The sequence below is a fragment of the Pongo pygmaeus genome, chromosome 4 (assembly GCF_028885625.2).
Source record: "Pongo pygmaeus isolate AG05252 chromosome 4, NHGRI_mPonPyg2-v2.0_pri, whole genome shotgun sequence".
NCBI lineage: Eukaryota > Metazoa > Chordata > Mammalia > Primates > Hominidae > Pongo > Pongo pygmaeus.
The window spans coordinates 161,941,314-161,993,590 of record NC_072377.2 but is presented as its reverse complement, the minus strand read 5'-3'; the positions used below and the strand labels follow the sequence as shown (position 1 = coordinate 161,993,590).

The following is a 52,277-nucleotide window of genomic DNA, read 5'->3' as shown; positions in this document are numbered from 1 at the left end:
GGACAATTAAAAGAGGTAATGAGCACAAAACCCTCATACATTAAAGTGAAGAAATATGTTCCTGAAGTTTATTAGTTTTTAAGATTTAAATTAAAGCCCATAGAAATTTCTCAATGCTACATATAGATGACTGCCTTTCTGTCGATGTTTTGTGGAAGAGTGAAAAATAAGTGAATCCTTCAGAATGGCATAATAAACAAAGTACATACGGGTTTTGAAAACAGACAAACTTGTGTAGGATTCCCAGCTCTGTCACTTACTAAGCTGTTTCTCTTTGAGCAAGCCATGACTTCTCTGATCCTTAGCTTCCTTGTGAGGGTCCCTTGGAGGACTGAATCCCATACATCTTATGAATGGTGGGTGCTAGTCATACATGTTACCTTAGAGTTAGTACATAGTTGAAGTATAATGTGTGACACTTACCTCTACTATGTTAATAATCAAGAGATTTTAGTGTAAGCAGATATGGCATGTAGTGGGTAGGGATAAATAATAAATGAAACAATCATTATTGCTGTATAGGAGTGAAATTCTCCAATGTTTATTTTTAAATGTAAATTACCAGACAACAGCGTAATTTTATTTCATATACTGGATGCCCCAGCATAATCAAGACACCCAGGAGGGTACGGTACGGGTACATTTTAAATGACCTCCCCCATTCTGAGATTTTTAAGACATATGTGTGGAAATACACTGCCCAAAAAAAAAAATACTTTTTTTTTTTTTTTTTCTGAGTATGGGCTTGAGGTAGGGATTGCTACTATTCCCAAATAGCTACTCTCTCCTTCTTACTAGAGTAACTGAATCCCTGACGGTTATCTGGGCATCTGGCCAGCAAGAATAAAGACTACAAATTTTAGCCTCCCTTGTAGCTAGGTGTAGTTGTATGACTGTCTTCTGGTCAACTGAATGTAGCAGAAGTCATGTGCACAACTTCTAGGAAATTTCCTTAGTGGGATCTGCCATCCCCTTTTCTTTCCCTTTTCCTCCTGCCTTCTGACTAGAATACTGAGGTGACAGTTGGAGCTGAAGCAGCTATCTAGTATCATGAGGTGGAAATTGAATGTTGAGGACAATGGAGTATAAGATAGAAAGAGCCTGGGACCCTGGTGACCATGGATCTTCCATGCCAGCCCTGGATTACATTTTTTAATATCTATTTTCTAAGTCTCAGTTATTTTGAGGTTTCTGTCACTACCAGCAAACCTAGATAATACAGTGCTATCTCCTCAAACTAGACTACAAACTGCTCTGAGAAAAGTACATTTTATACCTCCTTGATTCAGATGAAAAGATTTACAGACTTCACAAAGTGTTCTCATCCGGGAAAACAAAATATCATCAGTAGCTGTTGCAATAGTTAGGAGTCTTTCATTTGCTCAGTCTACATGGAGTGTCATTGTAAGTAATTTTATTCTCTTTCTCATAAAGCCATCAAACCCACTAACTGAGACTCATCTTTGCCAACTTTTAAATGCAAACTTAGGAGGCTCAATATTTTTTTCTCACTTTAAGGAAAACATAAACAAAAACAAATAGTCCCTTTGTTTGTTTTGGTTTTAAAAATTCACTTCACAGGAGCCAAATTCAAGGAGTTCCCACTTGCCAAAGATGGAACAATTTGAGTATCAAAAGGAATAATAATTGCCATGAATTGAAGAACAGCAAAAATGTTAAAACAATGAGTTCAAAAGAGAATTGAAAAAGCATCCCAACCTTTCGATCACTTTTGGAGGATGCTGAAGAACCAACTTGTTTTTCTGAAAACTGGAAACAAAGGAAAAAAATAAAACATATTGCCTGCTTTTCCTGAAGAATTATCTTCCAATTCAGTCATCAAGTATTTAATGAGGAAGTTCTTTTTTCCCGAGAAACTAATCAATGAAGGAGTGATAGAATATTATCGTTTTGCAATGCCAATGAAATAATAAATGTAGACAGTGATCATCAATGGCTGTTAAAATTATTACGCAAAAAAACAATAGGAAAATATATAACTGTCGTATGAAGCTGACAACACAGTAACATGCTGATTAATCTTAAAAGAAGGACAACCAGACATTGTATGTCTCCTCAGGTGAAGCAAGAGGAAGTATACAAAACTGGCAACTCGGGAGTCTTGCCAAGAGAAAACAAAATCAAACACAAATCTAATCAAACTTTGAGATATAAATTCGAGTTTACAGGAAATACAAGAGATAAACGAACCTGACAAATGACACTGTGGAGATGCAATTGGATAAGTCCAGAATAAAAAACATGCTAACGACAAATGACTCAGTATCAGTAACAAATAAGTCATAGAGGGCAGGGCACGGTGGCTCATGCCTGTAATCCCAGCAATTTGGGAGGCCAAGGGGATGGATTGCTTGAGCCCAGGAGCTTAAGACCAGCCTAGGCAACATGGTGAAACCCTTTCTCTACAAAAAATTAACCAGGCATGGTGGCACACACCTGTAGTCCCACCTACTTGGGAGGCTGAAGTGGGAGGATCACTTGAGCCCAGTGGGTGGAGGTTGCAGTGAGCTGGGATTGCACCACTGTACTCCAGTCTGGGTAACAGAGCCAGACTCTGTCTCAAAAAACAAAAACAAAACAAAACAACAAATAAATCAAAGGGGGAACCCTTAGATTAAAAGAGACTTTAAGAGACATATGAGCATGTTTGGACTTTGGATTAAGAGTTAAGCAAATCAACTGTATAAAGACGTTATGAGACAATTAGACAAATTTGAATGCTAAAGAGATGTTTGATAATACTGAGAAACTTGTTATTTTTTAAGACGTAATAATGGGCTGGGTGTGGTGGCTCATGCCTATAATCCCAGCACTTTGGGAGGCTAAGGTGGGCGGATCACGTGAGGTCAGGAGTTCGAAACCAGCCTGGCCAACGTGGTGAAACCCCATCTCTACTAAAAATACAAAAGTCAGTGGAGTGTGGTGCTGTGTGCCTGTAATCCCAGATACTTGGGAGGCTGAGGCAGGAGAATAGCTTAAACCTGGAGGGCGGAGGTTGCAGTGAGCTGAGATGGTACCACTGCACTCCGGTGTGAGCAACAGAGCAAGACGCCATCTCAAAAAAAAAAAAAACAACAACAAAAAAGATGTAATAATGGCACTATTATGTTAAAATAGTCCTTATTTTGTATAGAAACATACACTGAATTATTGATAAAACAATAAAATGTTTATGATTTGCTTCATCATAATCCAGTGGAGGGGGAGAAATTGGTAGGGGAAGGGATGAAAAATGTTTGACCATGACTTGACAATTGCTAAACTTGGCTAACGGGTACATCAGTATTCTACTCTCCTTGCACTGATGCACATTTGAAAATTTCCATAATAAAAAGTTAAGAAAAGAAAAAGGGGCTGGGTGTGGTGGCTCACACCTGTAATCTCAGCACTTCGGGATGCCGAGGCGGGTGGATCACCTGAGGTCAGGAGTTTGAGACCAGCCTGGCCAACATGGTGAAACCCCGTCTCTACTAAAAATACAAAAATCAGCTGGGCATGGTGGCAGGTGGCTGTAGTCCCAGCTACTTGGGATGCTGAGGCAGGAGAATAGCTTTAACCCGGGAGGCAGAGGTTGCAGTGAGCTGATTGCACCACTGTATTCCAGCCTGGGTGTCAAGAGCAAAACTCCATCTCAAAACAACAACAACAACAATACAAAGAAAAGAAAAAGAAAGCCCAGTTCAGTTCAAGGTAATAATCAAAACTCCAAACATGTATTCAAGTTGATGCTTTTCCTTAACTTTGCATGGGTTTGCTTCAGGATTTGAAGCATGTTGGCTTTTCTACCATGTCCTAACCTCTCTTTTCCCACACACAAGCCTGGTTTCTGACCCACCTGAGTCGGAAGCTCAGGCTGGAGGGAAAAGAGGAAGAGGGGTAAAGGGTGCAACATTCATGAAGCTGCAACAGTAATCTGGGGATGATGTCCTTGGGATGTGGTGGATGCACAATTGCTGCTTTTTCTTGCATGTTTCATGTGCTTTGTTGTTTTCAGAGATTTTCCAGCTGAAGGTTTTGACAACTGTTTCCCTGATGTAGGAGATGCCACTCTCCTTGGCCAAGGAGCCCAACCCTCAGTCCTTGGGCTTCAGCTGTTCCAGCTCCTGTAGGGATTCATTTGCCCACTAGGTTGTCCTCTTGGGTAAAATTTCCTTGAAAATGAACCACAGAGGCTGGGCATGGGGGCTCACACTGTTAATCTCAGCACTTTGGGAGACTGAGGTGGGAGGATCCCTTAAACCCAGGAATTCAAGACCAGCTTGGGCAACACAGGGAAACCTCATTTCTATTAAATAGAAAGAAAAAAGAGCCAGGCACGCTGGCTCACGCCTGTAATCCCAGCACTTTAGGAGGCTGAGGTGGGTGGATCACTTGAGGTCAGGAGTTCAAGACCAGCCTGGCCAACATGGTGAAATCCTGTCTCTACTAAAAATACAAAAATTAGTTTGCCTGTAATCCCAGATACCTGGGAGGCTGAAGCAGCAGAATTGCTTGAACCTGGGAGGTGGAGGCTGCAATAAACCGAGATTGTGCAACTGCAATCCAGCCTGGGGGACAGAATGGGACTCCGTCTCAAATGAAGAAAAAAGAAACGGAACCACATACCACTTATTCCCTCCCATGGTTCTACTGGAAGACTCAGGCCTCTTGTCCCAGCCAATGATGGATATACCATTTGACACAAGTAGAGCCCCCTTTCCCTCTGACACCGAATAAGTAGCTCTTCCACAAACTTCCACCATTATGTTTCTCCAAGTGGGATTTAGACACTAGTCCTTATAGCTGCAAAACTCTGGGACTCACACCAAGCTCACTGAAGAGTCTCTTAAAGTCCCTTTTGGTTGGCTTCTGGTAGTTAAGCACCCACCCGCCTTCCCCTGTGGGCTAGTGGTGAGAGGAAACACACAGCCCCCAACATTCTCTGTCTTGCATTTTCATGCCTTGTTTCCTAAAGGCTGAAGGTGGGCGAACGCTATTACTGGCAGAATCTGTTTTGCCTCTTAATGCGTCAAGTGTGGATGGAGGTACTTCATTCTCTTTATCATATTAATATAGGGCTTTGGGGCCTCAACTGAAACTGGGTTGGAAAAAACCTAATTTAACCCAATTTCTATAACAAAGGAAAAACCAATTCAACCTGGCACTGCTGGGTCCGCTGGTATTTAACGACGACATCAGAGATTTTGGTTTTCATTCCTTAGTTCTGGGCTGGTTTCATGCATGGGCAAGCTGTCCTCCATGGCAGCAAAATGGCTGCTGGGCTGACATCTTATCAGTGGAGCTAGATCCCTTTCCTTATAGTTCCAGTAAAAGTCCCAGAATTTTGAGTCATTGGCCTAGCTCACATGATATGCTCACATGTACCTCAATCATTAGAGCCAAGACAATGGAATATTCAGTTGACCCTTTCCAGGCCTGGTCACACTCCTGGATCTGGGAGTGGGGTGGAGTCAGCCCTACCCAGCCACATGGACCTACCCATCCACAGATGGGGGAGGGATGGTTCTCTGAGGAACACTAGAGTGTTGCCACTAGAGGAAGGGGAATGGCTGCTGGATCATTGATAAATGATTGTTCTCTTACTGTTACCTAAAACCCATCTTCATTGCTTTATCTTTTGAAGTCCTACAACTCCAACCTTCTCTAGTTCGAGGACTTGCCCTTTGGATAACTCCAGGGCCCTCTTGTGTCCAGGCCAAGGAGATCCTTCAATTGTCCTCTTTGGATGTGGCTTTGAAGCCCTTTAATTTCCTTGTGGTTCCCATCCAAACTTAATCAGGTTTATTAATATCCATTTAAGAATCATATCCAGAATATTTTGGCACCTACATAACTTCTTTCTTCTGAAAACAACAACAACAACAACACTTTATGTTTGCTAGAGCTATCAGTTCTAAGGGGGAAAAATAGCATGAGCACAGAGAGGTATCTGTACAAGATGTTTATTGCAGTGTGTATTTTTTTTCTTTTTTTGAGACGGAGTCTTGCTCTGTCACCAGGCTGGAGTACAGTGGTGCGATCTTGGCTCACTGCAACCTCTGCCTCCTGGGTTCAAGTGATTCTCCTGCCTCAGCCTCCCGAGTAGCTGGGATTACAGGCATGTGCCATCACGCCCAGCTAATTTTTTGTATTTTTAGTAGAGACGGGGTTTCCCTGCTTTAGCCAGGATGGTCTTGATCTCATGACCTCGTGATCCGCCCGCCTCGGCCTCCCAAAGTGCTGGGATTACAGGGGTGAGCCACTGCACCTGGCTATTGCAGTATTTTTTTGTAATGGAAACTACCTGTCTGTGCATCGATGAGAGACAAGTAAAATAATCTATGGTGCATCCTTACAATGGAACACTACAAGGTTATGGAAACCAATAATGTATATTCATAATGTATCAACCTAAAAAACTTCAGGATATATTGGAAAAGGTGCAGAACAATATGTTTGGCTTGTATGTTTTTATGTTTTGTTTTTACATACAAGCCATACATATTGTTCTGTACCTTTTCCAGGTATATTTTGTGTTTATATTAATGTATATTTAAATGTACATGGTGATAGCAGGAAGTTTGTATATCAAAATTCCAGCATATAAAACTGGAAAGGTAAAGAAATGTTTTGCTTTTTAATTTACATAATTTAAAAGATGATAAAATGGAAGGATTTTTTACTTTCCAATTTAAAATAAAAGAAAAATATGTCCTTTGTCAGAAATCATTGGTTTGATTCGTAGAAGACAATAATGACTGAAATGGCTAGTAAACTTAGAGCTAATTTTTTGAAATATATATATTTATGGTAACAAAAGTAAAATATATTCTTGGTGGAAAGAGCAGACCAGCAAATAAATAAAAATTACATCTAATCTCACCCTTCAGAAATAATCAATGTTAATATTTATTTTACATTTTTCCAGTATTTTTTCAGAGTTAAATTTAATACTTACTTAGAATAATCATTTTATCCCACCTTCTGGATCAGTTACCTCCTTCTACCTGTAGACAGTTTCTGATCTTTTTTTTTTTTTTTTGAGACAGAGTCTCGATCTGTCACCCAGGCTGGAGTGCAGCAACCAGGCTGGAGTGCAGTGGCGTGATCTCGGCTCACTGCAACCTCCACCTCCCAGGTTCAAGCGATTATCGTGCCTCGGCCTCCAGATAGCTGGGATTACAGGTGCGCACCACCACGCCCAGCTAATTTTTGTATTTTTATTAGAGATGGAGTTTCATCATGTTGCCCTGGCTGGTCTCGAACTCCTGGCCTCAAGTGATCCACCCGCCTCCGCCTCCCAAAGTGCTGGGATTACAGGCGTGAGCCACCGTGCCCAGCCTGATCTTTACTTTTAATGTTAAGTGTTTTATTATGTGCGAGTGTGTCTGTGTGTGTGAATTTAGCTGCAAGTTTCTTCAATGTAACATTAAATAAATAATATGTAAATGGAGGCAAGACATCTCATGATTTGTAAACAGAGCAAAACAGGGAGCAGAGACAGGGAAGTTGTCCTAAGCCTGTGTGAGCAGGGAAGGATTCCACTTGGTAGTGGGGCCAAATACGCCAAGCAGGGAGCAGGAAAGAAGTAAGACAGAATGGGAGATAGGAGGGGGAAGACAGGTGGTGCTAGTTGGATCATCATGTGGAGAAATAAAATTATTATGATCCCCTGTCTGACTTCTTTTTTGTATGTATACCAGTTCATTTTCCTTTTCAACCCAAGGCAGAGAGGCAGGCTGATTTGCATATGGTCCTCAGGGGAAGAGTTAGGTGACTGTAGTCTTTTCGGAGCCAGAAGGTAAGGCAGAAATCAGGTTGGCTTCCCGAAGTCCTAGGTGCCCCAGGCTGACCGCAGCTCAGCCCACGCCACCTCTGCTGAGCAACATTGACATAAAAGTACTGTGGATTGTATTTTAGGCCAGGGGATTTACCCAGCCAGTACATACTGTGTATGGTATGGAAATCTCCCCACCCTCACATCCTGCCTAGCTCGCAATGCTCCCCTGGGCTGCACACTCGTTGAAAAGGCTATATATAGCTGTCTACTTCCCATGCTTTTCAAAATCATAGATGAAGAATAAAAGTTATTGACTTGAAACCACTTCCCACAATGCACATTTAGACTTCAGCCATCTATAATCTTGTATGTCTACATATACTCAGTGCCTTGTATATACTGTTTTGTGTTATCACTCTTCACAGCTCTTCAACCTTAGGCTCACTTAAAATGTATGCAAAACTATCCTTAGAATTGTGGTTTTGATGGTTTTTCTTCTTAAGAAACAATTATTGTTGGTTTTGAATATAGTGGTAAAGGGTATTAGAGTCACCATTCATTCAACCAATTTGTTATCACTCTACTGTGTATTTACTTGCCCTCCTGTTTTCTTCTGTTTTTTCGGTGTGTGTTCTACTGGCTTGTAAGCTCTCTAAAATTTGAGTTCTAGCTTATACATGCTCTACCACATTCCTCGTCAAGAAACATTACCCAAATCTTGTAAATAAAAATCAAGTAGAGCAGGCAATATGTACTTCTGATGTCATATTAAAGCCTTGTTTAACATGCCTGCCCAGGGATTATTTAATTATCTAAGAGAATGAAGGAAGACAATGGGATTGGATCCATAAGTCAAGACTGAAGTATTGCTATTATATTCAAAAACTTTATTGAGATATGTTTCACTGACCATAAAATTCATCTATTGAAAGTGTATAGTTTGGTAATGTTTGGTATATACACACAGAGTTGTACAGCCCTCTCAATTTAATTTTTAGAACATTTTCAACACCCTAAGAAGGGTATCCACAACTGATGAAAGTCTCACTCTGTGACAGGAATGTCCTAGCAATGAAGTCTCCATCTTGCTACTTCCCTGAGATAGCAAGTTGACCCAAGGTAGCTCCTGTTACCAGTTCCTTTCAAACACACACACACACACTCATATGCACACATACATACACTTTAAATTTCTCATTAAAAAACATATGATGTACCACATATGCTATTTTGCAACCTACTTTTTTTGTGTGTGCCCAGTATCCCAGGCCAAGCAACTTGCTTTTCTACTTGCTAACATTTATTGGAAATTGTTCAATATCAGCATACCTAATAGTTGCCTCAAAGTATGTGTGGTGGCTGAGCACTTCTCATTACTCTCACTGCTATCACACATGTCTTACCCCAAATCATCTCTTGCAGGAGTTGCCCCATCTCTACTGCTGTCTTCCCTGCACTTCTACAATCTCTTTCTAATATGGTGACCATAACCATCTTCTATATTTATGGTTTGGATCATCCCCCACTCAGAGCAAAGCCAAAGACCTCTCAGAGCACTACAAGGTCCATCCCACATGATCTGCTCATCCACCACCACCCCAGTTGCCTCTCAGCCTCATCTCCAATGACCCTACTCCTAACTCACTCTACTTTCATCACTGTAGCCTGCTTGGAGCTCCTTAAACATACCAGGCATGCTCTCATCTCAGGGTCTTGGCCCTTGCTGCTTCCTCTGACTGAGAAGTTCTTTCCCCAGACATCTTCATGGCTTCCTCTCTGATCTCCTTTATGTCTTCACTCAAAGGTCACTTCTGGGCCAATCCCAGTGGCTCACTCCTATAATCCTAACACTTTGGAAGATCTGAGGTGGGAGGATCGCTTGAGGCCAGGAGTTTGAGATGAGCCTAGGCAACATAGCAAGACCCTGCCTCCACAGAGAAATTTAAAAACTAACAGGGTATGATGTCATGCACCTGTAGTTCCAGCCACTTGGGAGGATGAGGCAGGAGGATCACTTGAGCCCAAGAATTTTGAGTCTGCAATGAGCTGTGACCACATCACTGCATTCTAGCCTGGGTGACAGTATTGGGGGAACCTGCCCCCGATAGTCACATAGGTTCTTTTCTATTTTCCCTAAGTGTTGGCCGGTCTGAGAAATAAAGGGACAGAGTACAAAAGAGAGAAATTTTAAAGCTGGGCATCCGGGGGAGACATCACATGTCGGTAGGTTCTGTGATGCCCCTGAGCCGTAAAACCAGCAAATTTTTATTAGTGATTTTCAAAAGGGGAGAGAGTGTATGAATAGGGTGTGGGTCACAGAGATCACGTGCTTCACAAGGTAATAAGATATCACAAGGTAAATGGAAGCAGGGTGAGATCACAGGACCACAGGACCAGGGCAAAATTAAAATTGCTAATGAAGTTTCGGGCACACATTGTCATTGATAACATCTTATCAGGAGACAGAGTTTGAGAGCAGACAACCAGTCTGACCAAAATTTATTAGGTGGGAATTTCCTCATCCCAATAAGCCTGGGGGCGCTACGGGAGACTGGGGCTTATTTCTTCCCTACAGCTGCGACCGTAAAAGACAGCCACCCCCAAAGTGGCCATTCCTGAGGCCTACCCTCAGGGACACATTCTCTTTCTCAGGAATGTTCCTTGCTGAGAAAAAGAATTCAGCGCTATTTCTCCCATTTGCTTTTGAAAGAAGAGAAATATGGCTCTGTTCTGCCTGGCTCACCGGCAGTCAGAGTTTAAGGTTATCTCTCTTGTTCCCTGAACATTGCTGTTATCCTGTTCTTTTTTCAAGGTGCCCAGATTTCATATTGTTCAAACACACATGCTCTACAAACAATTTGTGCAGTTAACACAATCATCACAGGGTCCTGAGGTGACATACATCCTCCTCAGCTTACGAAGATGACGGGATTCAGAGATTAAAGTAAAGACAGGCATAGGAAATCACAAGGGTATTGATTGGGGAAGTGATAAGTGTCCATGAAATCTTCACAATTTATGTTCAGAGACTGCAGTAAAGACAGGCGTAAGAAATTATAAAAGTATTAATTTGGGGAACTAATAAATGTCCATGAAATCTTCACAATTTATGTTCTTCTTCCATGGCTTCAGCCGGTCCCTCCATTCGGGGTCCCTGACTTCCCACAACATGACAGAGCAAGACCCCATCTCTTAAACAACAACAACAACAACAACAGCAACACCTTTCTCATTGAACATTCTTTAACCACCACCTTCCCCTCCCCTACACACACTCTCATCCTGCTTGCCTACTTTTCTGCAGCACTTACCAGCATTGGAGATGCCATTCAATTTATTGGTTTATCATTGAGAACATGGGTACCAGGAAAAAAATTACTTGTTTACTGTCTATATACCAGCTCCAGGAGACCAAGAATATTTGTCTATTTTGTCCATTACTATATTCCTGCACCTAAAACAGGGTCTGGCACAAAGTAAGCAATTAATTATATTAATGGAGTGAATGGATAAATTTATGCTGCTTTGCATTTGTATGTTTGTATTCTATTTGTCCTATTAGTGTCAGCAGTCTAGTCAGTCTAGTATAGTTTAACCATTGCCACATTTTGGGATGTCGGTATGCTTTTGGTCTTATGTGACCTTGCTGAAATTGCTTGTAACTTCTTTTTTTGTTGTTTTTGAGACAGGGTCTCACTTTGTCACCTAGGCTGGAGTGCAGTGGTGCAGTTTTGGCTCACTGCAGCCTCCACCTCTGGGGCTCAAGCGATCCTCCTGCCTCAGCTCCCCCAAGTAGCTGGGACTACAGGCATGTGCCATCGTGTCCAGCTAATTTTTTTTTGTTGTATTTTTAGTAGAGATGGGATTTTGCCATGTTGGCCAGGTTGGTCTCGAGCTCCTGAGCTCAAGCAATCCTCCCACCTTGGCCTCCCAAAATGCTGCAATTATAGGAGTGAGCTACCGTGTCCAATCTGCCTGTAATTTTTCTGAGCCTTCATTTTCCCTCTATAAAATAGAAACCTGGCCTGGTGTTGTGGCTCACGCATGTAATCCCAGCATTCTGGAATGCTGAGGTAGGCAGGTCACTTGAGGCCAGAAGTTAAAAAACCAGCCTGGCCAACATAGTGAGACCCTATCTCTACAAAAAAGCCGGGCATGTGGTGGTGCTGTGCTTCTGGTCCTGGCTGCTGGGAAGGCTGAGGTGGGAGTATCGCTTGAGCCTGGGAGGTGGAGCCTGCAGCGAGCTGAGATGCTGCCACTGCACTCCAGCCTGGGCTACAGAGTGAGACTCTCAAAAAAAAGAGGTCTGGGGGTAGGATGGGGAGAGACCTATACTTTTTAGGCTTGTTGTAAGGATCAAAATTTTTATTTATTTATTTTTTTAGAGACAGGTATCAGCCTCTTGAGTACATGCCACCATGGGCAGCTAATATTTTTCATTTTTTGTAGAGCTGAAGGTCTTGTGATGTTACCCAGATTGATCTCTCCCTCGTGGTCTCAAGTGATCCTCCTGCCTTGGCCTCTGAAAGCGCTGAGATTACAGATGTGAGCCAACGTACCCAGCCAGAATTAAAATGTTTAGAAGAATGTGTGATGGCAACAGCATGCCTGGCTTATAGCAGGTTCTCAATCATACAATTATAGTTTCTCTCATTATTAATTATTCATCAGAAATGAACATATGAGAAGAATATATGGCTATGTCTATATATAGCTCCAACTTCTTACTTCTTAACATAATTGTGTTGACTTTTAGTTATGATTCCCTTATAACAGAATATATGCCACTTTGTTTCTTCTTTTTTTTCCCCAAAAAGTCATTCAATATCTTTAGAAAAAATATTTCAGCTTTTCAGAGATAGGAAACTTTATCTTTGCATTTCCACTTTCTAGCTGGTCCCAAACAAAATACTTGCTCATTAAACTTTGTTGAATAAATAAATGGAAGAATGAATCTCAATGGGCACAAGCAAGTTTATATTTACTGCGAAGCTACAATGTGCCAGGCACTGCAGTTGGCACTAGGGGATATAAAAATAACATTTTGTGGTTGAAGTTTATTTCAAGACCTCCACATGGTAATGATTGAGTTTGGCGGAATGTATGTTTATTTCAGAAGTATTTCTGTAGCTGGGGGAGGGGGAATTTGGATTCTTCACCTTGAGCAAAGTAAAACAAAACAAAACAAAAACTCCAGAAAGATGTCTTTGCCACCATTTCTCAGAAGAGCTTTAAAAAGAAACAGAATGTCAGTGGTTTATCAAGCAGGCATCAAGACTGAAGCAGCAGACATATCAGTGTGGGAAATCCTGTGGTGATTCAAGACCTCCAAGAATTCCTGTGGTTCCCAGTAAACCCCACACACATCACTAACTACCAATGACACTAGCTTTGATGCAGAATGAGATTATCAGTGAGCCATGCAGCTTGAGGAAGAGAAAAAGCTCTGGCCTAGAATCCAGCTTTGGACTCTGACCTCAAGCAAAACAATCCTGAGCCTCGGTTTTCTCACTTTAAAATGATGTTTTGAAAAATAAACCTGCTTCTGGCTGGGCGGGGTATCACATACCTATAATCCCAGCACTTTGAGAGGCTGAGGAGGGTGGATCACCTGAGGTCGGGAGTTCGAGACTAGCCTGGCTAACATGGTGAAAAACCCTTGACTCTACTAAAAATACAAAAATTGGCTGGGCATGATGGTGGGCACCTGTAATCCCAGCTACTTGGGAGGGTGAGGCAGGAGGATGGCTTGAACCTGGATGGCAGAGGTTGCAGTGAGCAGAGATTGCGCGACTGCACTCCAGCCTGGGTGACAAGAGGGAAACTCCATAAAAAAAAAAAAATTAGCCGCTTCAAATGAGAGACTAGGTAGAAAATCCTCCATATCCTGAAAATCAGCACACAGATGGAACGCTGGTTCTGTAGTTCTGATGGGGAGCAGGAATCCCTTGGAACCATTCATTCAACACCTATCCCTGAGTGCCTGCTGGCACTGTGCTATCTATACACTGGTGACACAGAGATCAGCATCTAGACAGTACCCCTGCCGTTAGCAAGCACACCGTACACACCCAGGATTTTATCCCCAGGAAGTATTTCAGCCCAAGCAAAAATATTTTTGCAAGAAGATGATCCTTGAAGGGGGAACTATAACAACAGCAAAACTGGAAACAACCCAGATATTTATAAAAGCAGAATGGCTTCATAAATTATGTGTCTCAGGATTTTGATTGAAAAGAACACCCAGCCTACCCACACCCACACCCTGGCAGGGTCAGCCTCTCCCCTGTGGAGGCATTGATTTGTTTTGCGGGGGAGGCTGGTGACCCTGACCCAAGGGGATAGCTGCATGGAGGCTAGGACAAAGGGGTGTGAGATGCGTACAGGTCACAAAGGACTGCAGGGCATAAATGTGGTGGTGCCAGGAGATTTAGGCAGAAGTCCTGTAGGGAGATGGGTAGTTACCTTCTCTCCCTCTCTCTCTCCGGGACTCTATTTGTGGCTGGTGGAGCTGTCTTAAACGAAGAGAACCATGAGCAATGAATCTTGTTTACCTTATTACACAGCCCACAGCTACTATTCAATGAGTGCGTTCAAAACCTCCATGGGGGACCTGCAACGACAATTGTACAAGAGAGGAGAGTACGACATTTTCAAGTATGCACCAATGTTCGAGAGCAATTTTATTCAGATAAACAAAAAGGGAGAGGTGATTGATGTACACAACCGTGTCCGAATGGTGACAGTGGGCATCGTCTGCACCAGCCCCATCCTCCCACTGCCTGACGTCATGGTGCTGGCCCGACCAACTAAAATCAGTGAAGAGCATGTCAGACGGGGCCGGTTTGCCAAGGGGAGAGGTCGCAGGCCCGTCAAGACTCTAGAGCTCACGAGACTGCTTCCCTTGAAATTTGTGAAGATCTCCATCCACGATCGTGAGAAACAGCAGCTGCGTCTGAAACTCGCCACTGGCCGTACTTTTTATCTGCAGTTGTGTCCCTCTTCTGACACACGGGAAGATCTCTTTTGCTATTGGGAAAAACTTGTCTATCTCCTGAGGCCACCAGTAGAGAGTTACTGCAGTACCCCGACACTTCTAACTGGGGATGCAGCACCCGAAGACAACAAAAGCCTAGTGGTAAGCCTCTCAAAGGCTCGAGAACATAGGGCAGGTTCTTTGGGGGAGCAGTTCAAAGCCAGTCCTACAAAGCCTTTGGTGCCTTCTGACGCCCACCTGGAAAAAGTATTGCATGTGCAAGGGCTCAGGACCAAATGAGCTACTACTAGGGGACTTACCACACTGGGAGGTGGGAGGGCTTGTGTGTCCCATAAGGCTGAATTTCAGAGACCTTAGGTATCAGCTACTCTGGTCTCACACCCAGGGTTGAAATCCTTTCTACACCATCCTGATTGTCAGTCTTTTCTTGAACACTTAATACCCCAACCCAGGTGGTCTGATTTGTTGTGGAACTTTTATTTGCATAAATTTAAGGGGTATAGGTGTAGTTTTTTTTGTGTGACTATATTGCATACTGGTGAAGTCTGGGCTTTTAGTGTAACCATCATCTGAATAATATACATTGTACCCACTAAGTAATTTCCCATCCCTCACCCCCTCCAACCCTTCTGAGTCTCCAGTGTGCAATCGGAGACTGTACAGATTTTTGTGCAATTTTTTTTTTTTTTGAGACAGAGTTTCGCTCTTATCTCCCAGGCTGGAGTGCAATGGCATGATTTCTGCTCAATGCAACCTCTGCCTCCTGGGTTCAAGAGATTCTCCTGCCTCAGCCTCTGAGTAGCTGGGATTACAGGCACCTGCCACCACGTCCAACTAATTTTTATAATTTTTGTTGTTGTTGTTGTTGTTAGTGGAGATGAGGTTTCACCATGTTAGCCAGGCTGGTCTTGAACTCCTGACCTCAGGTGATCCACCTGCCTGAGCCTCCCAAAGTGCTGTACCATATTTTTAACAATGAAGAAGTCTTTCTTCGATTTGAGTCACAGTCTGCCTCCCTGTGACTACCAGGCACTGATTTCTGTGTCAATCAGCACACCGTGTGGGTGTATGCACATGCATAATCTTAGTAGTCACCAAAATGTAAAGTGAGTGTATCCCTTGACTGTGCAATCCCACTTCTGGAAATCTGTCCTGCAGAGCACGTAAAAATAAATGTGTAAAATACAATGCCCAAGGATGAGGAATTGTATCAGTACTTTCTCTGGTACTGGAATTGCTCAACCAAAACTGTGTGACCATTGAAGGGGTGCTGTAGATGGAACCTGGCAACAAATGAGAGCAAGACTTAGGCTTAGGCCGGGTGCGGTGGCTCATGCTTGTAAACCCAGCACTTTGAGAGGCCAAGGAAGGCGGATCACCAGAGGTCAGGAGATCGAAACCAGCCTGGCCAACATGGTGAAACCGCATCTCTACTAAATATACAAAAAAATTAGCCAGGTATGGTGGTGGGTGCCTGTAGTCCCAGCTATTCAAGAGGCTAAGGCAGGAGAATCCCTTGAACCTGGGAGGCAGAGGTTGCAGTGAGCCAAGATCGTGCCACTGCACTCCAGCCTGGGTGACAGAGCAAGACTCTGTCTCAAAAAAAAAAAAAAAAAAAGACAAAAGACTTAGACAATGATTTTAGAGGTTCTCCTTCTTCTTTTTTTCTTTTTTCTTTCTTTCTTTTTTTTTTTTTTTTAACAGTGTCTCACTCTGTTGCCTAGGCTGGAGTGCAGTGGAGTGGCGCAGTCTTGGCTCACTGCAGCCTCTGCCATCTGAGTTCAAGTGATACTCCTACCTCAGCCTAATGAGTAGCTGGGATTACAGGCATGCGCCACCCTGCCCAGCTAATTTTTTGTATTTTTAGTAGAGTCAGGGTTTTGCTATGTTGGCAAGGCTGGTCTCGAACTCCTGGCCTCAAGCGATCTGCCCTCCTCGGCCTCCCAAAGTGTTGGGATTACAGGCGTGAGCCACCACACCCGACCCAGGTTCTTCTAATTATAAGCCCTTGAATTAGTCAGCTCCAGGATAAGAGAGGAGCAGAAAGTTCTGATCTCCCTTTCAGTCATCTCTATCTCATCTGTTTCTCTTCCCCTTGGTACAGGCTGCAGAGCTCCACAGAGAAGGGGATCAGAGTGAGACTGGGCTCTATAAGCCTTGTGATGTATCTGCAGCCACCTCTTCTGCTTATGCTGGGGGAGAGGGAATCCAACATGCCTCCCACGGAATGGCTAGTGCGGCTTCTCCATCCACGAGCACTCCAGGGGCTGCTGAAGGAGGAGCAGCAAGGACAGCAGGTGGCATGGCAGTGGCAGGAATAGCAACAGGCCCTAGAACAGATGTGGCAATAGCAGGGGCAGCAACGAGTCCTGCAACAGGTGCTATGAGCATAGCAACAACCAAATCTGCAGGCCCAGGCCAAGTGACCACAGCGCTGGCGGGAGCAGCCATCAAAAATCCAGGAGAAAACGAATCCAGCAAGTCCATGGCAGGTGCTGCCAACATATCCTCAGATGGTATTAGCTTGGCCTTGGTGGGTGCTGCAAGCACCTCCTCGGAAGGTACTTCCACCTCGATGGTGGGGGCCGCCAGTCTCTCCCAAGACAGCAGCTTGAGTGCAGCGTTTGCAGGCAGTATGACGACAAGCAAGTGTGCAGCAGAAAGAACCGAAGGACCAGCAGTGGGACCCCTCATCTCCACCTTGCAAAGCGAAGGCTACATGAGTGAACGAGACGGAAGCCAGAAAGTTTCCCAGCCCAGTGCTGAAGCCTGGAATGAAAAAAAGGAAAGAAGAGAAAAGAAGGACAGACATCCCAGTAGGAAAAGTTCCCATCACCGCAAGGCAGGTGAAAGTCACCACAGGACAGCGGGGGACAAGAATCAGAAAGCGTCTTCCCACCGGTCCGTATCAGGCCATAAAAACACGAGAGATGACAAAAAAGAAAAAGGGCACAGCAACGTAAGGGGCAAGCGGCATGGCTCCTCTCGCAAGAGCTCCACCCACAGCTCCACCAAAAAGGAGTCGAGAACAACTCAGGAATTGGGGAAGAACCGATCTGCATCTAGCACAGGACCTTTACGTAAGAAAGCCAGTAAGATCAGCTCTTTTTTAAGGAGCCTTAGGGCCACACCTGGTTCAAAAACAAGGGTCACATCACACGACAGAGAGGTAGATATCGTGGCTAGGATGGTGGAGAAGCAAAACATAGAGGCCAAAGTGGAGAAAGCCCAGGGTGGCCAGGAGCTGGAGATGATCAGCGGCACTATGACATCCGAGAAGACGGAGATGATCGTCTTTGAAACCAAATCCATTTAAAGAGGAGCCAGGGCTACAACTGCCCAGGGATCTGGGAAGTATCCCTAGAGGAGCCCATCCCAGCTTTCTTTACTGCAGTCCAAATAATAAAGGAAATCATACAACTCCAAAAGAAATACAATCTCCTGCTTGAATTTTTCTGCCCATAGCCTGGTGGTGACCTCACAATGGCTTCTGTGGGTGGCTACGCTACAGCTGGAGACCCCAGCCTCCAGGCAGGTAGAGCCCCACAACCCACCCACGGCCAGCACAGCCAATGTGAGTGTTTGGCTTTGCCTCAATCCCTTTCTGCTTTTGCTTCCCCGAGACTGTCAAAGCCACAGACTAAGAGCTGGGATGCATGGCCACCACCATGTCCCCATGCCCAGTCTCCTCTTTTCCCTGAATGCCCCTGAACATGGACATTCAGTCCAATTCTTAGCCTATGCAGAGACAGAATTCACATCTCCTCAGGGGATATTCAGGGTAGGAAGGAGCAATACAGCAGTATTTGTAGGCAATCAGAATAGGAAATCTATTCATCTAGATCAGGAATTGGCAAACCATGTTCTGAGGTCCAAATCTGGATTTGTAGATAAAGTTTTATTGGAACATAGCCACAGACTTTCCTTTGCATATTGTCTATGGCTGCTTTCACGCTAAAAATGACAGCTCTGAGTAGTTGCACTGGAGACCATATGGCCCACAGAATCTAAAATATTATCTGGGCCTTTAAGAAAATGTGTGCTGACTCTTGATCTAATCTTAACAAGTCTTCCTCCAAGGTGTAGACAGTGGAGAAATTCTCACATATGCTTACCAGTAGACAACTAGGAGAATGTTTACAGTAAAACAAGTTGTAATAGCAAAACCCTGGAAATTGCCCAAATGTTCATCAAACAGGAGAGTTAATAAATTGTGGAATGGACTACAGTGCATAATCTACAATAGTGAAAATGAATAGCAGCTATACATGTTAACATGGATAAATCTTTATTTTTTACTTTTTTGAGACAGAGTCTCAGTTTGTTGCCCAGGCTGGAGGGCAGTGGGGTAATCTTGGCTCACTGCAACCTTGGCTGCCCAGGCTCCAGTAATTCTCATGCCTCAACCTCCGGAGTAGCTGGGATTACAGGCATGCACCACCATGCCCAGCTAAATTTTTGTGTTTTTACTAGAGACAAGGTTTCGCCATGTTGGCCAGGCTGGTCTCGAATTCTTGACCTCAAGCAATCCGTCCTCCTCGGCCTCCCAAAGTGCTGGGATCACAGGCGTGAGCCACCATGCGTGGCTGGCATGGATAAATCTTACATAATGTGGGATACTAAAAGCAAGTCACAAAAATATATATGATATAGTTCAATTTGTAGAACAGCTCAAAAATAAGATTCAACAATGGGATATATATTTGCTAAAAGTATAGAGAAAAATAAGGAAATGATAATCACAAAATTAAGAATAGTGACTACAGGATAAAGGGAGAGATGTCTGATCTGGGAGGCACACACAAGGAGTTTCAACAGAATAGTGATTATTCTATTTCTTAAAGAAGAGGTTGTATTCATGGGGTGTTGTTATTGGATCTTTATTTTAACATCTCTGAAATCAGGATTGTTTTTAAATCACTGTCAGCAAGGTGTCAATTGCATGTCACTATCACTGCCTTAGAAATGCCCTAATCAATTTATTTCACCAGCGTTTTCCTTTTTACACATGCACACGAGAGATTTATGACAGAATATCTAAGTCTGAAAGATATCTTTCAATAAGCATGAAATAAAAATTCTAAGTGACATAAAAAGTATTCAGAATACAGAAACATGGAAAAATGTTTAAATATATTAAGAAATAAAATAGTCCAAAATGCTGTGTACTAACATGATGTAAATTATGTGTTCGTGTGCAAGTTAATTCCCAGAATAAAAAAATCACACTACATTAGAAATGGGATTATAAATTTTAAAAACCTTTATTGTAAAAAAAATTGTCTTTCCATTTTTAAAAAACCTGTAAAATGAGTCCATGGGAAACATTAAATTATTAACACCAGATAATAAAAATTTGGATTTGAGAAAAATGATTCTGGGAGCCATGTAAGTCCAGGAGGGGAGCACCTGCCCAGCCTTGCAAGTCTTTGCTCATTCTCTGCAGCAACAGTACCTTGGAGGACAGAAGTTGGGTTTCCAGCAAAACTTAGGGACCTTTTCTGAACACCAAATATGTGTAGCCGAGATGGAGAAGGTGAGAAGCGACGTATTCTGGGAGGAGTGGTGGCTTGTCAGTATCAGGGGAATCCCTTCTCAGTTGCTCTAGTGGGCGGCTGGAAAATCTCATCTTGTGATTTTTGATAAATACCATAGAGGCTGAGATTAAGATGTTCTGGGAGTTGACTCTTGAAACAGTGGGTACAGGTAGAAGGAGAGAGAGAGAGAGAGGCACATGCTCAAAAGTCTGAGAGGGCCTTTGGGAAAGCCACCTGGGAGTGTGAAAGGTTGGCAGGTGGGGTAGAGGAGAGAGGTAAAAGGAAACTCCTTTCAAAGCCTTTGGTCTGGAGTTCCAGATTTACAGCTATGCCAGAATCTGAATTACCCTAGCTGCAAATGGTTTAATCTCATAATTGTGTAGACTATGGCTTTATCTTTTGTCTGTCTTCTAGTCTTGTTTTATGCACCCTCCCCTGTCTGAGGGCTTCTTCAGCATGAATATAGTTTATCCACCCAAATGCAGTTTAAGTAAAGTAGAGATGGGGACTTGCCCATCACAGCGTGCTGTGCCATGCACTTTCTCTGCATTTCCTTTTCTATCTTGATACTTCATCAAGAGATAGATGCATAAATACCTACGTATTTCAAAGCAACAGGCCTCTTCCTCAGAGGGATTTATCAATTGGGGCATCAAGTCAATACCCCTATCAGATAAAAGCCAATATTTTAACAGCAATATTCGTCACCATGGTAACAATTCTGCTGCTGCAAGTGCAATGAGACAGTGGATGGTTGATTACTAACCAGTGTTCCAAACTTAAAGTCTGGCGTTACACACATAAGAACAAAGATGACAAAGCGATATTTTGACAAAAGCAGTATAAGATCACTCATGCAGTTGTCATGTTAGGGTGGAGTCTTTCAAGCAGAGGAAACCGGTCTATGGTGAGAAGAAGCAAGGTGCCTCAAAATGTCGAAGGCAGACCATCATGGCTGGCAGGGCAAGAATGGAAGGCGAGATGCTAGAGGGAGCAGCAGGGGACAGACCGTGCAAGTCTTTGAGGTTCATGTATGCTACTTTGACTTCTGTCCTTAGTAATGAGAAGCCACTGAAACATTTTAAGTTGAGGAGTGACTTGATCAGATTTGCACTTTGTAAAGGTCACTGTAGTTGCTGTGAGAAAAAATATTTGGGAAGGTAGTTGTTAATATGTGTCCTTATGTAATTCCTGTCTTTTGCTGCAGGATCTATAAAATGAGATTAGAGGAGATGTTTTGAAAGACACGTTCCCATTAGAAATATCCATGTGATGGCTGGGCGCTGTGGCTCATGGCTGTAATCCCAGCACTTTGGGAGGCCAAGGCTGGCGGATCACCTGAGGTAAGGAGTTCGAGACCAGCCTGGCCAACATGGTGAAACACTGTCTCTACTAAAAATACAAAAATTAGCCTGGGAGGTGGTGCATGCCTGTAATCCCAGCTACTCAGGAGGCTGAGGCAGTAGAATCTCTTGAACCTGGGAGGCAGAGGTTGCAGTGAGCCGAGATCCGCCATTGCACTCCAGCCTGGGTGACAGTGCGATACTCTGTCTCAAAGAAAAAAAAAAAAAGAAATATCCATGTGGGGTATACGTGGTAATGCACTATCCAGACCCTCCTTCAATGAAGGACTTGTGTCCCCAGTTGCTGAGAATGCTGCCCGCAGACAACTTTCAGCTGGCAGTGAGTCTGGAAATTGTGCCAGTTGCAGAGATCTCTTTCACCCAATGTGATGCTCTTTCCAGAGCCCACATCAAAAACTGAGTGATGTAGAGTATGAAAGTCTGGTTGTCAGCCCAATACAGACCAAGTCTGAAGGGCTATTCTAGTTCCAGAGCTTCCTGAGGAGCCTGCATCAAAATTCACCTTCCTTCCCTGTTCCACCCTTTTCCCTTCCACAGGTGGTGGTCCTAAGGGCAATCCTTAACAAACATCCTTCCCACAAACCTCTGTCTCAAAATCTACTTCACAGAGAACACAACTTGCAACATTATGTCAGTGTAATGCGCTGGGGTCACCTCCTTGTGACTTCACTAACCTTATGAAAAGTGTTGATGATAGCCAGGAAGGATATAACGTAGCATATACAATTTTGAATTTAAATAATTTTAAAACTAGGTATATTTGCTTACTGCCAAATTAATTGGTCTATTTTAGAAAATTCACAACATGTAGAGATAAAAAAGGAAACAAATATTTAATTGATTGCTTCGATAATTCACTTCTTACTTCTTCCAGAAAGTTGGAGTAGACGTGTTTTTCTCTGTTCTTCCTGATCAGTACAACTAAAGATCTTGAACATTACATATAAAACAAACAGCGGAAGACTTGACAGGTGGAAAGAAAGCTAGGGACCTCAGGAACTGAGGAACAACATGGCGGTTATTGCCCTGGGTTTTTTGTTTGTTTGGTTAATTTTTGCCTCATATATTCCACAACCTGGAGGTGAAGAAGCTGGAACCACCTAAACCAAAAAAATCCCAACAAAAATATGATCAGGAAAAAATAAATAAATAAATAAAGGACCAGGAAAGAGGCAGCCAAGAAAAGCAGAAAACTTTTACACAATTACAAGTCTGCTTCAGCCAAACATCACAGAAAAGAAAAAAAAAAAAAAAAAAAAAGCTGTGGCCCCACTCTCACCCATGACAGCAAAGGCTGAGTTGGAGTTGAAATTAACATCCTCATGAGGCTATAACAAGGCCTCCTATACCCCAAGTGTGTGGTATCAGAGAATGCCAAGGAAGGAGATTGGACTTTGATTTTCACTCCTGATAGCTGGTAATGAAGCCCTTCCCTCCTCTTCCCTGTGCTAGTTGGGTCCATATGGGGAGCTGGAACTCCCACCCTTGCCCAGTAGTAATGGTAAGTCCACCCTGGGGGCCAAGTAGGGAACCTGAACTGCTATAGAAGTAACAATGTGGCGCCCCCCCTCCCCATCTCCTGTTGGAATAGAGTCAGAAGAAGCCTGTTAAAAGTAAGTTTAAATAAGATTCAGAGTCTCCCAATGAATAAATGTCCAGACTTAAACCAAAAATCACTAGTCATACCAAGAAATAGGAAAATTCAAAATGGAATGAAAAGAGACAACCTATAGGTGACAACATCAGAATGACAGAGATGTTAAGTTAATATCATAAAAATTTTAAGGTGTCCATGAAAAGGGAGTTAGGAATGTGCTTGGAACAAATGAAAGACATAGAAATCCTTAGCAAAGAATAAAAAAACTTCAACAAAGTAAAAGAAGATGAAAAAGAAGAACCAAATGAAAATTTTAGAACTAAAACTATAATAGCTGAAGAAGAAAGCTCAGTGGTTGGGCTGAACTGCAGAATGGAGGAGAAGAGAAAAAAATCAGTGAACTGAAAGAGGATAATAGAAACTACCCAATCTAAACAACATAGAGAATAGTGATTAGAAGAAAAATAAAGCCTCAAGGCCTTGTGGGACTATAACAAAAGATCTAACATTGTGTCACTGGAGTCCTAGAAAGATAGAAGAGGGGGTAAGGCTGAAGAAATAATGATTGAAAGCCCTCAAATTTGGCAAAAGACATAAATCTACAGATTGAAGAAGCTGAAATAACACCAAATAGGGTGAACTCAGAGAAATCCATGCTAAGACAAAGCACAATTAAATTCTGAAAACAAACAAACAAAAAATGTTGCCAAGGTGGGAAGTTCACTTGAGCCCAGGAGTTTGAGAACAGCCTGGGCAACATAGGAAGAACCCGTTTCTACATTTTTTTTTTTAATTAGCTAGACATGGCGGTTCACACTTGTAGTCCCAGCTACGCAGGAGGCTGAGTTGGGAGGACTGCTTGAGCCTGGGAGGTTGAGGCTGCAGTGAACTGTGATCGTACCACTGCACGCCAGCCTAGGAAACAGAGCAACACCCTGTCTCAAAAAAAAAAAAAAAAAAAAAAAAAAAATTTTTGAAAGTAGCTAGAGAAAAATGACGTAATATCTACAGGGGAAAACAACTCAAATGACAGTGGATTTCTTATCAGAAACCATGCAAAACAGAAGGAAGTAGCACATTGTTTTTCATGTGCTGAAAGAAAAGAGTTGAAAACCCAGAATCCCATCCCAGCAAATTAATACTTCAAGAATAATGGGAAAACCAAGACATTATCAGTTGAAGGAAAACAAAATTTGTCATCAGTACACCTATCCTACAAGAATGGCTAAAGGAAGTTCTGTAAACAGTAAGGAAATGATTTATGAAAAGTAGGGAGGGATTGTGGAAGATAAAGAAGAAAGAACATGGTAAGCAAAAATATGGGAAAACACAATAGATTTTTCTTCTCTTGCATTTTCTAAGTTACGTTTGACAGTTTAAGCTGTCTGATGGGATTAAAATTTTGTTGAGGGAATATCTAAGGCCATTATATTATAAATGTGGGAGAGTAAAGGGATAGAAAGGGAGGTAAGGTTTCTATATTTCACTCAAACTAGTAAAATGACACGATAGATTGTAAAAAAGTTATGTATACATAATAGAATGCCTAGAGCAATCACTAAAAAAGCTAAAAAGAAAATACACTCAAAAACATTATAGATAAACCAGAACAGAATTTTAAAAACTGCTCAAGTAAACCACAGGAAGGCAGGAAAAATAAAATAGAAACAAAAACACAGAGAACATAAAGCGATAAATAAAATGGCATACATAAGCCCTGACATATTAATAATCACGTTAAATGTAAATGGTCTAAATACACCAATTAAAAGACATTGGCAGAGTGAACAAAAAAGCATGACCTAACTACACGCTGTCAGCAAAAGCTCCCTACAAATATAACGATATAGGCATTTTGAAAGTAAAACAATGAAGAAAGATATATTACGAAAACATTAATCAAAGTGAACCAGTAATAGCTATATTAATATAAGATAGACTGCAGAGCAGAGAAAATTACCGCAGAGAGGCATAATGATATAAAGGATATTAAAGGGACCAAGAAAACATAGCAATTCTAAAAGTGTTTTAACCAATTATAAGAGCTGCAAAATATGTATAGTAAAAACTGGTAGAACCGAAAGTAATAAACAAATCCAAATTTGTAGTTTGAGACCTCCACACCCCTCTCTCAAAAATTTAAAGAACAATTAAACAGAGAATTGGTAAGTATATAGAAGACATCAATAACACTATCAACTAACAGGATTTAATCAAAATTAATAGAACACTCCATTCAATAACAGCAGAATACACATTCTCATCAAGATACCACAGAACGTATACCAACATCAGGACAACATCCTGGGCCATAAAAGAAACTTCAACAACTTTAAAATAATTGAAATAATATAATGTGTTTTCTGACCACGGTAGAATCAAACTAGAAATCAATAACAGAAAGGTAACAGGAAAATCTCCAAACACTGTGTTGTTAGAATCTAAGAGGTCAAAGAGGGTCAAAAAGGTAGTCTAAAGGGAAATAAAAATTACATTGAATTGGCAGGGCACGGTGGCTCATGTCTATAATTCCAGCACTTTGGGAGGTTGAGACAAGAGGTTTGCTTGAGCCTAGGAGTTCAAAGTAGCAATGAGCTATGATTATGCCTCTGTACTCCAGGCTGGGCAACAGAGTGAGACTCCAGAAATAAAATAGAAATAGAAATCATATCAAAACGTGTGGGATACAGGTAAGTAAAGGAACTAGCACTGTATGCATACACTTTCTAGAAAAGTCAAAGAGGTTTTTTTCTTTTTATTTCTTTTTTTGTTTGTTTGTTTGAGACAGGTTCTTGCTCTGTCGCCCAGACTGGAGTGCAGTGGCACAGTCTTGGCTCACATAAACGTCAATCTCCCAGGCTCAAGCAATCCTCCCACCTCAGCCTTCTGAGTAGCTGAGACTACAAGCGTGCGCCACCACACCTGGCCAATTTTGTATTTTTAGTAGAGATGGGGTTTTGCTGTGTGGGCCAGGCTGGTCTCAAACTTCTGACCTCAGGTGATCCGCCCGCCTCAGCCTCCCAAAGTGCTGGGATTGCAGGCGTCAGCCACTGCACCTGGGCTAGGCTCACACCTTATTTAAAAAAACGAACTCAAAATAGATCACTGACTTACTTTAAAAAACAAAACTATAAAACTTTTAGGAAAAAAACATGGGGGATAATCTTTGGGAACTAGGACTAGGAAAAGAGTTATTAAACTCAACACCAAAAGTATAACTAGTAAAGGGAAATATTGATAAACTAGACTCCTTCAAAATTAAAAACTTTCACTCTATGAATGACCTGGGGAAAAGAATAAAAGCAAGCTAAAAACTGGAGCAAATATTTGCAAACTACATATTCCACAAAGGACTAGTATGTAGAATATATAAGGAACTCTCAAAATTCAACATTAAAAAAAACAAACAGTCCAATTAGAAAATGGGGAAAAGATATCAAGATAAATTTTTATCAGAGGATATACAGATAGTACATAAGCCCATGAGAAAATATTCAGCATCATTAGTCATTAGGGAAATGCACATTAAAACCACAATGGTTTAATACTATACAGATATAGATAATACTATACACATATTAGAATGATTAAAACAAAAATAATAAATAAGGAACAACACCAAATTATGATGTAAAACCAGAGAAACTATACCACCCACACATTGCTGGTGGGCATGTAAAGAAAGCCAAGAGGAAAACAGTCTGGTAGTTCTTTTTTTTTTTTTTTGAGACAGAGTCTCAATGTGTTCCCCAGGCTGGAGTGTAGTGGCGTGATTTCGGCTCACTGCAAACTCCACCTCTTGGGTTTGAGTGATTCTCCTGCCTCAGCCTCCCGAGTAGCTGGGATTACAGGCATGTGCCACCATGCACAGCCAATTTTTTAAATTTTAGTAGAGACAGGGGGTTTCACCATATTGGCCAGGTGGGTCTCAAACTCCTGACTTCCAGCTACTCAGGAAGCTGAGGTGGGAGGATCATCTGAGCCTGAGATGTTGGGGCTGCAGTGAGGCATGATCACACCACCGCACTTCAGCCTGGGTGAAATAGTGAGACCCTGTCTCAAAAAATAATAATAAGTATTTTAAAGTTACCCACGAATGACGGTGCACACCTGTAGTCTCAGTTACCCAGGAGAAGGAGGAGGGAGAATGCTTGAGCCCAGGAGTTTGAGGCTGCAGTGAACTATGATTGTGCCACTGCCTGGGCAACAGAGTGAGACTATGAATCTAAAACATGAAATAAAACAAAACAAACAAAAAACTCCCAAACAAACAAAAGATAATGATATCCAGGGGTTTGGTGAGAGGGAGGACATGCCAGAGCACAAGGGATTTTTATGGCAGTGAAACTTTGTCTATGGTACCATACTGGTGAATATGTGTCATTATATATTGTCAAACCCATAGTGTACAACACCAAGAGTGAATACCAGTGTGAACTATGGACTTTAGGTACTAATGATATGTCAATGTCGGCTCATCAAAATCAAATGCACCACTCTGGTGCAGGATGTCGATGATAGTGGAGGCTGTGAGTGTGTGGGGGGAGCAGGTATATAGGAACTCTTTGTACTTTCCACTCAGCTTTGCTGTTAACCTAAACTGCTCTAAAAAATAGTCTATTTAAAAAGTAAAGTAGAGTGGTTGGCTGGGCACGGTGGCTCACGCCTGTAATCCCAGCACTTTGGGAGGCTGAGGCGGGCAGATCCCTTGAGTCCAGGAGTTCAAGGCTAGCCTGGGCAACATGATAAAACCCCGTCTCTATTAAAAGTATGTTTTTATTGGCTGGGCATGGTGGCTCATGCATGTAATCCCAGTACTTCGGGAGGCCAAGGTGGGAGGATCACGTGAGGTCAGGAGTTCGAGACCAGCCTGGCCAACATGGTGAAATCCCATCTCTACTAAAAATACAAAAATTAGCTGGGTGTGGTGGCAGGCACCTGTAATCCCAGCTACTTGGGAAGCTGAGGCAGAAGAATTGCTTGAATCCAGAAGCTGAGATCGTGCCATTGTTCTCCAGCCTGGGTGACAGAACGAGACTCAATTTCAAAAAAAAAAAAAAAAAAGTTTTTAATTATAGGAAAAGGGAAAAAGGGAAAAAGGTAGACTGGTTATGGAATTACAGGGCATCTTTTTAACCCCTTGGAAGAAAAGTTTTGTTCCCTCATTAGACATGACTCTTCAAATGTGCTTTGAAATCTGTGAGACTGCTTTCTCTAATTTGTATATAATCAACAATAAATACATAGGGAGATAATAACAGTACTAATCAATATCAAATCTCAAAGAAATTTGGAGATTATATGATTCAGTGTTTGTCAAACTTTTGTACATATTGTTCTTTTAAAAAAATTAAAAATATAAAATCATAAATGGAACTTAGTAAACAAAAGAGATGAAGGTGAGGGTCCTCTGGCTGAAAGTAGGGGTAGAGTGGGCAGCCTGAAGCCCCACCAGCTTGGCTCCCTTTTGCCTCAGGGGACACCTGGAATGCATTTCCGTGACTTGGAGGCCACTGGTTTGACCTGAGATTCTCACTTTACTGAGAATAATATGTCTTGCTTGAGGTTACCCATCTGACTGTTTGAAATCAGGTCTATGGAATCTCAGGCCAGACTCTTTTCCATTCTGCTTTACCCTGATTGATTTGGGGGGATTCTCAGGTTAACACATGTTGGAAGACAAACTGGGACTCAGGTGTCAGAGATGGTGGAAGATGATAAGGAGACAAAGGAAAGGAGACTAGAAGGAAGATAGTCAAATTCTGTGCAATACATAGACTGGAGACTGAATGGGGTAAAGAAACCCACAGGGGTCAGAATTCATAAAATCTGTCTCTGTCAGAAGCCCAAGTTCTAAGAGAAGTTCATCTTGGACCTGAAGCAGGGTGGAATCAAGTGGATAAAGACTTTCCCAGATAACTGTAGGGAAGTAGCACCTGGACTTGCCATGGGTTGGGCCACTGTGTCTGCAGCACCTAGGAAAGTAGCTGGCATGTAGTAAGTGAGCAATAAATATTGGGTGAATGCCACCCTGGGGAACATGGCAAAACCCTGTCTCTACAAGAAATATCCAAATTAGCTGGGCGTGTTGGCACATGCCAGTAGTCACAGCTGCTTGGGAGGCTGAGGTGGGAGAATCACTTGAGCCTGGGAGGCAGAGGTTGCAGTGAGCTGAGATCCTGCCACTGCACTCCAGCCTGGGTGACAGAGTGAGACCCTTTCTCAAAATATTTATTTCCTAATAAACATATCCATTCACCAAAGATATATAATATATAAAAATACATAATATAGATTATATATAATATATAAAATATATAATACATAATATATAATTTATATAATATATATAGTATTTTTGTAATGTATATTTTAATATACATGATATATATGTATATTATATATGACATATGATATACTATATATGATATATTATATATGATATATCATATATATGCTATATATATCATATATATGATATATAATATATATATAGGGGGTGAATAAATGCATCATTAAACTTTAAAATCCTGTCTAAGAGGGCACTACCACCCATACCCTTGGGAAAATAATTCTGGCCTTTTACAGTTGCATGAAAAACCTCTCTTCTCTAAATGGTGGTATGTGAACTACCAATCCTGTCTTTATTTAAATCGTAATATTTTAGCTGGGCGTGGTGGCTCACACTTGTAATCCCAGCACTTTGGGAGGCCAAGGCAGGCGGATCACCTGAGGTTGGCAGTTCGAGACCAGCCTGACCAACACGGAGAAACCTCGTCTCTACTAAAAATACAAAATTAGCCGGGAATGGTGGCACATGCCTGTAATTGCAGCTACTCGAGAGGCTGAAGCAGGAGAATCACTTGAACCTAGGAGGTGGAGGTTGCAAGAACTGAAAAAAAATTGTAATATTTTGTAGATCATTAGTTTTTCCCTTAATTTTTTTATTTAAAATATTGTGTTAAGATATTATCATCTTTTTTTTTTTTTTTTTGAGACGGAGTTTTGCTCTTGTTGCCCAGGCTGGAGTGCAATGGTGCGATCTCAGCTCACCGCAACCTCCGCCTCCCAGGTTCAAGCAATTCTCCTGCGTGAGCCTCCCAAAGGGCTGGGATTACAGGCGTAAACCACCGCACCTGGCCGATATTATTTATCTTGATTACTGAGTTTGCTCCTCCTTAATTTTGTGCATGAGGCGTGTTCCTTACACACCTCCACTTAGTCTTGATCCTGATATGAAGCTACACTGAAAGCAGGTAGAGCTCACATTTGTACACACACCATTCAGGAGATTTTTTTTCTTCTTTCTTTTGCTTTTGCTCAAATCTGTCTTTGAACAAGAATATATTCAACATTGGCCATGTGTGAGGTAATTCCAGGGATTGTTAAGGGGATGCCCAGATAAGTCAGGAACTTAGCTACAGCCATAGAAATAAAACAGGTGCATAATTACAACTTCAGCTAGAGGAGTGCCGTAAGAAGTAAAGGAAAGAGGCTTTGAGTTGGTGAGAAGTAACGTTTATTTGGGTGAACTTAGAGAAACCTTCTGGAGAAGACCACCTTTGAGATGGATCTTAAAGAGGGAACTTAAATGGATTGGATGGAGCCCAGATCCTTTAGGGAGTGTATAGAAAATCCATCAATCAATGAATCAATAAAACGGGTATTTTTGTTGTTGTTGAGACAGAGTCTTGCTCTGTCGCCCAGGCTGGAGTGCAATGCTGCAATCTCAGCTCACTGCAACTTCCGCCTCCTGGGTTCAAGCGATTCTCCTGCCTCAGGCTCCCGAGTAGCTGGGGTTACAGGCACACACAGCCACACCTGGCTAATTTTTGTATTTTTAGTAGAGACAGGGTTTCGCCATGTTGGCCAGGCTGGTCTCCAACTCCTGACCTTAGGTAATCCACTTACCTCAGCCTCCCAAACTGCTGGGATTACAAGCGTGAGCCACAGTGCCCAGCCGTAATGGGTATATTTTGTGATAATTCAAAGAACAGGTATGATGATGGCATGGCTATTTTTTTCCTCTGGTGAAATTCCACATAATGTAAATGTAGATTTTAACAGTAACAGCTACAACAAATTCAAAAGGGCTTACCTGCCTTTTTGTAGGATTGCAAATTCATTTTAGGTTCTTCAGCCTGCAAGTGATAACTGACAATGTCTCTCAGCAGGACCCAATATGTGAGACAAAAATCTTTCTCATAGGAAAGTTTAAGCTGGGGATTATTTCCAAATGCCAAATTGCTGCTTCCCCCTGCTGGTAAGAAAAAATGCTGTAGGCAAAGCAAACCACAAGCACTCTCCCCACCCACGTGCTGCACACAGATCTGGATTGTTGACGTTTTAGTGATAAGGTCATTAGCAGCCATGAAGTAACAACAACAACAAAATAGTGATTAGGAATTGAAACTATACTGCAGACTGCAGGAAAAAAAAATACATTAGCAATGACTCTCATCCAAAGTGCATCATTAAGGCTGGGGACGGTGGCTCATGCCTGTAATCCCAGCACTTTGGAGGCCAACGTGGGTATAAGGCGGAAGACCACTACTACTCCTGCTGCCCTCCTCCCCTCACCTTGCCTAGTTCACAAGACAGGAGGAAAGAGAGAAAAAGCAAAAAGTTGGAAAAAAACAAAAGTAAGATAAATAGCCGGACAACCTTGGCACCACCACCCAGCCCTAGGAGTTAAAAAAAGTAACAATAACATCAACCCCTGACCTAAACTACTTGTGTTAACTGTAAATTCCAGACACTGTATGAAAAAAGCATTCTAAAACTTTTTGTTCTGTTAGCTGATACATGTAGCCCCCAGTCACGTTTCCCATGCTTGCTTGATGTATCACGACCCTTTCACGTGGACCCCTTAAAGTTGTAAGCCTTTAAAAAGGTCAAGAATTTCTTTTTCGGGGAGCTTGGCTCCTAAGACGCAAGTCTGCCGACACTCTCAGCCGAATAAAACACCTCTTCCTTCTTTAATCCGGTGTCTGAAGAGTTTTGTCTGCAGCTCGTCCTGCTACAGGTGGATCACCTGAAGTGAGGAGCTCGAGACCAGCCTGGACAACATGGTGAAACCCCGTTTCTATAAAAGCAAAAAAATTAGCTGGGCGTGGTGGCGTGCATCTATAGTCCCAGCTACTCGGGAGGCTGAGGCAGGAGAATCACTTGAACCTGAGAAGCAGAGTCTGCGGTGAGCCGAGATCACACCACTGCACTGCAGCCTGGGTGACAGAGTAAGAGCCTGTCTCAAAAAAAAAAAAAAAAAAAAAAAAAGTGCATCGTTAAAACCATATACAGTATAGGAGCTTATAAAAATCAGGACGAAGCAGGGACTGCAGATGAAATTTTTCTTTTCTTTTCTTTTTTTTTTTGAGACGGAGTTTCACTCTTGTTGCCCAGACTGGAGGGCAATTGTGCGATCTCAGCTCACTGCAAATTTGCCTCCTGGGTTCAAGTGATTCTCCTGCCTCGTCCTCCTGAGTAGCTGGGATTACAGGCGTGTGCCACCATGCCTGGCTAATTTTGTATTTTTAGTAGAGATGGGGTTTCTCCATGTTGGTCAGGCTGGTCTCGAATTCCTGACCTCAGGTGATCTGCCTGCCTCGGCCTCCCAAAGTGTTGGGATTACAGGCGTGAGCCACCATGCCCAGCCTTTTTTTTTGGCAGAATTTCACTCTATTGCTCAGGTTGGAGTACAGTGGCGCTATATCAGCTCAAGCAATCCTCCTACCTCAGCCTCCCAAGTAACTGGGACCCCAGGTGCATGCCACCATGCCCAGCTTGGAGATAAAAATTTTTACTTGCTATCTTCCAATTATTCTGCCGGGCTGATCAGCAAGCCAAAGATACAATGTAACTGACTAACAGATGCTCAGAGATTATTATCTATAAACCTGTCTACCAATGACAGAGGTAGTAAGGCCAACAAAATTAACAAGTTGCTGTAACAATTAGACTTCTATAAGCATAAATAAACAAATAAAAGGAGTTTTGACCCTTCCTGGGCATCAAATACAAAAATTAAACCCAAAAGGATCATAGACCTAAACGTAAAACTTAAAATTAGAAAACCTGTAGAAGAAAACAGAGGAAAAATCTTTGTGACTTTGAGTTAGGCAAAGATTCTCGGAAAGGACACAAAAAGTATGAGCCATAAAAGAAAATAATTGATAAACTGGTCATCATCAAAATAAAAAAACTCTGCTTGCTGAAAGACACTTAAAAAATCAAATGATTAACCACAGACTAGGAGAAAATATTTGTAAAAGACATATCTGATTAAGGACTTATATCTTGTGTGTATTTGTGTGTGTGTGCCCTTACAATTCAACAGTAAGAAAACATGCCAATTTAAAAAATGGGCAAAAATTCTGAACAGACAGTTCACCAAAGAAAAGATATACATGGCCAGTAAACACATGAAAGATACCCAATACTAAGGAAATGCAAATTAAAATCATTATACAGATATTAGAATAGCAAAAAGTAAAAATTAAAAGGATAATACCAATTTGCAGATTGAGGGCAACTATACCTCCGATAGATTGCTGAAAAATGAAAAATAAGCAGCCTCTTTAGAAAACTGCTTGGTAGTTTCTCATATAGTTAAACATACAATTATTATAATGTCCAGCAATTTTATCAGTATGTTGTTATCCAAAAGAAATGAAAACATACGTCCATACAATTGACTTGCATGGGAATGTTTATAGTCACTTTGTTAAGAATCACCTCAAACTGAAATAACCCAAATGTCTATTAACCAGTGAATGGATACATGAATTACAGTACATTCATACAATGGAATATTCCTTATCTGTAAAAAGGAACAAAGTATTATACATTGAACAACATTGATGGACTTCAAAAGTATTATGCTAAGTGAGAGGAACCAGACACCAAAAACTACATACTTTCTAATTTCATTTATATGACATTCTGCAAAAGGTAAAACGATATGAACAGAGATCAGATCAGTGGTTACTAGAGGATGGGGATAAAGGGAAGGAATTGAAATAAAAAAAGTTGTTTGGGGTGATGAAATATTCTACATCTTAATCCGGGTGGTAGTGGTTTTATGCCAGTATGTATTTATCAAAACTCTTATAACTATTCACCTAGAGTTAATTTTATTCTATGTAAAGTATCCCTCAATAAATCTAAATTTTAAAAAATCAATAGGGTGGAAACTAAAAATTTCTGCTTGTCATTTAGGTTCAAATGACAGCAATGTTTTTTATAATGTGCCAAGATCCTAAGGGAGGCAAGAAGTCGGTTACCGTGTGTCTTCGCCCATTTCTACTCTTTCATCTCCCCCGCTCTTTCTTTCTTTGCTCACTAGTTATGGAGCACACAGGCTCCCTTCCTCTAATTCAGAAAAATCATGGCAGCCCCACGCTCTTTGCATTTGCTGTCTCCCAGATCTCTGCACAATTCACTCCTTCATATCTTGTTTCCAAAGTTAACCTTCTGTGAGAGGCTACCCTGACCACCCTGTGTAAAGTAGCTATTCCCCAACCCACATCACTATCACATTAATCTGTATTATACTTTCCCCCATAGCTCTTATTACTATTCGAAGTTTTTACTTGTTTGTATACTTCTTGTCTGTGTCTCTCTAGAACACCTTCTAGAAAGAACACCTTTTTCAAAGGCCCCATTGGCTTTTGTCTGCCTTTTTAGCCTTCTAGACCAGTGCCGGCACAACAGGCACAGAATATACAGATTTATTCAATGAGCATATTCCTTGTTAAGCTGTAGTAGGCATCTTTAAGTAATAAGCTTTCCATTGAGATTTTGCAAATATAGTCACATAATTAAATGTTTAACACACATCATATTGTCACTAGCCCTTCTCATGATATGGACTTCGTATCCATTATTCATTTGAAGTTTATTGGAAAGAACACTAGATTGATAGTCGAGAGTCCAAGATTCTAGCCTTGATTCTGCTACTAACTGTTAAGACACTGCACCTTTGGGCCCAGTAATTCTATTTCTAGAAATTTATTTCAAAGAACAAAATTGGACACATGCACAAACATATATGCACTGGGATGCTCATTATCCTGTGTAGTTATACTGGCTAAAATTGGGAGAAAAATAATTTAACACAATGAGGATTTGTCTAAAGAGACTGTGGTATAACCACTAAAGCTGCAGTATGAATTTATTTGAAAGTGATGATTGTATTCATTTTGTTTCTTATTCAATTGATGCTCATTGAGTATTTGCCAATTTCAGGCACCGTTGTATGTAGGTTCAAACACAACAGCAGTAAATGAAACAAAGGTCCCATGCTCATAAACCTGATATTTTTGATGGATAAGAAAGGCAATAAAATACATAAATATACTATATAAGATGATTTCAGATGATGAGAGGTTCTATGAAAAAAAGATAATATATAGTAAGGGTTTCAGGGGCATCTCCCAAGAGAAAGATTGGGGATGCGCTATTTTGTATAGAGTAGTGTAACCCCAGAAGAACTCTTTGAAGTCACATTTGACCAGAAACCTGAATGAATTGAGGAAATCAAGCCGGGCGCAGTGGCTCACGCCTATAATCCCAGCACTTTGGGAGGCAGAGGCGGGCGGATCACGAGGTCAGGAGATTCAGACCATCCTGGCTAACACGGTGAAACCCCGTCTCTACCAAAAATACAAAAAAAATTGCCGGGCATGGCAGCGTGTGCCTGTAGTCCCAGCTGCTGGGGAGGCTGAGGCAGGAGAATGGCGTGAACCTGGGAGGTAGAGCTTTCAGTGAGCCGAGATCGGGCCACTGCACTCCAGCCTGGGTGACAGAGCAAGACTCCGCCTCAAAATAATAATAATAATAATAATAAGGAAATGAGACGTGTGAATATCTATGCAAAGAGTTCCAGGCAAATGCATTGGCCCCGAGGCCGGGATGTACTTGGCAATTTTGTAGGGCCTGTGATATAGGCCAGGGGGAGGATGTCAGATTTTATTCTAAAAGTAATAGAAAGCCTTGGAGGATTTTGAATAGAGGAGTGATAAGACCGGTCTTATATTTTAAGAAGGTGTGGTAAATAGACTAAGGGAGGACAAAAATCAAAGAAGTCCAGATGAGAGATAATGGTGGCATGGCATAGGACCATAGCAGTGGGAACGGTGGTCAGCCATATTTGGAACTTTATTTACTTATTTTTAAATAGAGCTAATGCAAAAGGCTGGTATGGTAGTTTCGGTGGGGTATGGGAGAAAGGAGAAAAAGGTGATTCCTTAGATTGAACATTTGCAATTGAGTAAAGTGCAACTGGGGAAAGATGTCTGTCACCACTGGATATGAGGGTCTGAAGTGCAGAGGAAACGGTGTTCCAGGGCCCGCATGTAATCATCTGGATATCTGACTGAGAAGTGGTTGGAGAACTGAGTCCTGGGGCAATCCAATAATCAAATGTGCCAAATGCTGCTGACAGATGGAGTAAAACGAGGACTGGGAACGACCATTGGAAGTCACTGGTGCAGGATACATTGGGGTCAGCGGTGAGGAGAAAAGCTAGATTGGGTTATGCTCAACGTAGATGGATTTCTTTAGGAAATAAATTGATACGTGCGGGGGAATTAAAATGGGGGAGTCCGGGCGTGTTGGTTCACGCCTACAATCCCAGCACTTTGGGTGGCCGAGGCAAGCGGATCACTTGAGGTCAAGAGCTCGAGATGAGCCTCGCCAACATGGTGAAACCCTGTCTCTACCAAAAACACAAAAAAAGAAAAAAAAATAGCTGTAACCCCAACTACTCGGGAGGCTGAGGCAGGAGAATCGCTTGAATCCCGGAGACTGAGGTTGCAGCGAGCCGAAATCGCGCCACTGCAGTCCAGCCTGGGCCAAAGAGACTCCGTCTCAAAGAAAAAAACAACAAAAAAACCCTGCATGTCTATATTTTCCAATTTGTATGTAAGACGTCTTAATTGTACGCGTTAAATTAAAAAAGAAAGGACAAAACGAATGGAACTACCAGCAGCGACTAAGTCAGTAAAACAGTGGTTATGGGGAAGGGGGTGGAATATACGCAGGCGCAATAGCAAGCGTTTCTTTTGGAGGTTATTTTCGTAAATTTCTAAATTCACGGAAGTCTTACAAGAGCATGTTAAACATTAAAACATAAGATTGTTTCTGGTCAATAAGGGGTCTATAAAAAATAAAGCAATAAGGTATCTTGTTTAATTTTATGCCTTAATTAAAAAAGAAACAAAGAAACGGAACCCGCAGCTACGACTTTTAAAAGTCAGTAATGGGGGATGGGAGGAGTCAAATATACGTAGGCGCAACAGCGAGGGATCGGTCTGAGGCGGATCTAGAATTTCGTTAAAGGACAGCTCCTACAGCCAATCAAGGACAGAGTCGGTGGCTTCCTCCAGGAGGAGACCGGAAGTTGGTTTCGGCCGCAGAGGGGAAGGAGGCTACCAGTGTAAAGCCGGAGCTGAGGTGAGTGGGCGGCAACGGTTTGTGGCCGCCGCCTGTGTGCGTTTTTTTCTTCCGGACCCCGCAGCTTCCTCTGTGCTGGGCTGGGAACTGGGGAGGCATGGCTGAGTTCGGCCTCCGAAGGCGCTCTCTCGTCTTTCTCTCCCGAGTCTCTCGGAGAGTGCGGTGTCTCCGAGAGCGCGGAGGCCTCGGGGTGGACAGCCTCGAGGAGGGGGCTCTAAGCGCGGCAGTCTCAGGGCTTCCTCCGTGTTGGGCCGCCGAGCCGGAGTGGAGGTTGGGAGACCCGGCGTCTAGTGCCCGCGCCGCTGTTTTTCTAAGCTGTGTGGCCTTGGGCGAGTCATTTGCCCTCTCCGGCTCTTTGTAACATGAGAGTAGCCCTCCCTGCCCTTCCTTCTTCTGGGAGCAGTTGTGAAACAGCTGAGATATGGGGGCAGGCGAGGGCGGTAGATCCCAAGCGTAATCGTCAGGTCCATCTGGAGAGGTTTTAAAAGCGACATTCTAGGGCCCATTCACAGTAGACAGAATGAATCAAATCTCTGGGGCTGGGACCCTGGAATGTCTATCGTCTTCTGGTGAAGCTCCTTCTCCCCCAGTAGAACAAACACTGGATGTTGGATCTTGAGTTAAGAACCAGCTATGCTGCTTGGCTCTGGTTTTGTTAAAATAAGACCTCCATCACCTTTGAAAAGTTCCATCTAGAGAGACAGTAGAGAAAGAAATATAATTTTTGTGATATGCAAGTTCTTATTGTACAGTTAGATGTTTCACGGCTTAGGGATATAAGAGAGCTTGCCCTTTGGAGCTAAAGGGACCTGGGATAAGAATTCCTGTTGTGCCATTTATTAACCTTTTGATCTGGGGCAACACTTCCTTCATTGAGACTTCGGATCCTCACTTCTAAAATGAAATTGGTAATAGAACTTAATTCGTGGGACGTGTGGTGGCTCACGCCTGTAATCCCAGCACTTTGGGAGGCCGAGGTGGGCGGATCACTTGAGGTCAGGAGTTCCAGACCAGCCTGGCCAACATGGTGAAAACCTGTCTTTACCAAGAAATACAAAAATTAGCTGGGTGTGGTGGTGCGCACCTGTAGTCCCCAGCTACTCAGGAGGCTCAGGCAGGAGAACCCCTTGAACCCGGGAGGCAGAGGTTGCAGTGAGCCGTGATCGTACCACTGCACTCCAGCCTGGGAGACAGATTGAGCCCTTGTCTCAAAAAACAAAACAAACAAAAAAACCCCCAAAAGCCTTAATTCATAGAATTATTAATGAAGATTATGTTACAGAGGCCATAAAAAATGGTACCTGTCATGTAGTTGGCCTTAGGAAAATGGCAGCCGCAATACAGGAATGCACATCGTGTAGGAAAGTACAGAGCAGCACTCCTCACCTAAAAAGGTTTGAGTGGGATGAAACGTGAGCTGTCAGAAATTGTATTTTCGGCCGGGCGCGGTGGCTCACGCCTGTAATTCCAGCACTTTGGGAGGTCGAGGCAGGTGGAGCACGAGGTCAGGAGATCGAGACCATCCTGGCTAACACGGTGAAATCTCGTCTCTACTGAAAATAGAAAACATTAGCCGGGCGCCTGTAGTCCCAGCTACTCAGCAGAGAATGGCGTGAACCCGGGAGTCCGAACTTGCAGTGAGCCGAGACCGCGCCACTGCACTCCAACCTGGGTGACAGAGCGGGACACTGTCTCAGGAAAAAAAAAAAAATGTATTTTGAAGTACCAGATCACTGTTAATTCCTTGATTTTGGTAATTGTGCTTTGGGTAGAAGAAAACATTCTTGTCACGAGAAAACACACTGAAGTATTCAGGGGTAAAGGAATGAGAAACCAATAAAGCAAATGAAGGAAAATGTTAACATTTGGAGAATCTGAGTGAAGAATACGAAGTGTTCTTTGTATATTCATGCACTTTTTCTGTAATCTGAATTTATGTTAAAAGTTTTGAAATGTTGTCTGGGTGTGGTGGCTCACGCCTGTAATCCCAGCACTTTGGGAGGCCAAGGCAGGAGGATTGCTTGAGCTCAGGAGTTCGAAACAAGCCTGAGTAACATGGCAAAACTCTGTCTGTACAAAATATACAAAAATTAGCCGGGCTTAGTGACATATGCCTGTAGTCCCAGCTGCTTGGGAGGTTGAGGTGGGAGGATCGCTTGAGCCTAGGAGGTCGAGGCTGCATCATCCTATGCACCACTGTGTCATAGTGGAAACTCAGGGCTGTGCCACAGCTGCCCTCAGTACCTCACGAATTCTAAGTATAATATTGCTTCTAGTAGAATACTTGCCCCACCTGATGTTAGAGTGTGTTATATCTTGAAACTCTGATAACACCAATCTAAAGGAGCACTTAAGAATCTTCTCATTGGATGGTATACCTAGGCTTAAGGTAGAGTAAGTAGAGGTTATTATGGCCATAGAAGATACTGAGTTTGAACTTGGGGTTTGACATTTCTGTGATAGTTGTAGAGAAGTTAATGTGTCCATACAGGCCAGGCGCGGTGGCTCATGCCTGTAATCCCAGCACTTTGGGAGGCCAAGGCGGGCGGATCACCTGAGGTGGGGAGTAAAGAGACCAACCTGGCCAACATGGCAAAATCCCGTCTCTGCTGAAAATACAAAAATTAGCCAGACATGGTGGTGCATGCCTGTAATCCCATCTACTTGGGAGGCTGAGGTAGGAGAATTGCTTGAGCCCAGGAGGTGGAGGTTGCAGTGAGCTGAGATCTGAGATTGCACCACTGCACTCCAGCCTGGACATCAGAGCAAGACTCCATCTCTAACAAACAAAAGTTAATGTGTCTGTATAAAATTGCATAGTATACTGTGACAAAAAGGGTATGGAACTGAATCATCATTTCATTCAGGAACTTTGGATAATACCATGTGTTTAGGATTTAGCAATGTTAATTTTGCCAAAGTGTTTATGAAAGATACAAGTAAGTGTTTGCTCTTGGAAATAAATCTGTAACATAAAGCAAAAGTGATTGTGATATGAGATTGGGAGACAACCTGCGTAGTTTGGTTATGGAGGAGTAGAGAAATGGGGCATAAGTGGTGAGGGGCATGGAGTCCAGAAGATTTTCTTTAGAGATGAGAAGATGCTACATATTTTTTAATGCTGATGAAATTATTAGAGAATGGAAAATATGTGAATGGTTGAGAATATAATGCCTACTTAGAAAAGATGGCAAACTTTCCCTATCATAAATGTTAGTTTTAGAAACCAAGGAGATCATCTTGTCTTGGGCCCCAAACTGCTGGAAGAAAAGGAAGAAAATATTCCATCCGTAGTTATGAAATGTAACAGGTTTGTGTTGTGGCTCTAATAAACCTTTGGTCTGTGTCCATAGGTTCTTAATAGTCCACAATGGGTGAACCACAGCAAGTGAGTGCACTTCCACCACCTCCAATGCAATATATCAAGGAATATACGGATGAAAATATTCAAGAAGGCTTAGCTCCCAAGCCTCCCCCTCCAATAAAAGACAGTTACATGATGTTTGGCAATCAGTTCCAATGTGATGATCTTATCATCCGCCCTTTGGAAAGTCAGGGCATCGAACGGCTTCATCCTATGCAGTTTGATCACAAGAAAGAACTGAGAAAACTTAATATGTCTATCCTCATTAATTTCTTGGACCTTTTAGATATTTTAATAAGGAGCCCTGGGAGTATAAAACGAGAAGAGAAACTAGAAGATCTTAAGCTGCTTTTTGTACACGTGCATCATCTTATAAATGAATACCGACCCCACCAAGCAAGAGAGACCTTGAGAGTCATGATGGAGGTCCAGAAACGTCAACGGCTTGAAACAGCTGAGAGGTTTCAAAAGCACCTGGAACGAGTAATTGAAATGATTCAGAATTGCTTGGCTTCTTTGCCTGATGATTTGCCTCATTCAGAAGCAGGAATGAGAGTAAAAACTGAACCAATGGATGCTGATGATAGCAACAATTGTACTGGACAGAATGAACATCAAAGAGAAAATTCAGGTCATAGGAGAGATCAGATTATAGAGAAAGATGCTGCCTTGTGTGTCTTAATTGATGAGATGAATGAAAGACCATGAAAGATGTTTCTCTTTTTTTCCTTTTGATAATAGCATCATATATTAGTTCATTTTCTTTTGGACAGTCTTAAGAGAGGTTTCACTAAAAATGTAAACAGCTTTAATCTTGACTCCAGCTTTTTCAATTATGAGATGTCATAGGCAGTAATTTTGCTGTATAACAAGCATAGACAAATGAGTACCCCTGCACTAAGAATAATCACTTTAAAAAGCAAAGTGTTAGCTGCTGTTGTATGGGACATTCCTCTGTTTTGGAGTTGCAGTAAAACTTTGATGATAACCTCAATAATAGCAAAGTTTTCGTCTTTGAAAAGGGGATTTAGCATTTGCTTTAAGAATGATAGATAAATGGATATCAAGCGCTATAAATGTAAAACTATGAAATCTTTAGACTTAGTCCATTAAAAATTTTGCTTAAGCTCCAAAAAGTAGCGTAACATGTTGATAGAGAGGAGCCCAGTAGAGTTATAAAGTACAAACTTCATTTTTTCCTCACGACTGCTTCTGTAAACCCACTATCTCAGTGTTTTCTCCCTATCCTGAATGGACTCTTGCAGAAAAGTCCCATAAATTGTTTTTTTTTTTCCCAGTCACTCAGGTAATAAGTCCTTTGGTCACTTTAAGTTACACGCATTAATTTTAGTAATTAAGATGTCTATGTCATTAGCTACACATTTTCTTTAAAGCTAAGCTCAGACTTTTAAGTCCACAATGGGAAAGGGGTTTGGTGGCAGAGACTGCTAGGTGTCTACCAAAGATTCTTGCTCTTTGAAGATATGTTGTCAAGATGTGGCAACCCAGCCAGGGACATTTCCCTACTCCCAGCATCTCTGTGAGAATGAGAACATACGACTAAGTTGTAGGCGGTGAAATGTGGGCATAGGAATCCAGGCTTGCCCCATAAACATTTCTTGCATGATCCTCCATTCTCTTCTCCCAGCTGCTGGTTGGATGGTCATATCCAGGATAAGTTTGGAAGCCATCGAAGATGGCAAAGATTGTCAGTCTGGTTCTTTTAATGACCGTGAGGACTAAGTCTTCCTTTCAGTAACTCCACTCTGCCCCTAGCTAATTGGACTTTATGTGAGCACTTTCTTCTCTTCTTCCCCCGACTGTCCATCCGCTCTTCCACCAAGGTGTTAGTGGAGAGTTGACCTTGTGTCTGAGGATCTCTGCCTGCCGTTTTCTTCATGTAGGCCAGTGGTTCTTAAAGTGTGTGGTCCTGGACCAGCAGCATTGGTATCACTTGGGGACTTACTAGAAATAAAAGTTTTAGTATAATCCATACGTTCAGAAAAATGAAAAATAAATGAAGGTTCTCTGGCTCCATCCCAGACCTTCTGAACCAGAAACTTCTGGGTGTAGGTCCCAGCAAGCTGTATTTTAAGAAGCCTATGTGATTATGATACATGCTCAAGATTAAGAACCGTTGAGGCTGGGTGCAGTGGCTCACTCCTGTAATCCCAGCACTTCGGGAGGCTGAGGCCGGTGGATCACCTGAGGTCAGGAGTTCCAGACCAGCCTGACCAACATGGGGAAATCCCGTCTCTACTAAGATACAAAATTAGCTGGGCTTGGTGGCGCATACCTGTAATCCCAGCTACTTGGGAGGCTGAGGCAGGAGAATCACTTGAACCTGGGAGGCAGAGGTTGTGGTGAGCTGAGATTGCGCCATTGCACTCCAGCCTGGGCAACAAGAGCGAAACTCCATCTCAAAAACAAAAACAAAAAACCATTGAGAGGCAATGCCTTTCCCCAGATGTCTACTTTTTTATTTCTTCCTTAGCCGTGGTTTCTAGCATAGGGATTTGCTCCATTAAACTTTCATTGGTCCTAGAGCTAGCAAAATTCACATTAAAATGATTACAGGGTGCCGAGCACAGTGGCTCATGCCTGTAATCCCAGCACTTTGGGAGGCTGAGGTGGGTGGATTGCTTGAGGTCAGGAGTTTGATACCAGCCTGGCCAACATGGCAAAACCCTGTCTCTACTAAAAATACAAAAATTAGCTGGGCATAGTGGCAGGCTCCTGTAATCCCAGCTACTCAGGAGGCTGAGGCACGAGAATTGCTTGAACCCAGGGGGTGGAGGTTGCAGTGAGCCGAGATCGTGCCACAGCACTCCAGCCTGGGCGACAGCAAAACTCTGTCTAAAATATATATATATATATATATATATATGTGTGTGTGTGTGTGTATGTATGTATATATATATGACTACAGGTCAGTTCTCTCTGAAATGTGCATGCTGTGCTTTCACAGATCCAGGGACTGTAAGTTATCCCTAGGTAGACACTTCTTTATCATATAGGCAGTTGGTTGGCTAGTCTCAACTTCTGTTTTTTTCTGGTACGTAATGTATTTGGTATAGACCTTTGGGCCTCAGAGACTCCAGGGGACATAGTTCAGGCTCTCAAGCTTAAATTGAAGTGGGGAGCATCCCCTTGTGAGGGAGAAAGGTGGAAATTGCTTAGCACTTGAACAACTCTCCAAAGAAAATTCTCTTTCTTTGACTCTGAGAACCTCGAGGAAGGTGTTGGGCTGAGGTGCAAAACCAGTTTTTGGCTACTTTGAAAATCTTTGCATGTAAAAAACAGAATCACGTAAGAGCCACAACACTACTTATATATGAACGTGTGTGTGTTGTGGGGAGGGGCGTTGAGGGATTAAAATGCCACCGGGTAGCCAGGCACAGTGGCTCATGCCTGTAATCCCAGCACTTTGGGAGGCTGAGGTAGGAGGATGGTTTTAGGTCAGGAGTTTGAGACTAGCCTAGGCAACGTAGCGAGACCGTGTCTCTACAACAAATTAGAAAAAAAAAATGCCGTTGGGGAGGATCTGATCTTGCAGGTCTGTGAGTAGGACCTGACATAAATTCCTAAAGGTTTCTAGTATGAACTCTTGCTATTAGAGTGGAATGAAAAAAAAGCTCTAGTGGCCTGATGGTTGTCACAAGTTTAAAAGCTTATATAAGGTCTTTTTAATCTTGTGTTAAAATATATATCTACACACCTGCTTATAATGAATATTCTTGAAAGATTGATTCATTGAAGTGAAATATCTGGAAGGATCACCTTTTTAAGCAGCTTTTGAAATGACTAATGCCCAGGCCCCACACTGCAGAGATTCTGATTTCATTTTTTGGACTGGGGTACTAGCATTGGTTTTAAGAAATCAGAAGATGATTCTCTTGTGCAGTGGTTACAGAATGTTGCATTAATCAGTGCTCTGTTACTGCTGACAAAAACCCTACTTGAACTAATTTAAGCAAAAAGATGAATTTATATAAAGGATATGGAGTATGGGCTGGGTGCGGTGGCTCACACTTATAATCCTAGCGCTTTGGGAGGCTGATGTGAGAGGATCACTTGAGCTCAGGAGTTTGAGACCAATGGGGGCAACATAGTGAGACCTTCTCTCTCTTACAATTTAATTTAAAAAAGAAAGGATATGGGGTATCTTGATTGAAGGATAAGTTGAATATATAAACCATGAGGAGGACAGAAAGTGTCTGGATGAAGTTTTGAGTTAGTAGCCATGGAGACCATCCTTCCTGTTAGCTTCATTCTCTTTACAGATGAACTTCTTTAATGATGTAGGTGGAGAACATGGCGGCTGACAGTTCCCAAGGGTTAAGTATTTCTATGTTTACCACTGTCTGGGAGTTCCCTCTCAAATGCAAACTTAAAAAAAATGAGGGGAGGTTAATTAACGAGCTAGACATGAGGAATTAAGGGTTGTATACTTGATTCCAACTGGGCAAATCAACTGGGACTTGGATCCCATAAGAATTTCACAGTCCCCGCTATGTCTATGTATGGAAGAGTCAGTCTGTCTCTCAGAGGAAGGAAGCAGTGCTGAGCTAACGATAACGAGATATCCACTACAAATTAGGCACATGTGAACTTAATATAAATAACACAAATAAACGGGATGTACAAATTTGTATTCCCTTTATGAGAGTAGTTTTTCCCCAGCTATTCATTTATTCATGATATTCATTTGATGAATAATTACTGTGGTCCCCACTATGCCTGATACTAGTTTAAGTGTTGGATGTATGGGAAGGGCGAAGGAAAATGTAAGAAAGATAATAAGATGAGTTAATTTTTGAAGGTGATAAGTTTGTGTCTTAACCACTCAGCCATTACAGCACCTTCAGAAGAATCTTGTTTCCAGTTATGTTCCTATTGCCTGTTCAAAGCACCTTGTCCACATTATCTTCCCTTTTCAAGGAATGTGTACATGTTCACTTTTTTTTGTCTTTTAAAACTTTTTTTTTTTTTTTAAGATGGAGTCTCACTCTGTCACCAGGCTGGAGTGCAGTGGCGCAATCTTAGCTCACTGCAACCTCCGACTCCCTGGTTCAAGTGATTCTCCTGCCTCAGCCTCCAGAGTAGCTGGGACTATGGGTGTGCACCACCATGCCCAGCTAATTTTTGTGTTTTTAGTAGAGAAGAGGTTTCACCATGTTGACCAGGATGGCCTCGATCTCCTGACCTCGTGATCCACCTGCCTCGGCCTCCCAAAGTGCTGGGATTACAGGCGTGAGCCACCGTGCCCAGGCTAAAACTTTTTTTTTTCTTTTTAAGTAGAGACGAGGTCTCACTATGTTGCCCAGGTTGGTTTCAAACTCCTGAGCTCAAGTAATCCTCCAGCCTGGGATTACAGGCGTGAGCCACCATGCCTAACCTCACATTTGTTAAGGAATTTAGAAGGCAGCTTTGCTAGGCATGGTGACTCACACTTGTGATCCCATCACTGAGAGACTGAGGCAGGAGTATCACTTGAGTCCACGAGTTCGAGACCAGCCTGGGCAACATAGGGAGACCCCCGTCTCTACAAAAAAATTTAAAAATTAGCTGGACGTGATGACACATGACTGTGGTTCCAGCCATTCCAGAGGCTGGAATAGAAGGGTCACTGGAGTCCAGGAGGTCGAGGCTGCAGTGAGCCACAGTCATGCCACTGCACTCCAGCTTGGGTGACAGAATGAGACCGTGTCTCAAAAACATAAAGGAAGGCAGCTTCAACTCATGCACTGAGCCCTGAGGTTACTGGGAATGGCAGGTGCAAGTATCTCATGAGGAGATACAAAGTTGGCATAATTTGGATGAGAAAGGCTACTATGGCTGCAATATAGTGAGGGAGGAGGTTGGAGCTTGAGAAGCAGGTGGAGGACAGATGTGCATGATTTAGAGAACCAAGGGAAGGAGTTGGGTTTTTATCTGAAATCTGATGAGAAATTATGTTTGCAATTGATTTCTCATCAGATTTTACTAAAATACAGAGAATCAGTAGGAAGGGTACTAGCTGTCCTCTGATAGATTTCTAAGTACCACAAATGGTGCTAAGTGCTTTGCAGCCATTCTCTTATTTAATCCTTAGAACAATCCTATGATGAACCTTCTAAATCTGATGGTATTTATGGCTGTAAGTTGCTGGCAATGTTTTAATCTGTTTGTATAAATAAAGTCATTTTAGCCTTACAACTACTGAATGAAATCAGTATTCTTTTTACACTCATATTTCAGATGTGGAAGTGGACGCTCAGAGAAGTTATGTAATTTACCCAAGGTTAACTGACTAGTGGGTGGCAAAGCCAGGATAGAAACTAGGCATTCTAGTTTTCCAAGCCTGAGCACTCAACCTTCATACTTCATTGCCTCTCCATTCCCTTATGTTGTTACTAAGTCATGTTGGTAAATAAGTAGCGAAACCAATAGTGGAGCCAATATTTTGACCCTAAAATCTATGCTTGTAAATACTACTTGATACTGGGCTGAACAGATTTATAGATGGAAACTATGAGTTCCCTTTGAACATATTAAGGTGCTTATGTCTTAGCTTAGACTTCTATGAGTATCTTAAGGAGATTCTGTGCTTATAACTCTAATCTTCCTAAGAACTCTTAGTAGGTATTATCCCCATTTTATGAGTAATGAAAATTGAGGATTAGAATTTAGGTTTGCTCAGGTTGGAATCTAGGTCAGGAACTGGCAAACTCTTTTGTAAAGATTCAATTAGTAAATATTTTAGGCATTGAGGACTGTACAGTTTCCATTGCGGCTACTGAACTGCTGTGGGTCGAAAGCAGCCATAGACAATGCATAAACAAGAGAGCTCGGTTCCAATACAGCTTTCTATATGGACATTGAATTTTGAATTTCAATAATTTTCATATGTGAAATATTCTGATTTTTTCCAACTATTTAGCATGTACAATTATTCTTAGATGTGAGAGTACAAAATCAGACAGCAGGCTGGATTTGGCTGGTGGGCTATGATCTAGGTAATTGGATTCTAAACTTTGGAGTGTTTTCACAAAGCTACTAATAAAAAATCACAGAAATATAAATTACAGAAGCTTCTTCACAGGATTATTCCAAGGATTAAATAGGAGAATGGCTACAAAGCACTTAAGTTTTATTTTATTTTTAATTGACAAATTATTTATTTATTTGTGAGGTACAAGGTAATGTTTTAATATATGTATACCCTACTGAGCCTTTTTTCTTTTGCATACACTTAGAATTAAATTTGTGAGCGGTTTCAAGTTGCATTGTGATGAGGCTACCAGTAAGTGGCACTCTTACCTCAGATTTAAGAGCTGTAGTTGTTGCAGAGTAGACTAAAATGAAGAAACTCAGAGGTACAGCTTACCCTAATTTACCCTAACTCTGGGTAGTTTGTGTCAGAATTAAATTGAATCATTAGATACATACTTCGTCTGTTGAATTAGAGAAGTGATTGGTGTTGGAAAACACCCCAGAATCCTAGGGCTCTACTGTTTAATCAGCTGTATATCTCGGTTTCGTATATTAACTTCCTGCTGGGCACGGTGGCTCATGCCTGTAATCCCAGCACTTTGGGAGGCCGAGGCGGGCGGATCATCTGGGGTCAGGAGTTCATAGACCAGCCTAACCAACATGGTGAAATCATGTCTCTACTAAAAATACAAAATTAGCCGGGTCCATCCTGGCTAATACGGTGAAACCCCGTCTTTACTAAAAATACAAAAAAATTAGCTGGGCGTGGTGGCAGGCGCCTGTAGTCCCAGCTACTCGGGAGGCTGAGGCAAGTGAATGGCGTGAACCCGGGAGGCGGAGCTTACAGTGAGCCGAGATTGTGCCACTGCACTCCAGCCTGGGCGAGAGAGCGAGACTCCGTCTGAAAAAAAAAAAAAAAAAAAAAAAAATTAGCCAGGTATGGTGGTGCATGCCTGTAATCCCAGCTACTCGGGAGGCTGAGGCAGGAGAATTGCTTGAACCCGTGAGGCAGAGGTTGCAGCGAGCTGAGATTGCACCATTGTACTCCAGCCTGGACAACAAGAGAAAAACTCCGTCTCAAAAAAGAAAAAACTTCCATAAAACTCAATTTCCTTAACTATGGTAAACATAATACACATCTCCCCATAGTGTAGGTACCATGTAATGCTGAGAATGAAAGAGAAGATCCACCCTAATTCTTTTAATTTTTTTTATTATACTTATTATATTAAGTTCTGGGGTATATGTGCAGAACGTGCAGGTTTGTTGCATAGGTAACACGTGCCATGGAGACCCATCCTAATTCTGAAACTCATTTGCCTCGAAGCGACATACTCAGGGCCCGCTAAACATCTGTGCAGAAGCATCTGATCTGAAAGGGCAGCAGAAGTGCCCTGGAGGCTTAAGTGGTGCTTGATTCTGGGGCTCTGAGTCACTGCTACTTGCAGGGGAGAGTGATAAAGAAAAACAAAACAAAACAAAAGAGGAAGGCACAAATAATAGCAGAAATGAAAGGGGGGACATTATTATAGTTATAGTAAAAAAGTAAAATATGGATTTTTTAATAAGTTAGAAAATTTAGACAAAATGGACAAATTCTTAGAAAATTACCAATATAGATTGAGGAATAGGAAACCAGGATAATTCTCTAACAATTAAAAAAATGGATCAATAGTCAAAATCTTCTCACAAAGAAAACTTAAAAGTTCAAATAGCTATACTGGTGAATCTTAAAGTCAGCTGATTAGCAAAAGCAAATAAGCAAACAAAAACACAAAACCAAACAAACAAAAAATAGCTTTGCTGGCAAGTCTGCCAACCATTGCCAGAAAAAAATACAAAAATAAATAAATAAATAATGATCCAGTCTTATACAGATTCTTTCAGAGAATAGAAAAACAGGAAGTATGTCGCAACTGTTTTTATGAGGCTAGCACAAAATATTAGCAAATTGGACCCAATAATATGTAAAAATAAAAGGTAATGTATTATGGTTAATCTGTGTTTATCTCAGGAATATAGAATAGATAAGTAATCTGTCACAACAATATAAATTGAAGAAAAATCACTTGGTCATCTCAAAAGATGTGCAAAAGGCAGTCATAAAATTTAGCATTGGCCAGGCGTGGTGGCTCATGCCTGTAATCCCAGCATTTTGAGAGGCTGAGGCGGGTGGATCACTTGAGGTCAGGAGTCCAAGACCAGCCTGGCCAACATGGCAAAACCCTGTCTCTACTAAAAATACAAAAAAAATTATCTGGGCATGGTAGCCCACACCTGTAATCCCACCTACTTGAGAGGCCGAGACAGGAGAATTGGATGAACCCAGGTAGCGGAGGTTGCAGTGAGCCAAGATCGCGCCACTGTACTCCAGCCTGGGTGACAGAGTGACACTCTATCTCAAAAATAAATAAATAAAAATGAATAAGTAAATAAATAAATAAACTAGTGTCTATCCATGAAAAAGAAAAAAACCTTTAGAACAGTAGGAATAGAAGAAGACTTCCTTAATATAATAAATAGTAGCTCCATAAAACCTATAGCATGTATTATACTCAAGATGAAAACCTGTAAATTTCCTTTGAGAGCTGGAGTAAAACAAGGATGCCTGCTATCAAAATTTCTATTAAATACGTACTAGATTTCCTAACCAGCATGGTAAGGAAAAAAAAAAGTAGTATTGAAAAGGAAGGAAAAAAACTGTCATTATTTGCAGAAAATGGTTGTTAACACAGAAAATTCAGTATAACCCACAGATAACTTATTAATGAGTTTACTGATTGCTGAGGAAAAAATATTCAACAATCAATTTTATTCTGGTATACCAGCAACAAACAATAACTTAAAAATGAGACACTCGGCTAGGAGTGGTGGCTTATATCTGTAATCTCAGCACTTTGGGAGGCTGAGGCAGGAGGCTTGCTTTAGCTCAGGAGCTCAAGACCAGCCTAGGCAATGTAGTGAGACCTCGTCTCTGCAAAATGAAAAATAAAGAAACTAGCTGGAATGATGGCGTGTGTCAGCTGCTTAGGAGGCTGAGATGGGAGGATCACTTGAGCCCAGGAGGTTGAAGCTGCAGTGAAGCCATGATCATGCACTCTAGCCTGGGTAACAGAGTGAATCCCTGTCTTGGCGGGGAAAAAAAAGATACTACATAAAATAGGATTAGTAATATGAAGTACCAGGAATAAATAAAATAGTTAATTGAAGGTTGCCATTGAGAAAATTTTTAAATTTTATTAAGAGATATTAAACAAAATCCAGGCTGGGCATGGTGGCTCTTGCCTGTAATCCCAGCACTTTGGGAGGCCAAGGTTAGTGAATGACTTGAGGACAGGAGTTTGAGACCAGTCTGGCCAATAGAGAGAAACCCCATCTCTACCAAAAATACAAAAAATTAGCCAGGCATGGTGGCACAAGCCTGTGATTTCAGCTACTCAGGCGGCTGAAACATGGGAATCATTTGGACCTGGGAGGTAGAGCTTGCAGTGAGCTGAGATCGTGCCACTGCACTCCAGCCTGGGCAACAAAGTGAGACTCTGTCTCAAAAATATTTAAAAATAAAAATAAATAAATAAATCTAAATATAAGGAAAGAGAAAACATGTTTATGGTTTAGAGTATTCAACATTGTAAAGAAGTCAAATTTATTCCAGATTGATCTGTGAATTCAATATAAGCCAATCAAATTCTCACCAGGTTTTAAAAAAATTTGCCAAAGTGATTCTAAAATTTATAGGAGATACAAAGTACCTGGATAGCCAGATTCCTTTGAAAAAGGACAAATGGAAAGATTTGCTTCACGTGATATCAACATCTCTCATAATGCTGCTATAATTAAAACATGCTGTATTGACAGACAAATAGAAAAATATATGATTGGAACAGACAAGAAAGCCAGGAAATAGATCTATACCTATGACTGTTTTTTTCAGTCCTATTTTAAAAAATAAAAGTTGTATATATTAAGGTGTATAATATAATATTTTGATATACATATACATGGTGAACTGATTACTATAGTCAAGCTAATGAGCAGATCCATCTCTTTACATGGTTACCTTCCCCCACCAGGGGGTGGGTAATGAATATTTATTTATTATTTTATTTTTAATTAAAATTTTTTTTTAAATAGAGATGGGGTCTTGCTATGTTGCCCAGGCCGGTCTTGAACTTCTGGCCTCAAGCAGTCCTCCCAACTTGGCGTCCC

At 41.9% G+C, this 52,277-nt stretch overlaps 2 protein-coding genes across 2 annotated transcripts; both read left to right on the top strand.

Moving 5' to 3' along the window:
* Positions 1 to 14,171: 14,171 nt before the first annotated feature.
* On the top strand, positions 14,172 to 18,214 carry GARIN3 (golgi associated RAB2 interactor family member 3). Its single transcript, XM_054488672.2, has 2 exons — positions 14,172 to 14,918; positions 16,882 to 18,214. Exons 1-2 carry the CDS (start codon positions 14,313 to 14,315, stop codon positions 18,091 to 18,093), a joined length of 1,818 nt encoding a protein of 605 aa, XP_054344647.1. The 5' UTR covers positions 14,172 to 14,312; the 3' UTR covers positions 18,094 to 18,214.
* A 19,423-nt stretch (positions 18,215 to 37,637) lies between these two features.
* Positions 37,638 to 42,226, top strand: MED7 (mediator complex subunit 7). Its single transcript, XM_054488471.2, has 2 exons — positions 37,638 to 37,729; positions 41,083 to 42,226. The coding sequence occupies exon 2, from the start codon at positions 41,100 to 41,102 to the stop codon at positions 41,799 to 41,801; it is 702 nt and encodes a 233-aa protein (XP_054344446.1). The 5' UTR covers positions 37,638 to 37,729; positions 41,083 to 41,099; the 3' UTR covers positions 41,802 to 42,226.
* Positions 42,227 to 52,277: the final 10,051 nt, after the last annotated feature.

Coding starts and splice junctions, on each gene's coding strand:
- GARIN3 (XM_054488672.2), top strand. CDS start 14,313: ATGAGCAATGAATCTTGTTTACCTTATTACACAGCCCACAGCTACTAT. Junction 14,919..16,881: donor AAGACAACAAAAGCCTAGTG/GTAAGCCTCTCA, acceptor CCCTTGGTACAG/GCTGCAGAGCTCCACAGAGA.
- MED7 (XM_054488471.2), top strand. CDS start 41,100: ATGGGTGAACCACAGCAAGTGAGTGCACTTCCACCACCTCCAATGCAA.